Source organism: Nelumbo nucifera, chromosome 7 (assembly GCF_055504915.1).
Source record: "Nelumbo nucifera cultivar China Antique chromosome 7, China Antique-T2T, whole genome shotgun sequence".
In the NCBI taxonomy this organism is placed as follows: Eukaryota; Viridiplantae; Streptophyta; class Magnoliopsida; order Proteales; family Nelumbonaceae; genus Nelumbo; species Nelumbo nucifera.
In genome coordinates, this window is record NC_142655.1 from 57,884,605 (window position 1) to 57,945,835 (window position 61,231).

Consider the following 61,231-nt stretch of genomic DNA (forward strand, 5'->3'; position numbering starts at 1 on the left):
CCACTTCTTTCAGCACAATTTTTTTTCCTGTTCACACCACTACTGACACCCTAGAAATATTAGGCACCATTACAACAACACGACACTCAAGCAACCATAAAAAAATTCTGTTCACACCACTACTAACAATCCAGAAATAGTTGTCACCATAATAACAATGTAACCACTCGAGCAACCACACACAAACCCTCTTGAAATGGTTCAGTAGGGGGTAAACACCGCAAAAACCACCACATGTCTAGGGCTGTCACACATGGTGACAGCAGTTTTAGGCTGATATACTAGGGCTGCCGCACCTTTCTAATACTTGCAATAGGGATTGCAACAGTCCTAAAAAATAATAATAACAGATGCAGTAGCTTTCAAATTGTGTACCTCTGATTCGCAGCCCAGAGAAGAAGAAAAAAGAAGAGGGAGAAAGAACTTGAAGTCACAGGATGAAACCTTGAAGTTGCAGCCTTCTCCTTCGCTTATGTCTTTGATACCATGTTTAACATCTGTGCTAAGGAGTTCGAACCAGTAGAGAAGGGAGGAAGAAGAAGAAGAATTGACAAAAAAACTGTGACTGAACTTTCCACTGGTAAGACTGCTGCATAGGTCCAGTCCCTAATTAATTACAGCCTCTATTGCACTTTTTTCTTGTTCAAAACTCCAGGTATCTCTTTCAAGCCATGTAGCCCAAAATATAGCCAAATGGATTACAGCCCAAACTGCTCTGTCCCTCTTATTCATGTTCTAAACATGCTACCCCCCCCCCCCCCCCCACACACACACACACCCTTGCCACTGAATAGCATTCAGGTAGTGGTTCCACAACCTATATAATGGATGAACAGATGATTAGAAGTCTCCTGCTATTCTTTACATAAAGGGAAACAATATTATCTAGTTTCAAGCACTTGCTCAACACCACCAACCAAGTGAAGAACCTAACCTTTAAGGGGGCCGCAGTGCCCCAAATCTGCTTATTCAATCTTTTTTCATAAGTTAGGTTTTCTCATAAGCTAATGGAACACCGATCTCTCTTTGCAGGATTTTCCATAACGCCACAAATGTGCACTGAGAGTAAACTACAATATACTCTAACAGCCTTTTTTTTGTTAAACTGACTGTAAAAGTAAAGTATTTCATTAATATAAAAAGTCCCAAATATAATTAAAATGCATAGAAATTCCTAGAGAAACTGTTCGGATCATGGCTAAGCTGGCCTCCAAGAGCCACGTGGTTGCCCAATCATTGTATAGTCATATGGCCACGTCAACACCGCCCAGTCAACTCCGTGACATACGTCAGTCCCACAGTTCGGTAGTCCTCTCTACCTTATCCTCTCTTACACGTTAGCTCTATGTCATGCGGATAAGTACGACCAAGGATAAGAGGAGGGGGGGGGGACAACTCCACTGGTGAATAGGACTCTATCCCAAAGACCTCGGCGGTTAACCTCATATTGGCAACCCCGAAAGCCCAATCCAACCAGGACACGGACCTCCAGATATAAAAAGATATCTCCTGCTCAAGGTAAGGGATTCTGACTTTTAGCACCCACACTGTTACTCTACTTGAATTGGCACCTTTATTGCTCAGCCCGACCATTCACCACCCTCTACTGACTTGAGCGTCGGAATATCTACCTGGGGATACTCCTCAGGCCTCTGACACCCTTTCTTGATCACATGTCTTGAAGTGCGGCTCCATCCTTCGACCTCGGCTCTACCCTGTTAGCAAGGATCATTTGACTACCTCCCTTGGTTCGTGCACCACCTCAGAACGAGCAGCATCAGATTGGCACCGTTTGTGGGAAACACACAAAAAGCCTTTCCCAGAATCTCTCTCTCATCGCACAATCAAGAAAGTGATCAAGATGCCCAAGAATCAGTCCAAGCGGTCAACTGACCGATCCCGATCTCAGGAATCTTGTTGCCGTAGCTCCCCCTATCAAGAAAGCTCATAGCCTCCAGCCACGGTTGACCCCGTACAGTTCCTTGTAATGTAAGAGAAGGTCAACAAGATCTTCGAAATGATGCAGAATCTGGGTTCCGCGGCACCGCCCAATCAGGCCGTCCCTCCTCTTGCCCCGACGCATACAAAGGATGATTCTCGTCCCGAGGACCCCAAAACGTGTTGACCGGACAAGAGGAGAGTGTGATCTCATCAAGAAAAACAAGAAATGGAAAGAAGATTTGCCTCCTCTGCCTACTCTCACGAACCGGACAATCGTAGTAGGACACATCAATCTGCTCGGATCCCAGCCAAAGAAAGACTCGGCAAACGGACGCCACCCCGCGTGGTCTTCGTTGTCGAGTCCAGTTCGGTAAAAGACCGTTCTAAGCACCCCAATAAGGAAAGGGCCACAGATACCGCGTGGTCTTCAGAAGAGCACGACACCCCACTCGTAGATCAGCCCGCACGGCCAACCGCCCAGCCCAGCAAGGAGCTGCCCTTCGTCTAGGAGATAATAGATGAAGTACCCCCCACAGGGTGGCGGGCACCCTAGTTCAACAAGTACAACGGGAATACCGACCCATCCCACCACACCACGGCACTGAAAGCTCAGATGATGTTGCATGGATCGTTTGAGGGCCTGAGGTGCAACGCTCTCATGGCCACCCTCAAGGGCCCAGCCCAAGCTTGGTATTCCTCTCAACCTCCACTCTCCATAGCATCATGGGACCAACTAGAGACCCAATTCTTGGCGCAGTTCCCAACAAGCTCGAAGCACTAGAAAACTTCGGCCAACCTCATGCAAGTGCGGAAAAATCTCTCAGGGACTACCTGGCGAGCTTCAACAAGGAAGCACTACAGGTCAAGAACCTAAACCAGTCGGTGGCAGTCACCGCCATATAGCACGAGCTCCGCCCCTCACCATTCAACTTCTTCATCTTCAAAAATCCTCCCCAGACCCTAGCCATGCTAATGAACTATGCGTAGAAATACATTAACGCAGAAGAGGCTCAGACGCTGCTACAGGACGAAGAGTAAAAACCAGACAAGAAGAGGAGGGATACAGAGGAGCGAAAATCAAAGAGATCGGATCGAGACCATAAGAGGTAGGATCGTTGGCCCGACTACAGACCACAGACACCTCCACCAACCTATCGGAACTTCACGTCGCTGAACACACTGCGATCTAAAGTTCTGATGCAAATTCGTGACCGCAGTTACGTCAGTGGCCCGAAAAGATGAAAACACTGGGCAACAAGAGGAACTGCAACAAATATTGCGAATCCCATAGGGACCAAGAACATGACACAGACAATTGCTTTAACCTTCACAGCCACATCGAGGACCTGATCAAGTGCGGGTACCTAGGTGGATTCATCGACAAGAACGAGAAGCTAGCTCAGGAGGAACCACACATAGAGAATGCTTGGTCACCGCCCCGAGCTCCTCCTTTCGGCGTAATTCATGTGATATCTGGGGGGATCACTACGGGATGAGAGAGTAGCTCGGGGTGCAATAAATATGCGCGGTTGTGTGAGATCGACAACTGGGGATAGAAGAAGAGGCAAGACGATCCGATCACCTTCATGGAAGATGACCTCCGAGGGGTATAGATCCCTCACGACGACGCCCTAATGATCATGGCAGAAGTAGCCAACTTCAAGGTGCGCCACATCCTAGTTAACACAGGTAGCTTAGCGGACGTCCTCTTTGAAGAACCATTCGGCAAGCTCAGCATTGATAGAAATTGCCTTACCCCCGTTAACACTCCCCTGATGGGCTTCCCCAGGGAGTCCCTCATGTCAACCGGGAGGATAACCCTCCCCCTTCTAATCAGAGATGGCAACATCATTGCAATGGCCATGGTAGACTTCATCGTGGTTCGTTGCCCAACCTCCTACGACGCCATCCTTGGTAGGCTGACCCTCAACGCTCTGTGGGCCTTTGTCTCCACCTTCCACCTCGTAGTGAAGTTCCTAACCTAGTATGGCGTGTGAGTAGCACATGGAGACCAGAGGACCGCACGACAATGTTACCTAACCTTCTGTCGAGGACTGTGCCTGACCGCAGAAAAGCTGATGGCGGAAGCTTATGATCTACGGGATGAGGTGAAGACACAACACGGCCAACCTGTCGAAGACCTCATCCAGGTGCCACTCAATGAGGAAGACCTCGAGAGGACGGTCTAGGTTGGCTCTCTCCTGGAAGACCACCTCCGGGGGGAATTAGAGCAGTTGTTGAGAGATCATGCTGACGTGTTTGCCTAGTCGATGGTGGATATGCTGAGGATTGACCCTGAGGTCATCACACACCACTTGAACGCTGACTCTCGCTATCGACCCATCAAGTAGAGGAAAAGAAGCTTCGCTATAGAGCGGTGGCAATTGATCACCGACGAAGTGCAGAAACTACTCAATGCCGGCTTCATTCGGGAAGTAAAATATCCCGAATGACTGGCCAATGTGGTGATGGTGAAGATGGCCAATGGGAAGTGGAGGATATGCATTGACTTCATCGACCCGAATAAAGCTTACCCAAAGGACAGCTTTCTCCTATCGAGGGTCGACTAGCTCATCGACGCAACAACAGGGCATGAGCTCCTGAGTTTCATGTAGGCCTTCTCAGGGTACAACCAGATTCAAATGCACCCAGATAACCAAGAGAAAATGTCCTTCATCACCGACCGTGGCTTATATTGCTACAAGGTGATGCCCTTCGGCCCCAAGAGCGGTGTGCCACCTATCAATGGCTGGTGAATGAGGTATTCAAGGATCAGCTCAGCCGAAATGTAGAAGCTTATGTTGACGACATGCTCGTGAAAAGCAGGAAGGCCAAGCATCACCTTGCCGACCTAAAGGAAGTCTTCGGCACCCTGAGGAAATATAAGATGAAGCTGAACCCGACCAAATGCGCCTTCGGGGTCGGCTCCGGTAAATTCCTCGGCTTCATAGTGACACAGAGGGGGATTGAGGATAATCCGGAGAAAATATAGGCCATTCTCAACATGCAATCATCTTGGACTCACAAAGAAGTGCAATGCCTGACCGGTAGAGTGGCCGCCTTCAGCAGATTCATGTCCAAATCTGTGGACTGGTGCCTTCCCTTCTTCAAAGCCCTCAAGTGACCGAAGGACTTCCAGTGGACCAAGAAAGCAAATGGTCCTTTCAAGAACTGAACAGTACCTGGGATCGCCACCTCTCCTCACCAAACCGACTAGGGGACGAACTGTTGCTCTACCTCTCAGCCAGGGGTGAGGTCGTCAGCTTGGTATTGGTCATGGAGGAAGACCAGGTATAGAGGCCAGTCTACTACACCAGCAAAGTCCTCGGCGGTGCAGAAACCTGGTACTCCAACCTGGAAAAAGTGGCCTTGGCATTGGTCACCTCGGCTAGAATCACTAGGGTCCTTGGAGCTGGCACGTACAAACTAAAGACCTCAATGACCGACCAATACAAAGAACTTGGAACACCGAGAATCTCTGAATGTACTACCAATAGTTCGTTATTAATAAAGAGTTCATTCAAGCTATAGGTTGATTGCTTAGCACACCGCATACACACTCACCATGCACGACACACCACATTACACACATATAACATAAGCCGCTCAACACATGCCGCACAACACACGCCGCATGATAACTCTGCATTTTGATGCCTTAAGGGCATCATTTCAGGGGTATTTTCGGCCTTAGAATAGTCAAAATGTCCCCTTTTCCTATTTAAATTCAATATGTGACCTATGAGGGTCTCTGTGCAAATCTTGGGGAAAACTGGGGAGTTTCATGTCTGAAATGCAATTTTTGGGAAGCTGGTGTAATTTCTAGCTGAGATAGGGGGTGTTTTGTGAAAAACTGAGAACATGAGGGCGCCTCCTTTCTGCTAAACCCAAAATGGTGCCCCTCCTACTATATTACCATGCTCCCCTCTCATTAGCAAACCCTAGGGTGCCTTGTAGCTCATTCTTTTCATCCTTAGCAAACCCTAGCCGCCCCTAACAAATCAATCTCCGCCTTCCGTCCCTTCTAATCTCCACCATTCATTTTAGGGCACTCTCTTTTTAACTTTTAAACCCTAGGGCGCCACCTAACTTCTAATCCTCACCATTCAACCCCTAGCCACTAGATCTTAGCCCTCCATTCCATTTTCTATGTTAGCCATCCACTCTAGGGTGCCACCCCCTCCTTTTAATCTATACTTTTCAACCCTAGGCGCCTTAATCTCCACCCTCCATTTATGGGTGCCCAAATCGCAACCCTACATAATATTGGGTGCCCTCTCCGTCTCTTCTCAGCCTTAGGATCAACAAAAAACCATTCGTCTTTGCTAAAACCCAACTGTCGCCCCCCTATTTCCCTCTAATCCCAGTTTTATCCATCCTTCTCTATAAAAAGGACTCAAGGGCTCCTAGGAAGGGGTTGGATTCTGCCCCCAGGTAAGACGGAAGGCTGATCTTAAGAAGTTCAAGGGTAGAGGAAGAGGAGGATGCCCAGGCAAGAGGAGGGGTTCCTACTTGCAATTCGCCAAGACCACTACTGCCACCTTCAGAATCGGATCCCAACCATTTTACATTAGTTTTTGTTTTAATTTCTGTTCTTTAAATTCCAGTTTCGTTATTTCCTTTTTGCAATTTATTTTTATTCTGTTTGATCTTCGTTTTTTTTTTTTTGCAGATTTAGAATTCGACCAGGTAAGACGGAAGGCCTAGCTCAAGAAGTTCAAGGGTCGAAGGAGAGATCCAGAGACTGTTACCTCTAATCAGATTACAAACATTTTAATTTTTTTCTTGTATTTATTTATTGCTGTATTTATTTATTTTTCTGCACTTTTAATTTCTGCAATGTTTGAATTCTATATTTTTCAGTTTAATTAATTAAATTTTATATTTCTGCATTTCCATCTTGTGTTCTCTTGTCTGATTTGAGTACGTATTAATTTTTCCCTCGCTTCCCTATGGATACGACCCGTTCTCATCATTTTACTACGTTTGTAATTGTTTGAGAATTGGAAAAAATTTATAAATGTTTAAACTGTTGTTCCGAAGTGGTTAACGACACGCTCTGTTTCATTATTCTTTTTTTATTTTTGTTTATTACATGATCCATTATCTCATTTTAATTCTTACTTCTCTTTGATTTTGCAGGACGAAATAGTGAAAGGTGGGGTACCGGAGCATTGCGGGACTGCGGGAGAGAAGAAAAGAGAAGAGAAGATTAATTGGATTGTATTTCAGGTGTAATCGTCTCATTTTATTTTCGATTTTTTAATTAATTTTTTTTTCTAGATCCGATTTATTTTTTAGTATTATTTTTCTTCCATTTTGTTTCTAGATATATTTTTCTTTCTTTATTTTAATTTCTTGTTCGAATTTCTGTCTTATTAGGTTTGTGTTTTTCTTTTATTTTAGGAAAAAAAAACAAATTTTTTCTCGTTTTATTTTTTTTTTGTTGCCACATTATTTTCTCTTGTTTATTTTATTTTCAGTTTAATTTTTAGAATAGCAATTTTCTTGTTAGAATTCATTTTGGTAGTTGTTATTCTTTTTAGCATAATTATTTATTTTATTTTCTATTTGTTATAATTAGTTGTTGCCTTATTTAATTTCCTTTTTTTAGTTATTTAATTGAATAATTAATTGTTAAATAGGAAATTGTTCAAATTGTTCAAATTTCAGTTTAAATTACAAATTTGAATCTAAATTTAAATTTTAATTCGAATTTGAATTTGAATTTAAATTTCAAATCTCGAATTAAAAAAAATTAAAATTAAAAATTAAAAAAATAAAAATAAAAAAAAATTAATTAATATTTTAAAAGTTTTGCATTTGCATTCCAACATTTAGGGTGTGATATTCTAGAGCAAGCATCATATAGGTTTATTTAATTGCTGAAATTATTTTGTTAGTTGTGAATGTGCTAGGCTTTCTTTTGATTTTAATTGTTTCTTGTGCTTAGTTTATTTTATTCTTTTATGTTTAATTGCTGAATTGCATTTTAGAAATAATTGTTCATGCATTGTAGTTAGTTGCATTTGTTGTGTTTATTTTGTCTTTCTGTTAATCCATTTTAAGGGCATCCAACTTAAATAAGATAAGGTGGGGATTTCGTCACCCTTACTTAGCCCAAAAATCACCACCCTTCACGTGCGGTTCACCCTAAACCCTAATTTAAAACTTGGATAGCAAAATCCTTTAGGGAAACCTCACACTTGGTTCAAGGTGTGCTGAATTTTAGGGAAGCTTGTAATTACTTTCATAACCGGCGGTTGGTGTCTAAAGAAAGAGGTTAAACGGCTACGCCAAAGCAGGTTTTGTGGTTACTTAATTAGGTCCATCCGAGAGCAAGGGGAGCCTCCCACATCCCCACCTCTTACCTGTCTAACCAAAGGAAGTGTTGTAATTCCAAGTGAACCTAAGAGGATTCACATTGGTTGAACCACTAGTTTAGGAAACCCTAGGTCAGCCCTAGGTTGTGTGGTTGATTTGTTTGCATTTTTTAAAAATTTAAAAATTCAAAATTTGAATTTAAATTTCAGGAATTTAAATTTCAAAATCTGAATTTGAATTTAAATTTCAAAAAAAAAAGAAAAAAATTAATAAAAAATTTAAAAATTTAAATTTGAATTTCAAGAATTTAAGTTTCAAAATATAAATTTGAATTTAAATTTTAAATTTCAAATAAAAAAATCAAAAAATCAAAAAAAAAAGAAAACCAAAAATTAAAAAATTAAATTTTAAGTTTAAATTGCAGAATTTAAATTTCAAAATCTAAATTTGAAATTAAAATTAAAAATTAAAAATTAAAAATTCAAATTTCAAAAAAAAAGAGGAAAAAAGGGGGTTAAAACAAAATGAATTCAATGGTCGGAGTGTGTAGAATGAGAAACTACTTCCAACCTGAGCGACAAATAGATTGGAACCATGTGTTTCGACAACTAGAAAAGATTAATGGGATCGCCCACAAAGTTGACAAAGTCCTTGCATATCGTCAACAAAGTGGCCCATACCCAACCTTGTCATCCTATCCAACATGTTCCATCTGTGCAAGCCCAGCCCATCTTGTTAGCCAGTGCGCTACGGCGGGCCCATGTCAATCAGTCATTCCAGACCAAGTACATGCGGCCAACAGATTTCTCCAACCCAATGCTAACCCATATAACATTGGGTGGGAAAATTAGCCCAACTTCACTTATAGGGCCTAAGTCCAAGAAACCCCCCTACCAGAAGTGCACTCTCAATGGTTTGAAGCCAGACTCACTGGGAGTACAATGCTTACCCTGGGACTCAACCGGCTCAATCATGTCAAACCTACACACAGTCCCCGAAGTACTGTCCATCTAACTCCATGGCCTAGAAATTTCAGAGAACACAAGGGCAGAACCAATTCCAGCAGATGTATCCTAGGAACCAACCGACCCAATCTTATTAGGCTTACCCACAACCTCCTCAGACCCGTACAGTTCATGACCTATTCATACAGCTTCAACAGTTGATTCTAAATCTGCAACATTCCATCAATAGAGTAGAGAGCCAAATAGGACAGCTAGCCGAAGCCAAGGCGAGAAGAGGAGTAGGGCAACTACTGAGTCAACCGGTTGCAAACCCTAGAAATCAGCCACTGGGTTTTCCTCCACAGCAAATTCAACCACCTCTTAAGAACCCTTAGCTTGAAAATACCAAGACTATTACAACCTTAAGGAGTGGGAGAATTTTAGAGGGCCTATGTGAGAAAAAGAGAGTTAATGAAGAAGAAAAGGAGCAAGAAGAGCATAAGTTGGGGGGGATGGAATAGTAAAGGAAAATTTAGAAGAAGAGCCTATAGTGAACCAACCCGTAGTTCCCTTTCCAACTGTACTCACAGTCGAGCCAGTGCAAAAGAACAAAGAGACTCGCAATGAGGAGAGCCGAGAAGTCCATATTAACTTCTCTCTGCTCGACGCAACCCAACATATCCTGGCCTATGCTAAATTCTTGAAAGAGCTGTGTACTCAAATGATGGAGCCACGATCAACCCTACAAAAAATGATGCTCTCGACAAATGTTAGTGCAACTCTCCTAATCCAACTTCCCCGAAAAATGAAAGATCCTGATGCTCCTCTCATAAGCTATGTCATCTCTAGAATCACCTTCGATCGGGCCCTATTGGATCTTGGGGCCAGTATAAATCTGCTTCCGTCCATTTATGATAGGTTCAGGATCGGCAAGTTAAAACCTACCCCGGTAATTTTGCAACTCGCAGATTGGTCAGTCAAGACTCCTCGAAGTATTATTGAGGATGTCATTGTTAGGGTAGAGGGTTGTCACTTCCCAGTGGGTTTTATCATCCTAAACATGACCCTAACCGAGGAACTGAACCATATCCCGATAATCTTAAGATGTCAGTTTCTAGCAATGGCTAATACAAATTGTAAATAAGGAGAAATGGACATTTCATTAGGGGAGCGAAAAGTCCAGTTAAACGTTTTTACTGCCTATAAGTTTCCAAAACTAGGGGAAGATGAGTGTAAGGTGGATATAGTGGACGATCTTTTAGATGCCCTACCTATCCCTTGGTTAGCCCAATCTGAACCCTGTCTGTCAAAAGATGAAAGTGAGTCGGAGAGTTTAGATGAAGAAAGTGCGTGAATGTGTCCGATTGAAGACGTTAAACTTAGCACTGGTTGGGAGGCAACCCAATGTAGTTTTTAGTGTTTCTACTCTTAGGATTAGAGTTTTTCTTTTCTTGATTCGAGACCAGTTGGTAGACCTAGAACCCCTCAAGAAAACCTATTAATTGTTCCCTTTGGCCCAAGTCCTTTTTGCATCAGTCTAGTAATGCCATTGGGGACAATGGCATTTAACTTAGGGGGTGAGGAAAGAGAGAGAAAAAAAATTAAGAAGCTAAGCCTTTAAATATGTAGAATTAAAATTTCACCAGAAAATTTAAAATTTCTTTCCATTAAAAGAGATTCCCAAATAGAAAAAGTTGAGGAAACTGATAAAAGAATATTGAATTTTATAGAAATTGGTAGCAAGTGATATGTGTAAAAATTGGTCTTATTTGAATATTGTCAAAACCGTTTAGAAATCGGAAAATACTCCCAAGTTTGCCCCTGCCAAGATAAGAAGAGAAAGATGGAGAAATTAGACAAAAATTCTTCAAATTGTTAGAAATAGTGGACTGCCCTGAATAATGTTGCAAAAAAAAAAAAAGAATAAAAGGTCAATGGACACCCTAGACTTAGTAACCGGGTCTCTTCACCTAAGTCAAGTGTCAAGATTCGCGTAAAACGGAAAAGGGAATGCTAAAGACACTTACCAAACACTTAGTAACCGGGTCTCTTCACCTAAGGCAAGTGTCGAGATTCACGTAAAACGGTGGAAGGTAAGAATAAAAATAACTGTGCATATCAAGTTCTGGAGTAGAAATCCATTGTCAAAAATGATGAGAAGAATAACCACCTGATTTCAAAAGTCAATCTCCACTTATCAAGATAGTCTGCAAATGGAAGGGTAAATAAGATTTTTAAGCCAAGTTTCTACGATATTCAAAGTAAGACAGTTTTACCCCTTAAGACCAATACCGATCTATACAAAGTTTGAGAATTCTGGAATCAAGAAACTTGGCTAACTTTGTGAGGGATGATCTTGTAATGGGAATGATCTCTTTACTTGGTGTAATTTTAAGGCTACATTGCTAAGGGACTAGCAATGGTTAAGTTGGGGGTGTGATAACTCTGCATTTTGATGCCTTAAGGGCCTCATTTCAGGGGTATTTTCAGTCTTAGAACAGTCAAAATGTCCCATTTTCCTAGTTAAATTCAATATTGTGACCTCTGAGGGTCTCTATACAAATCTTGGGGAAAATTGGGGAGTTCCATGGCTGAAATGCAGTTTTTGGTAAGCTAGTGTGAAGTCCAGTAGAGAGAGGGGGTGTTTATGTGAAAAACTAAGAATAGGAGGGCGCCTCCTATTTGCTAAACCTAGAATGGCGCCCCTCTTACTGTATTAGCATGCTCCCCTCTCATTAGCAAACCCTAGGGCGCCTTCTAGCTCATTCTTTTTATCCTTAGTAAACCCTAGCCACCCCTAACTGCTTAATATCCACCTTCCATCCCTTTTAATCTTCACCATTCATTTTAGGGCACTATCTTTTTAGCTTTATAACCCTAGGGCGCCACCTAACTTCTAATCCTCACAATTCAGCCCCTATCCACTAGATCTCAGCCCTCCGTTCCATTTTCTATCTCTGCCATCCACTCCAAGGCGTCACCCACTCCTTTTAATCTCCACTTTTCAACCCTAGGCACCTTAATCTCCACCTTCCATTTCTAGGCTTCCAAATCTCAGCCCTACATAATATTGGGCGCCCTTTCCTTCTCTTCTTAGCCTTGGATTAACCCAGAACCATCCTAACCCTTCATTAGAAACCCTAGGGCGCCTATATCTTTGCTAAAACCCAAATGTTGCCCCCCTCTTTTTCTCTAATCCCAGTTTTATCCACCATTCTCTATAAAAAGGACCCAAGGACTCCTGAGAAGGGGTTGGATTCTGCCCCCAGGTAAGATGGAAGGCTAATCTTGAGAAGTTCAAGGGTAGAGGAAGAGAAGGACGCCCAGGCAAGAGGAGGGTTCCTATTTGCAGTTCGCCAACACCACTATTGCCACCTTTGGAATCGGATCCTAACCATTTTACATTAGTTTTAGTTTTAATTTCTATTCTTCCAATTCTAGTTTCGTTACTTCCTTTATGCAATTTATTTTCATTCTGTTTGATCCTCGCTTTCTTTTCTGCAGATCTAGAATTAGGCTAGGTAAGACAGAAAGCCTAGCTCAAGAAGTTCGAGGGTCGAAGGAGAGATCCCGAGACTACTACCTCTAATCGGATTACAAACATTTTAATTAATTTCTTTTATTTATTTATTGCTGTATTTATTTATTTTTCTACACTTTTAATTTCTGCAATGTTTGAATTCTATCTTTTTCAGTTTAATTAATTAGTCTTTATATTTTTGCACTTCCATCTTGTGTTCTCTTGTCTGGATTTGAGTACGTATTAATTTTTCCCTCGCTTCCCTGTGAATATGACCCATTCTCATCATTTTACTGCATTTGTAATTGTTTAAGAATCGGAAAAATGTTATAAATGTTTAAACTGGTGTTCCAAAGTGGTTAACGACACGCTTAGGATCACACCACTGCACAACAGATGTCGTGCAACACATGCCGCACAACACACACGTAGCTCGATGCGCAACAATGACTTGGCTGACCTTCGAACGGCCAGAGCCTATGACGCATAGCTTGGCAGCGTCTCACTGACCAAGCAATCTGCCTCGGCTGACCATGGCCTGAGCCTAAAGTGGAGAAGAATGCCCTCGCCCATTAGGACCTGAGGGCGGTCATTGAACTCCACACACCCATTGACTAATAGTCAGACTAGAGCTAGCCGAGCAACGGCTAGCCCTCAAAGAGCTGAAAAGCTCCCAAGACCAATAACTGAGCATCTTGAAGATGAGAGCTTGGAAGGGGAAAATGGTACACATGCTAAGAACATGAAGATAAATATGTCCCCATTAACTGAAGTAGCAGTACATAGATTAAGGCTCGGCAGGGAGAAAAGAGGTACATGGTTCCAAGCTCGGCATACTGGGCCACTACAAAAAGAGCAAAAGAAACGAAGGAAACCCCGTGGCAACTCAATCCTTGGCAGGGGGATTAGCAGCCTCTTCTCCTTCCTCACCATCTTCGTTCCCATCGCCCTTGTCAACAACAAGGTTGTTCGAGGCGGGTGGGGTCTCGTCATTGTACACATCCCAGTCCTGCGCAATGTTGGCCAGCTCCAGACAGTGACACAACACCCTCCTTCGGAAGAGGTTGAACCCCGTCTCAAAGGAACTCAAGGAGTACTCATCCATCTCTTAATCATATTTAGCTGAGCCCTTGAACTGAGCCACAGCCTCTGCCTTCACCTATTCTTTCTCTGCCTTCAGTCGATGATCTGCTGCTTCATGCTTTGAATGACATCTGCCTACTCAGTTATTTGCCTCTTCAGCTCCACCACCTCTACCTCCAGTGTAGTAGTGCTTTCTCCAGTTGCCCGAAGCTTGGCCAACTGAGCCTTCAGATTCAAATACTCGGTATGCTCCTTGTACATATCCCATAGATGTCAGAGATGGTCTACCACAATAATTGTCGAGCATGCCTTCTACGGACAAGAAATGGTTTCAGCATGAAGAGACTTCACTAAAACGATGGAGACAAGTATGAACTTACCGGTGCCACGACATGAATGAGTGAGCACTCTAAGGCCCCGCTTCTAGATTCCTCGGCTTCATGACTGATGGTCAAGGTCAAGAGCCCACGGAGAAGTTGCTCTGGCACCCTAGGCGTCTCAAGCCCATCCTCACAACGAATCATCCACCGCAGCATGTGGATGCCTGAATTGCTGCCCCTGACTTCCATCTATAGAGGAACGGCAACCTAGAGAACATCCTCCGGAACCACCACTACCACATCCTCATCATCATTCCCCCGTTGTCGAGACCTCTTTTGATGCCGGGATGCCCTCTCGAAAGATCTCGACGGGGGACCACTTCTAGGCAGATGATCTCCTCTTCGCCGGCCATTTCCACACTTGCATCAAAGAACAACGTCAGAACAAGTAGAAACTCAGAAAAAAAGGGACTAGGCAAGCAAACCAGAGCAATATGACAGACCGGCCACCCTGCGCATCAGCTCGACAAGCATCAACATCTCAAAGCATGTGTAGACCATCACATCAATCTCAATGATCATGTACAGGGCCGACCTCTCCTCCTCGGTGAGCCTGTCCCATAGGGGCTGCGGCACCCTCGTCCTTGGCTTTCATAGCGCGGCTGGGAAGGGTAGGCCTACAGGGCAACGAACAAAGAAAAACCCCCTTTCCATTGCTTCACTGAGGTTGGATCCCCAACCAACACTCTAATATTCTTTTGGGCTGAGAAATAGTAATAATCCTGTTGATGGTGCTTCAACTGGAGGAGATAGCTCACCATCCCCAAGGTCAACTCTATATCGCGGACAAAGAAGGACGACATAAGGCCGATCGAGAATCTAAAGGAGTTCAGCATCAGCTGCACCGGCAACACCTGACACCACTCGAGCACCCCGACCATCCCCACATCCAAGGGAAACCTCAGCTTGGCCGCCAGACTCTTCTCGTACACACATACCTCTCCCAATCGAGCATCTGTTGGCCCCTCACCGGCTTGTGAACATATCATATTGAATTCCTCAGGTACGTTATACATAGCTTGGATCCGAGGCATATCCCCGGGAAGCAAACTACAAGGGGTGGTCCCAAATCGGTGACCAACCCTCGTGGGAAGCTCCACCTCCCCGCTCGACAGACCAGCCTCGGCCTCATCAACCTCAGTAGACCTCCCCGATTCCAAACCCTCAGACTCAAAATCAGAATCACTAGAACAAGAAGAAGAAGAAGAAGAGGAATTGGAAGATGAGGAAGACATCTTACTGAACTAGAAGCCGCGGAACCAGAGCAGAAACTAAGCAATGCCAGAAACCTCTTGCTGATCTCCCTAGGCAGAATCTTCCAAATGACAAACAGGGAGTGCCCTCCACCCCCCATTTATAGTGCTCAAAGACGCGAATTGACACAAGATCTATGGTGGAGATTGAGCGCCGCTTTGACAACGTCGTGGAAGACCAATTGACGCATCTGTCACTTCACATGTGGCATCTCGGGAACCAAAGCAACGTCCTTGACAAGCAACGATACGCACACTAACTCCACCAGTTCGCCCAGAAGCACCCGCCCAACCAAGCTTGCAAGCCTCCTCAGATCGGCCCAAAGCATTGGCCCAACCAAGCCCTGTACTTCCTCAACACAGTTGATGACGAAGCTCGGCACACCACGACCCCGACCAAAAATCCCGCGTCGTGCCCCGACTAAGCACTCCTTCCTTTAACTTCAAAACTGGGGGAGTGGTGTTCAGATTCTGAAGTTGTAGTCAATGAAGTTTCGTAGCCAATGAGAGGAAAGCTCCTCAACCACACCCCGTAGTGCATGCTCCGTAAAGCGCTGTGGGACGCTCAACAAAGACCAATTCGGAGTTCCTCAACCGAGGAACGAAGCACTCTATCGTGCCACACCTTGGCCGAGCACTTCATTCCTCTAACCTCGGAACTAGGGAGTGGTGTTCGGATTCCGAAATCTCTAAGTTAAAGTTCCTCGACTGAAGGACAAAGAACACTTCCTTGGCATAGCGTAGCCAAGCAACAAAGAAGCCTAGACCCCGAAGACCAACCAGAGACTCCTCAGTGCTGATATGAACAGTTGCGCAATCCCTCGGCCGAGCATCCCTTTCCTCGACTCCTGAATTGTGGGAGTGGTGTTTGGATTCCGAAGTTGCAGTCAATGAAGTTCTGTAACGACAAGAGGAAAGCTCCTCAACCACACCCTGTAGTGCACACTCCAAAAAGCGCCGAGGAACAGGACGCTCAACCAATTCAGAGTTCCTTAGCCGAGGAACGAAGCACTCTACCGCGCCACACCTTGGCCGAGCACTTCATTCCTCGACTTCAGAACTGGAGGAGTGGTGTTTGGGTCATGGTTGGGCTGGCCTCCAAGAGCCACATGGCCGCTTAGTCTTTGTCCAGTCATATGGCCACGTTGGCACCGCCCAGTCAACTCTGCGACATACGGCAGCCCTACAGCTCGAGCAGCGCTACGCTACTTTCGTAGTCCTCTCTACCTTATCCTCTCTTCCACATTAGCTCAACATCATGTGGATAAGTACGAACAAGGATAAGAGGAGGGAGGAGGACAACTCCACTAGGGAATGGGACTCTATCCCAAAGACCCCAGTGGTTAACCTCATCCTGGCAACCCCGGAAGCCTAATCCGACCAGGACACGGACCTCCGGCTATGGAAAGGTATCTCCCGCTCAAGGTAAGGGATTCTGACTTTTAGCACCCATATTGTTACTCTACTTGGACCGGCACCTTTATTGCTCGGCCCGACCATTCACCACCCTCTACTGACTTGAGCGTCGGAGTATCTACTTGGGGATAACTCCTCGGGCCTCTGACACCCTTTATTAATCACAGGTCTTGAAGCGCAACTGCATCCTTCCACCTTGGCTCCACTGTGTTGGCAAGGATCATTTGACTGCCTTCTTTAATTCGTGCACCACCTCAGATCGAACAACAATAGAAACATTAGAAAACCACCTTAGTTTAACGACTTATTTCAGTCTTTACTTTTCTGAATATCAAATTATAGAAGAAAAAAAGAAATTGAATATGTAGCTCAGCACAATATACTCTAACAGACTTTAAAGCTTAAAGATCTCTGAAAAAATGATCTCACTATTATCATGTACATTAGCAGTTGCTTGGTGCATGTTAGGTGGCTTGTCTAGCAATAATCTCAGCAACTCTAGAGGCAACCACTCGTTTAAGATGAAACAACACCCGCCACTATGGAAAAATCTTGGTCTAGTAAGCAAAGCATAAATCTACATTAGTCAAGACTACCATGGACACAAAAAACCTATGGTATCTATCTTAACTCAATTATTAAATCAGTATGCATATCATATCCTCTGAGCTATTTAATTGTTGAATGAGAAAGGACTAACAAAGACTTTCTCATGAGCAATAAAGGGGCTAGCTCTTCTTTTTTTGCATCTTTATGATAGATGAACGCCTATTTTCTTGCTTGTTTGTTGCCCCTCATGCTTTTCTTAATAAAACCTTGATCAGTTACTCTTACCAATCAAGAAAAAGAGAAAATTCCTAGATTTAAAAGCAACCTAAAAAGACATTTACCCAACTACCTTCTAGGAAATAGCACATCTAACCAGCATGAAAATATAGCAAAATGTTGACTTTTTATCATTTGGACAATCAACAAAGTCTAAATTTGTATACCCAACTACCTTAAGGGTATGAATTCTGCTATATGTGAGCATAAAATCCTTGGTTCTTTGAAAGTAGCTTAAAACTTTCTTTGTTACTCTATAGTGAGCCTTTCCATGATTACTTTGATATCTGCTAAGTACAATAATTGCAAAGGCAATATGTAGTTAGGTGCAAGCTTGGGAGTACATGAGACTCCCAAACAGAGAATTTGTGCATTATTTTTTTCATCTCTTTAACTTCTAATTCAGTCTTTGAACACTACTCTTTGCTGAGTCTATCACCTTTAGTGATTGGAACATTTCCATGTGAACAATGGTCCATGCCATACCTCTTGAGAACCTTATCAATGTATGCTCTTTGAGATAGTCCCAACAATCCCTTGGTCCTATCATGATATATCTAGATACCAATGACGAAAGATGCTGTTCCCAAGTCTTGTCAAAATTATTAGCTAAAAACTATTTAGTTTTTAAGAGCAAATTCATGTCGCTACTTGCAAGTAAAATATCACTAACATAAAGGACCAATATGATAAACTTGCTCCCACTAAACTTGAGGTAGATGCATTCATCAACTACATTTCTTTGAAACCAAAAGAGGTAATGACTTCATCAAATCTTATGTACCATTCCCTTGATTCTTGTTTTAGGCCATAAATTGATTTCTTTAATTTGCATACAAGGTTTTTCTTGCTTTCCACTTCAAACCCTTACGGTTGAACCATGTACACATCTTCATGTAATACACCATTTAGAAACGTTATCTTAACATCCATCTGATGTAATTCTAGATCAAGATGAGACATGAGAGCCATAATAATTTTGAAAGAATCCTTCTAGGAGACATGAGAGAAGTTTCCTTTATAGTTAGCACCTTCCTTCTAAGTAAAACCCTTCACCACCAATTGAGCTTTGTACCTTTCTATGTTGCCATTTGAATCACGTTTAATTTCATATTCCCACTTGCAACCAACTAGTTTGGTTCCACTAGGTGATTCTGCAACATCCTAAACTTCATTCTTCTTCATTGATTCCATCTCATCAGTCACTACACTTGTCTATTTGGATGATTGTTGGCAATTGATGGCTTCATTATATGTGGCTAGATAATTTTCTATGCCAACATCAAAATAAGACTATTGTAGATAACAATTGAAATCTCTAGATAGAGTCGGTCTCCTCACCCTTTGATATCTCGTTAATGGTACTTCTACTGAAGGATTATCATCCTTTGAGAGCCGGTGTCCTCACCATTCATTTCTTCAATTGGAATAGGTAAAACATAACTTTGGGATTCTAGCACAATAACTGATGTATATCTCTCTTCAAACTCAATATGTTGAGGAAACACATTACCACCAATGCGCCCATCTTCAATAAATTTTGCATTTCTAGTTTCTACAATTTGGGTTGGTTATGATGGACAATAAAATATATATCCCTTAGATCTCTCAGGGTATCCTATAAAGTGACAACTTACCGTTCTATGATCTAACTTCTTATCTTGGGTTCATATAGTTTCGTTTCTACTCTACACCCCCAAGCATGCAAATGATTTAGATTAGGTTTTCTCCCATTCCACAGCACAAACGGTGCTGTAAAATTGCATATCATGCTTCTAACCATGTCTTTAAGGCTTTAAGGCTTGGGTACACGATTCAAGATGTATGTAGTAGTCTTTAAGGCTTCACCCCAAAGGGATTTTAGTAATGTAAAATTGCATATCATGCTTCTAACCATGTCCTTCAAGGTGCGATTCCTTTTTTTCTACTATTCCATTTTGTTCAGGAGTTCCAGGCATAGTATGTTGTGCAACAATACTATACCCTTGTAAAAATTTGGCAAAAGGTTGTGCCTTCTCGATCACATCTTGTTGCCTTGATCATTCTGTTTAGTTGATTCTCAACTTCAACCTTGTAAGTCTTGAAGGATTCCAAAGCTTATGCCATCTCATGTATCAAATAAATATAACCATAACATGAATAATCATAAATAAAAGTAATGAAATATCTTTCACCATTCTAAGTAGGTATGGGAAAAGGCTCACAAATGTTAATGTGAATTAGTTCCAAAAGATCTAAACTCCTCATGGCTCCCTTCCTTTTGCTCTTTGTGATTTTTCCTTTAATGGACTCTACACATGTGCTAAAATATGTAAAATCCAACACCTTTAGTATTCCTTCCTTTATTAACCTTTCAATCCTGTCTCTTGAGATGTGACTCAACATCTATGCCATAACATCGATAAATTTTCATTAACAATGCAACATTTTACACCAACAACATTATATGCATCCATTGATAAAAGAGATGAAGCATATGCAATATCAAGATTCAATTTATATAATCCATCACTTAAAGTCCTAGTACCAACAACACATGATTGAAAAATTAAACTAAAAAGACCACTTCCAAAACATTTTGCAAACAACACGTAACCGCACCTTGTAGCTAGGGGAAGGTCCTTCCCTATCGGGCATCGCTTAATCATTATGGGCTGAGAGGTTAAATGTAAGAGACCATTAAGGGATGATTACCTGATGGGATTTATCTTACTTAAGTCCATTATCCTTACGTCTTCATAGGATGGTTGAATTCAATGATCATTTAAGTGTAACTGTTGGGCCCATTTTGAGCCCATAGTGATGTGCTCAGGGGTTCATTGTGTTTAGTAATGAACTCAGCCAAGCCTTTTCATAGAGGTAGGGCCGAACCCATGTGGGCTTATGTGAGGACATTGTGGGGTCTTACGACATACAAGTCAAACCTAAATTAGCCAAGCAAAATTATTGGGTCGTGAACCATATAGCTGATGAGCCTAAATCCCATAATTAATATGATTAATTAAGATGCCACTATTGGGTCGTGAGCCATGACTACTTAAGCTATCATGTGACATGGGGCAAATATGGGTTTGAAAATGGGTATGAAGCACCCACCCTCATAAGAGGATAAGACTAATCTCTTAATAGAGACCAAATCCAAATAAAGATTTGGATAATCTCCTAAATTGGTTAGGAGAAGTGCACCATAAAGAGATAAAAGAAGAAGAGGGTGAACTGGTCTATCACACTAGAAACTTCTGCTCTCTCTCATCTTCTTTTGTCTCCTAAGAAACCCTAGTTCGACTACAACTTTTGGGACTAATAAAGATTAGTTTTATCTCTAATTTTTGGAAGAAAAATTTAGAGGAAATTCATGTTCACCTCCCCAGTTCGATCCAAGTAATTGGATTACAGTTTTGTTGAAAACTGCGTTGTTGAACCAGCTTCATGAGTGCACTGTGCCATTTGAAGTGGAGGCTGATTTTAGGACTGATTTGGGCGTGAACTTCCACCTTGGGATCTACACTTGTGGTATCTGTATCATGTATCATGTATGCATGGTTTGACTATCCATATGATGGATCCTAAACCTTCATTCACTTAAAACAATTTTACTGAGATTTTTTCTCTTCCTAGTTTGCTTTTAGAGACACATAAATTCACCTCAAAAGCATTTAAAGGCATTCAAATGTGCCTCTAAATTGACCTTTTAGAGGAACTTTTAACTGCCTCTACATAGGACTTCTAGCGTCAATGCAATAGAGGCAGTCATATGTGCCTCTAAAAGCCCCATTTAGAGGTACTTTTGGAATCCGCCTCTAATACTCAACCAAGCACCTCTAAAACATATAGAGGTAGGGCTTTTAAAGCACACATCTGACCGCCTCCAATTAGTTTTAGAGGAACTTCTTAAGCTTTTAGAGGTATTTATGATTGCCTCTATAGATGAATTTTTCAGTAGTGACATAAATAACATTTTCTAAGTCAAACAACAGCGGTGTCTAAAATCAATCTATAGACTCCAACTGCTTCAACTTGAGCTTTGACACCATTTCCCATCATCAATTCTCTTTCTCCACCACTTAATCTCCTACTATTGAGAAACCCCTACATAGTATTTGAAATACCTAAGGTTGCCCCAGTATCAATCCACCAAGTATTAGAAGGTACATCAACAAGATTAGACTCAAAAACTACATAGGCTAATGAAATGCCTTCTCCATGTTCCTTTTAAGCTTCAAATAATCTTTCTTCATGTGCCCCATCTTCTTGTTGTAAAAATAGTGGACTCCACTATTCCCTCATTTCTACCCTTGAGGATTGTTCGTCCTAAACTTCTTGAACTTTCCACCATTGTTTTTTTCTTGGCCTTTGAAAAACTTCTTATTTGTCCCTTGAGGTGTTTGTATAGCAAGATTTACACTATTAAATGTTTTTCTTCAACCTTTCCTCTTCCTAGACCCACATGGAAAATAGTTCACTAGGGCTCTACTTTTCCTTCTAAGTATTGTATGTGACTTTTAGTTGATTAAATTTAGATGGACGAGAATTCAAAACAAATTGGATAAGATATCCATCACCTACATTCATCTCTATGCTTTTCATTTGTGTAACAATATCAACCATGTGAAGTATGAGGTCTCTTACACTTCCCTCACCATCATACTTTGAATTCACTAATTATGTTATCAAGGTACTACCAATTACTTTGGTGGAGCCAACAAACTACTCCTGAACCCTAGTCATATATCTCTTGGAGATTGTCTCATCTGGGATAACACCTCTAATATTCTTTGAAATTGTCCATTTCATTATCATCAAACAAATACGATTGACTTTCACCTAGTCTTCATGTTTATGCTTTTCCTCTTTTGTGCTTTGATCAGTGGGTTTTGGAGGTTCATCCTCTAATAGGACAAAATAGATAATGAGAATGGCTAAGATTATCTCTATTTGATCTTTCTAATTAGAGAAGGTCCATTCTAAGTCTCAATACTGGTCAAATAGCTAAGAATTGTAGCAGTATTCAAGGCTGTAAGGAAAACATGGTTACTACGTTACATCTCAATTCTCAAAATCATGTCATAAGATGCAAAATATTAGTCAAACAAAATCAAGTGTGGCCCTGAAAGCTTAATGGATCTAGTTCAATGAGAAGAGCTGATGTATTATTGTATTTTCACCTTTGGGCAAAAATGTAATATACAAATGCTCTCTCTCTCTCTGTATGTGTCTTTGTCTCTCTCCTTTCACCATAAGATTGATCAATATGAACATCATAAATTTCCAAGAATTTATTCCTTTGGATTTAAATCCTTATTATCCATTGGATTTCACAGAATAATGACACACCTTTGGGTATGATCACCATCCAGATGCAATACAATGCAACTTAGTCCATGTTCAAGACAAATGAAGAATCACTAATCATTCAAACTGATAAACAGTATATGCCCTTAACTCTAATCAAATTGATGTATAGATCCATTTATTGTAAATGAATAAAAGTATATAATTGTTTCATGTTATAATTGGTGTATTTCTGTGTAATTACCCCTTAAATTAGACACTTATGAGACTCGTGTTAGTTTAGAATGTTCTCAGCTGTTGGATAGACTTGAGGACTTCATCTTGCCAAGGCTAACACTAATGTGCTGCCAAGAAGGTTGGTGCAGCCTATCTCAGTTTCTAAGGTAAGACCCGAAGCACATGTAGGGTGTGTTTGTTTGAAACACTGAACTCAGACCATTTTCCAGTTATGCCCTGGACCTTGGAGTCTGGTGGGCAAAACTGGAAAGTTATACATAACCCGTAGACTCGATTATGGTACTGCATTGGATATCAGATTGGGTTGTGTTTGATATGCCAATTAATGAGATCCTTCAGGGGTCAAAACCTGGGTGTGTTGGGGTAGTCTGAGAATTCAATCAAGTGGGTGATCATAGTGACAAAATCATCCCCTTTGTCGGACAAAGTGAAAGATCATGATTGCATTCTCTCTTATGGAAACCAAAACTGTCGACAATCGATTTCAACCGTGTTTGAAATTTGTTTTGCAAAATATATTTATAGATAATATATATATATATATATATATATATATATATATATTATGTTTTAAGTGTTTGAAAAATGTTTTAATTCTTGGGACCCATCCAAGGAGAGACTACGACACTGTACCTTGCAGCCAGGGGAGAGGTCATTCACTATCGAGTAGTGTTTGATCATTATAGACTGAGAAGTTAAGTGTAAGAGACCATTGAGGGTTATTTTACCTGATGGGCTATATCTTACATAAGTCCATTGTCCTTGGGCCTTCATAGGATGGCTGGATTCAATAATCATTTAATGTAAATGTTGGGCCCATTAAGAGCCCAAAAAATTGAATGACTTTATGGACATAATAGATCATCAATATATTTACAACATTGTAAATATTTATGATTATATCATAGCAAAAAACTAGAAAAACAAATAATTTTTTAAAACTAAATATAAAAATAAAAATAAACAAATTAAAATTTCACATGATATTTCAATATATTCATGGATGCAATTATGGAATGTGTTAGACTAATCTTAGCTATACAACATGCTCAACCTATATGGTGAGATCACATATAATATGGGAAAATTCCTTATTAGTACCCTATACTATGAGTCTAGTGCCACTTTGGTTCCTGAACTTTAAAATGTGACAATTCAATACCCAAACTTTCAAAACGTGTCAAATCAGTACCTACCATTAATCAGTTGTTAACCAGTTGTTAAGTGGCATTTGAAATAGACACAAATGCCCTTCAAGTGTCATCTAACTTTCTTTATCAACCATCCAAACCTTGAGAAAAAATTAACAATCTCAAATTGTTGCTTCTTCTATTCAAGAAAGTTGGTTGATAGTGAAAATTAGATGACACTTGAAGGGCATTTGTGTCTTTTTCAAAGGTATTTAATGGCTGGTTAACGGTAGGTACTTGATTAACACATTTTGAAAGTTTAGGTATTGAATTATCGCACTTTAAAGTTCGGGGACCAAAGTGGCAGTAGGCCCAAAGTGCAGGGTACTAATTGGGAATTTTCCCATATATATAATTCCAAAACTTAAAAAAAAAGAAATTATTTTAGAGAAAATTTCAGTTTATATATGGATATGGTTGATTATCCATAGCTCTGCAACATAATTAATTTTAGAGGTAAATCACATCAAAAACATAAAACTTTCATTTTTTTTTGTATTTTTCATTATTCTAAAATTTCTTCAAATATTCACAAGGATCTACTTTAGCAACAAAATATGTGCGATTTTTAACACAAGGGAAGCCGGTCAACATGCATAAAAATGTTTCTAAGCAACCAAGTGAAAGGAAACACAAAAATATTACATGATATTGTAAAAACAAAATTGACAAAATATACCTATTTTTTCTCTTTTTGCAGCAACTTGGAATGAAAGGAATGATTCTGGAGAGTTTGGGAAAGGAAGAAGGTTTCTAAAGTGTGTTTAGAAGCCTTCTTTCGAAGGGTTTTTAAATTTGTCACCACAAACACAATAAATTGTAGCATATCGGTTGATACAATATGGTACCAATAAGCATACAATACAATGACTATGAATAGTACATACGATTTAGTATCATTTCCCGTGCTAGGTAGTCAAAGATAAAATATGTATTGGTCGATAAGGGTTGACACATTGCAAAATTTTGAACCTTGGGTGGTGTGGCAAAGGATGAGTGTATCAGTAGAGAGGGGCTAGAGTTGGTGGTAGAGGAGTTGGCAAGAGGGGAGAAGGTGGTCTAGGACCTAGAAAGATGGAAGTGTGAAGTGGAGCATGGACCTTTTGAGGAGAAAATGTCTCAAGATGCTCATTGCTCTACTTTGCCTCCTTCTTGTGGATGTCAATATGTAAACAAGACACAACAATAGGCATATGGGTGCATGATTTGAAAAAGTCATTTTGGTTTATTATGTAACAAGATAACTAGTTATGATACATAATGTATGGAAAGTAGGGTTATACATGGGTCAGTTTGATCCTGTTGTATAGAATTTTTTCAATAGAATTGAACATCTCGGGTTGACTATTATGCTAATCGTAACCGACCTAAAAATTACAAAAACTTACATTTCATAGTAATTATTGAATGTCCGGTTTGGTCGGTTTAAACCAAACTGAGATTTCTTTTTTTTTTTCTCTAATTGATTCTTTCATTCATTTACTTTTGCATTTCTCTCGAGACTCTTGACTCCCAATGAAATGATTGATGATAGATTTGTCTTGAAAGAAAAGCTCTTGTTTAGATTCTATTCTAATGGTAGAGTTAAAATCTGTTTGAAAATAACTTTCATAAGTAATAAAAAATCTTTATTTGATTAATTGATATTTTATTTTGAAAATCAAATCATAAAGCAACAAAATTACTAATAAAAATAAAAGAAATGATATTAGAAAAGTCCGATTGATGTTTAATAATAGATAGTATTTAATGAATAGTTCACAGTTGTACTATGTCTACGAGTAGGAGCTATACCTTAGTGCATGGGCTAGAATTAGGTTTACATTTTTTGTCTTAGGTTAGAAAAGAGTATTTATATTTTTGAATTTTCACTGGGCTTTGAGAAGTGGGAAAGTGGGACATGACTAGATGAGAGAGGGAGACTATCTTTCATTTTAATGAGGTACACAAAGTAACATTCTACATTGATATGTCCTCAGTTTAGGTTGGTTTTACTCGGTTTACAAATTCATTACCAAAATTTGAACTAATCAATTGGTTTATATATAATTCAAAACTGAAACCGACCACCATCGGTTCGAGCCGGTCCAATTTGAAAAATTTTCAATATTTTGTGAATAGCCTTAATGGAAATTCTGAAATTTGGATATATAGCTTTTACAAATTATGAATTCATGATTGTTTATATCAATTTGTAGAAATTGATATAAACAAATATTTGCCGCTATAAATTTATTACTTTGTGTATCCCATTAAAATTTATTAACTTTCAGAACTTCCATTAAGGCTATAAATTTATTAACTTTTATCACGACAAATATTATCGTCATTATACATAGAATATATGCCGCAAAATTGTTTATAGCAGAGGTCATACTCGCCGCTATATGTAAAATATATGCCACAGATTAATTTATAATAATAAATATAACCACAGCTATATGTAACATATAAGCCACAAATTAATTTATAGCGGCAAATTAGTTTATAGTGGAGGATATAACCACCAATGTATCTTTTAGATTGACGAAGCATTACATTTATTGGCAGTTACAAACGTCGTTATATCATATATATTTATTGTGATTTTGGTCTATAGTGGCAGATAAGCTGCTATCACTTAATATAACAACAAATGTCATATTTTTAGTAACACATATTTCGACTGCTAATGTTTTAAAAATCCAACTTGGAAACCGAACCATTTTTGCCTCTGAGTTACGGGTCACCAGTTCATCCAACCAGGTTAAATGGCTCAGACCATGCCACGGTAGTGCATATATGTATTAAGTATATATATTTATATACATATACGTATATGTGTGTATCTATGTATATATGTGTATAAATATATATTTGAACAATAAATATGTTATATGTATTATTTTGTATTTAATTTATGTTTTTTAATTCATGTTTTAATTTTTATTAATAAAAAATATTAAAAATTGCAATTTGAGGCCAAAAAAGGGATTTTTTTCACAAAAATAGCAGGGCAAGGCACCTATGGCTCCTTGGGATGCATAGATCTCAAAAATTTACCCAAAATAAAAAAAAGGACCCCAATTGGACATCGAAGTGCAAAGTTTTGGCCTCAGAAAGTTTTGCATGCATTGAGTGCAACCTACGACCCGGTCACCGAGTCGAACGGGTCGATGGTTGAACTAGCTGGGTTGAACAGTTATTAACCAAGTCATGGCTTTTGACTGTCTTGTGGGTCTTGACCAAACCAAACCTGGAATCCTGGCCAGGTGACGATTCGAACGGTTCAACCGGTTTGGTCAACAATGGGTTGAAAATATTATAGCAACGGATGATTTTATTCATCACAAATTCTTTTACCGATGTAACTTGTAGCAACAGAAGTATAACCGACGTTAAAACACCACTAAACACCTATAGCAATGGATATATGCCACTATAGATCAGTTTTCTTATAGTAAACAGTGTTGTCCATTCATTTCTTTTGAATTAAGAGCAATTATATGGAAGATTACCTACTTTGTCACCTTGCATGGCATTTAAAGAATATGGATTGACATCAACTCCTTGTCATATGTGGGATCTAATACATAATTTTCAAAGATCTATCTAGTATTGATATCCATCCTCTAAAAAGAACAAAAGTGTCTAGTATTGATATTCATAGTATCTCTGAAAAAATGATCTCACCATTATAATGTATATTAGCAGTTTCTTGGTGCATGTTAGGGGATCTGTCTGGCAATGATCTCTGCAACTCTAGAGGTAACCACTCATTTAACAGGAAAGACCTACCACTAGGGAAAAAACTCGGTCTCAATAAGCAGCAAATAAATTGAATATGCAGTTAACTTATACTGTCATGGACACAAAAAACCTATGGTATCTATCATAACTCAAAATTATTAAATCGGTAGAGAGTAGTTAAAACAATTAAAATGCACAGAATTTCTTTGAGAAACATTAAAACAAACCACCATTTTAGTTTAAAGGCTTTATTCCAGTCTTTACTTTATTATAACATCAATATTATAGAAGAATACAAAAAATTGAATATGCAGCTCATTTTACCTTTGTAAATAAATTGTCTTCCCAGTTCAATTCATTCAAAAGAATGAAAATAAAAATGAGAAATAAAATTCTTTTCTACCTCCCATCTTAACAAGCTCATACCACACTAAAGTTGATTTTTGTTACCATCCACAATTCTACATAGACTAATACCCTTCATTTTAAGGATGATTGGTTTTCACTATCTTTGAATAAATAATACACTCTTGGAAAATAACTTGACTAGCCAAAATGAGGGTGACAAAAAATGCTCTGTCAGGTAATAGACCTGATAATGTTTTTATTTTGAGTTATCTAATAAACATGATAACGTTAATCTGTAATCTATTAAACAAACTGAACAATGTTGCTAGTTGACTGCAAAAGCAATATCAGGTAATAGACCTTGAATCCCCACACCATTCCAACATGCTATTTTATCGGACAACGCTGACAATATGTCATATCACCACGGACAGGCTTCCTCTGGACCATGCCAATGACTTGCATAGAATGATCTTCAAAAAAATTCCAAATGCAACTCCATTTACACAAATCAAAACTAGTTCCTAATCTATTTAAGTTTTCCATTTATGTAAAGTAGAATGAAAGCCAAGTATGTAGAAATTTGGCATAAAATAAAGTAACAGATATAACTATTAAAAAAAGAATGAAAACTATCAATTTCATACACATTAAAGTCCACATGCTTGATTCACTTGGATACCAATGTTTGAAAATTCTCTATCTGATTTACTTGCAAGAGGAAATGCAATTGTGCAAACAGACAAGACTTGTATTGAGGATCATATCCCCTGATCTGTTTAATTGTTGTATGAGAAAGCACTAACAAGACTTTCAGATGAGCAATAATGGGGCTGGCTCTTCTTTGGAGAGACCTTATGCCCAAGCATTAAGTGAGAACCCAAACTGAGACCAATAATATTGCATCCCATTAAACCTAAATCTTCAAGAACAGAAATTGTCGCATTCATGACATTTACCTTCTCCCCAACCAAAAGTCTTCCATATTTCTTTTTGGTCCCTTCAATCTTCAACATGTGTGTTAAGTAGTCCTATGTCATTGATAAAACTAACCTCACAAATCAGAGCTTTGAACTCCAAATAAGTATATCTATAATCTGTTATAATCCACAACAGTTCCAAATCCTCCATTACCATCATTAGTGATTGATGCTCCAAAACATTCATCCACGGAACCATGAAGTTAGCACATATACAATGGTAAGCACTCTTTATGTAGACTAAAATGTCTAGAGAAAGCTAATGGTGAAGTTGTGGAGGCATCCGCACCCACAAGACACACAAAGAAGGATGACATAATAGCATTACACATGTACATTTTACAAGATAAACTATTGGGATCTCCTATAAAAGAACAGATACAGTAACTTCAGAATTTGTTCACACAGAAGAGAGAAAAGGGAAGAAAAAAGGATAAAAAAATACAAAAGCAACTTGAATTCATCCACTAAATTATCAGTTCATCTGGGAATTTGGAACAACTCACACTAACGACCGCGCTATTTCAGAGATTTCTCCACTCTCCTCGCATCAGTTATTATGCATCAGATCCTCAATCAGGCGTCCTAATGAAACAAATGAAGATCCACCTTCCACCAAAACCGCTCTACTCTTCTCCCCCATCTCCCTAACCCTTGTCCTCACTTCACTATCAGCGGCCATCAGAGACCTCATACCTCTCTCCACCTCCTCTGCACTCGCCAGATCCACACCGTTCCGGTACTCCAACCTTAACTCCACCGCCAACCCCAATTCCTTTACCAACTGAAACGCGTTTAAATGTTGCTCCGCATAGAGGGGCCATGTCGCCAGCGGTACACCATACCACAGACTCTCCAGTGTCGAGTTCCATCCACAGTGAGATACAAACCCTCCGATGGCTGGGTGGGCCAGGACCTTCACCTGCGGGACCCACCCACAGATGAATCCCCTTCCCTCCGTTCTTTCCAAGAAACCATCAGGCAAAACTTCCTTCGGATTTGGATAAGCATTAGGCATGGGCATCCCCACCCTGGCTTGACGTAGAGACCACAAGAACCGGTAACCACTTCGCTCAAGGCCAATGGCTATCTCTTTTACCTGGGCTTCATCAAAGCCGCCCATGCTGCCAAAGCACAGGAGCACCACCGACGACGGAGGCTGGTCGTCGAGCCATTTCATGATCTCGCTGTATTGGGTGCGGGTGTGGTCGGACAACGAGTGCGACAGACCCTCGAGTTGAACCAACGGCCCAACCGGGTAAATCGCTGGTGTTTGACCATCAGACAGCGAGTTAACGGCATGGGATTCAAACTCTGCAAATGTGTTAATTATGATGCCCTTCACCTCCTTGAACCTGCGACCGTGATAGACGAACCATGTATAGCCATGTTCCTTCCTGTTCCACAAGGGCTTAGGCAAGGAGAACGGAGGAACTGGGTTGACAAAGTTTGGGAATTTTAGCTCAGTCTCCGCGTCCTTTAACTCGGTGCCAGTGGGAATCTGAGTATCGAGTGTTGGAAGGTGGAGCATAAGACCGAGCAGCCCTGCGCCAGAAGTGAAGAACAAGTACGAAGGGATTCCGAACTCATTGGCTACATCGATCATGGAGGTGCAGAAGAGATCAATCACCATCCCAGCGACTCGAACCGTGTGAGCACCAGAACCGGGCGACATAAGTTGGGTGAGAGCGTGCCTAACGTGTGGTTTGTAACTTTCAACGAAGAGAGATATGAACCCTTCTGGACCATTATAAACTTCCGGCGACGGGGGATCGACCTGAGGCAGACCAATGAAACGGATGCTAGGGTTGGAGGCAGCAAGGGATTCAACATAAGGGTCAACACCGTAAAAAGACGGTGGCCTCATACACAGGACGGTGATGGAGAGGCGATCATCTCGATGGATAAGTCGCTTTGCAAGCTCAACCGACGAGAACAGGTGACCAACTCCATATATCGGAACGAACACGACCTCCGTTTTCTCCATCGCTTCTCGCTCTTCTTTGTTTTGCAATCCGTTGTGGTCGCAGCTGCTTATACCTTTTTATCTTCCACAAACCTGAAAACGAAGTGCAGCTGTTGATCTTCCACAGATAGACAAATCACACAATTTGGAGTGCGACGACAACCTTTATGCTTGGCTGTTGTCATTCATTCATAGACCGGATCTGCTTTTCACTCCTAGCGCCTCACAGGCGCATCCTACCATGCACATCCTAACATGAACGACGGATGTGGCTGTGAGGCGACCATTTGTGAGGAGCACATCCCGGCTCATTCAGTAATTACTTTTAAATTATTTACTTATTATTTTGTATTGACCAACTAGGCGACCAGAAGAAAATAATGTTAGATAAGTTCAAACGCCGGGCTGCGTGCTCTGCTTTTTGCGAATTGGGATTTTCTGCCAACAAGATACGTTCCAACGCTCTACCACCATCATCTCACACAATAGATCTCGTAGCGGGTCCCGTAAAGTTGGTAGAGGGTTGGAATGTATATTATTGGTAGGTGATCCGGTCTCGCTTTAATCAAGATTCGCTAGTCAGAGCGATTAATGCGAATGTGGAGGAGGTTCTAAAATCGGAACGTACACGGGAACCGTTATGGGTCGGTTCCCGGGTTGAATGGTCTGATCTTTTGGTTCTAGATAATTTGTTCTGACAAAAATTTAAAAAATTAAAAATAAAAAATAAACCACTTGGGTCAGCGGTTTATTGATCAAATCAACGGTTTTTGTCAAAAAATGGTTTTATAGTGAAATGGAATCGATCTGATGACCAATTTCTGATTTTTTTGGTCTAACCATCCGGTCCGGTCCAGTTATAAAAACACTGATTGAAATGAATGGAGGGGGAAGGTTTGTTGTGGATGGAGCCCACCTAGGTGAGTTCACATTTGTGCCCCACATGCACATCTCAGCGTGCATTGGGAACATCTCCCAAATCACATCTCCCGTGTATTGGGAACATTCCCAATACAATGTTGGGATGTGCTGTGGGGCACCCTTTGTGAGGAGCAAATGCGAATTCTACCCAGGCAATCACACGTGGAACAAGAAAAGGAGACGTTAAATTGCACATTAGTGCCCGATAATTTGATAGTCGAATTTCAAAACGTGTCAATAATGTATTTAAACTCCCAAAACATCCCAATATAGTCCTTGTGGTTAGTATTTCATCCCTTATTTATGACATGTGTGACTTAAAACTTAAAATAAGACATTATTGATCATCTTTTTCCTCAAAAGTCAAGATTGAACCAAAGAATGATAAACAATCCATTTGGATTTGAGTATTTTGGATGGTCGAGTAATTAATGATTTTGGACTAAATTGGGATGTTTTGGGAATTCACGTATCGGATTGACAGTAGGTATCAGAGTAAGAATGGATCAATTACAAGATACTAATGTGTAATTTACCAAAAAAAGAAAAACATAGACAAAGACAGACAAGGGATGTAAACGGATAGAATCATGATCCAATTCAAATTTTAATCTGATCCTATTTTCTCTGATGGTGAGCTTTTTTGGATTGGATCCAAAAATAGGATTCCTTTAAAAATTGGATCAATTGGAACAATCCCTATTTGATATATACTACATATATTGTATTTTTATTATTTGAAAATTTTAATATTATTTTTTCTGTTTTATAAAAAATATATATATCCCAATTTTGTTTAAAATATATATGATAAAAAATCGTTGAAAAAATGCTTATGTTGTTTTTCTTCGTATAAATTGTTTTGTTTTTCTTTCTTACCTATGGGTAATTAAATCAGATTGGGTTATATCGACATCTTAATGAATTTGAATTCATATTAATCTTTCTAAGTTACGGATCATTAGAACAGATCAAATATTGGGTTTACATTATTGGACCAGATTTGGATATACCCAACAATCTCAACTAATAAGTTACCTGAAAACATAGATCAGATTGAGGACAATTTAAGTTACGGATCATTAGAACAGATCAAATATTGGGTTTACATTATTGGATCAGATTTAGATATATCCAACAATCTCAACTAATAAGTTACCTGAAAACATAGATCAGATTGAGGACAATTTAGGGATCAAATTTGTGAAGATGAAATCTAAATAAGGAACAACACCTTGGCAAGGGAGCTACTATTTGAAGTTATGGCCTTTAGGAGTTTGTACATTTATTTAGTATGCAATCCATGACCAAGTGACTAGGTTGAATGTGGAAATGGTTCAAATACTTGAATCAAACAGTTTTGACTAGGTAAACAATTTTTAGAAAAATTGGACCTTGAATCATGGCTTGGTGATAATTTGAATAGTTTGACTAATGGGTTAATGACAGGTTCAAAACATTGGCTTTTATTGATGAGATCTCCATCTATATTGATTTTTAAGAGATTTCCTGTAAGAGTTTATGCTACTTGGTTTCAAAACTAAGCATCGTTTGTGATTTCATTACCATTATCTCTAGTTTCTCTTGAGTCACCTTGGCCACCTACTATGTTGGTGCCTTGAATTCAAGTTGACCTGCTCCATGACCCCTCCCACCCTAAATAAAGCGAAAAAATAAAAGGAAATTTTTCATAATGGCCTGTGGTAGAGGCAAGGGGACCTGACCAATTGTCCTATTATTCATACACACACACAGATGATTTCTCCTTTTAAGTCTGTGTTCCATGTTTCTATATTTGATTTTAATCTTTTGCATAATCCAAATTACTAAGAACTTGAATTGTAGTATATTCTTTTTCCGTACTCATTGTATTTTTTAGGACAAAATCACAAGGAAAATGATTAGGAGGAGTCATGGAGTTGAGGGCCTTTTTCTTTTGATGTAGATATCAATTCAGCTCTATAGTCATCTGCTTCCAATGGTTGTGAGGACAAAGAGACTAACTGGGGTGCATTTGTAGCATGTTAAACTAGGTCATGTCTTTTTCTTTGTTAAAAGAGTTGTTTCTATAATTGTTTTAATCAATTTTGAGTTAAAATTTAGTTTGCGAATGTCTATGAGATGTCAAAACAATGTAGAACCACATATCCCATTTTAGGTAATGAAATTTGCGTTTTTTTTTATGTTTAGGACTCTTTACCCCTTGTTTCTATAAATGGTCATTATTCCAGATGTAGATAAATACATTTGTTAAAAATAGTATATAAGTACCAAGAAACACCAATGGTATTCTATAATATAACTAAAACTCAATTTGGCAAACAAAAAATAATATAATTAATTTTGCTTAGACAATATAGTAGAATACTTTTAAGTTCCTTAAATGTGTTTTGAGAATAAGCTAGTGTTTTACATTAGTCTTCTTGTGCTCGTACTCCTAAATGGGGTTTCTAAGCTCTAGAATAAACATTTTGTGGGAGACTACTCAGGCATTGTTATTACAACGTCAAATGCCCAAGAGTTTTTGGTTTTAGGCAGTTCTTATAGCCTCCTTTTTAACAAATTGAATGCCATCTAGTGCATTGGCCATGATAACCTCATACTTTATCTTGTGTCATACACAAGATGACTTTCCCTTGCCTAAAGTCTTTGGATGTGTCCATTTCATACATGTTAAGAATCCTAAATAAACAAATTAGATCCTAGACTTATTTGTAGTGTTTTTGTTGTAATAATAGTAAAGAGAGCAGATGGAATTTATCGATAATCGCTTTCCAAATCAAAGTTGCAGTGATGTGAAGTTGTTGCAGGAACTCGAAACTGAGAATTACAAGAAGATGGGGGGATGAGTCTCGTATTTGCCCCCTATGGTGTAGCTAGGTGATCGCAAACCGGTCGCTAAGATAAAACAGCCCACAGGCCACTGGTAGGCGTGCACTCGCTTACCAGACCTCCACGAACCACTGAAGATTGTTGCTCAGATTTCTCAGAGAAAACAAGAATGTTGAAAAATGGTGTGTGTGTGTGTGTGTGTGTGTGTAGACTGTGTCGGCCAACACTCTTTTTATAGAGTGCTCTCATACCCAAATGGACACAAACATGTCCTTTTAGACAAGAGACTCTTCAGAACAGTGCACCTATCCAAAGAGACACAAGGAGGAAGAAGAGACACAAGAAGAAAATGTTTTAATTTGAAATTAAATTCAAAATTGAAAAGACTCAATTTAAAAAAGAAAAGGTGTAATTCGGTTAGACCAAAAAGATTCGATGCAACGTGCATACACGCGCCCTCGCCCCCGCCCCCACCCCGACTCGGCTTGGCGCACACATGTGAAAAGCACCCCCAACCCCCCCCCCCCCCCTCACATGCATAGAATATCTATAATCCTCTCCTCCTATGGGTCCCAACCCATAGAGGGAGCAAAACTACAAATATACTCCACTCCCACTCCTTTCTCAAGTAGTGTGGGACAAGGAGTCATTCAATGGAGGAAAGGACAAAAAACAAGAGAGGGAGGAGAGAGATTCTTGTAAATTTGAATTTCCCTCCAACAATCCCCCACAAAAATTCAAAATTACAAGATCGAACAATCTAAGCAACGCAGTGAGAAAAGTATTCATGGTGATGTCTTTTGGACTTCAATCAACACTTAGGTATGACAGGCTATGTTACAAAGTACAGGTGGAGTTAGACTCCTTCAACCTTTCCTCCTTGTCGTAACTATCTAACCGGCCAACAAACTCAACTCACTAATTCTTTAGTGGTTCTTTTGTTTTGGAACATTTCAGCCTTGTTTCCCTCTTGGAATCATGAGTGTTTTCGAGAGTCAGCCCTAAATCTCTCTTAGAAGCGGCTACACTTCACACTCACTTAGGTCAGTTATTAGTGTGCACTACTCACACTGTTCTTTCCTAAGTCATCTAGTGATTTCCTAAGTCACTTAGGTCAGTTATTAGTGTGCACTCCTCAATCTGCAGTGAGAACTATCTTACCTCGGCATCTAAAATGGGACACAAATGATAGTGCTTTCCTAAGTCATCTAGTGATTCGTTTTTACCCATTCAACCTAATTCCAAGGATCTCCTTTCACATAGGTTGGGTGTCCATCACTAATGACTTTGTAACGGGCTTCAGTTCCATTCCTACCGATGCCTCATAAACCACTTTAGAAGTTTGTGATTTGGTTAACAAATCTACAAGGTTCTTTTCAGACCTTACAAAATCCAGAGTGATTGTACCTTCACTGAGGTATTCTCTTACCAAGTTATGCCTTAAGCAGATGTGCCTTCTTTTACCGTTGTACGTCTGATTCTTGGCTATGGCTATTACTGCTTGGCTATCCCAATGGAGAGATATGGACAGAACCGGTCGTGGCCAAAGTGGTATATCTTCCAGCAAGTTCCTTAGCCACTCTGCCTTGGACCACGCCAATTCTAGTGCAATGAACTCAGCCTCCATTGTTGAACTTGTTTTGCATGATTGCTTTACCAATTTCCACGATACTGTTCCTCCACCTAGAATAAACACATATCCACTGGTGGAAGTACTATCCTTAGAATCTGAAATCAAATTCGCATCAGTAAAGCCTTCTAAAACATGAGGAAAACCTGAGTAATGTAAACCAAAGTTTATGGTTCCTTTTAAATATTTTAATAATTTACTAAAGCTTCCCAATGTTCATTTCCGGGATTATGAGTATGCTGACTTAATTTTCCTACAACTATAGTTATGCCTGGTCTTGTACAGTTCATTAAGTAAGATACAGATCTAAATATACTTGCATACTTCTTTTGTGAAACAGGTTCTCCTACATGTTTTTTTAAGTGAATACTACAGTCAAGAAGTGTTTTAATTGGTTTACAATCATAGTGTCCAAATTTCCTAAGAATAGTCTCTACATAATGTGATTGGAAGAGAATAAAGTTTCCTTGTTCTTTATGGATTTTAATCCCTAAGATTACATAGCCTCACCTAAGTCCTTGGTATCAAATTTGTACATTAGAAATTGTTTCGTTTCTTTTACTACCTCTAGACTAGTTCTCATTATTAGCATATCATCAATATATAGACTGATCACGACTCCTGTTTTATTTTCAAATTTTCTTTAGACACATCTATCAAAATCATTTATGCTATATCCATTATTTACTAACACATTATCAAATTTTTCATGCCATTGTTTGGGAGCTTGTTTTAAGCATTACAAAGACTTAATTAAGTTACAAACTTTATTTTATTGTCTTGGCATTATGAAGCCTTCAGGTTGTTTAATGTAAATTTTTTCCTCTAATTAAGAAAGTTGTTTTCATATCCATTTGATAAACTACCAGCTTATAAATCGATGCTATAGCAAACAAAACCCTGATTGTTGTTAACCTTGCAACCAAGGAGTAGGTGTCAAAGAAGTCTATATCTTTCATTTGTCTAAACCCCTTCGCAACTAACCTGGCCTTGAATTTAACTGTTGTGCCATCTGGTTTTATTTTTTTCTTAAAAATCCACTTAGAATCTAGTGTTTTAGTTCCAGGTGAGATCTACAAGTTCCCAAATGTGATTAGTGACTAAAGAGTTTATTTCACTTTTTATGACTTCTTTCCAAAATACTGCATCAGGTAAAGTTACAGCTTCCTGATAGGTTATTAGGTTCTTGTCCACCAGAAATGTGAACATTCCGTCACCCAAATTTGTTTTTCTTCTCTGCCTTTTTCTTCTCCTTAAGTCTGGGTCTTGCCTAAGTGAACTACTGATTCCTTGAGCACTCACTTGTTGTTGGTTTCTAACTTGATTTTGAGAAAGTACCCTATTTAATGTTTCTTTTCTCCAAGGGAAGATGTGCTCAAAGAATTATGCATCTCGAGACTCTATTATTGTGTTACTTTCGACAACATTTTCAATTACTTTAATTACAATGAACCGATAAGCCGCACTATTTTGTTCAGAGCCAATGAACACAGTCACAGGTTTTCGGTCCTAATTTCTTTCTTTTAGGTTCAAGTATTACAACCTTTGCTAGGCAACCCCAAAATTTTAGATAGTTCAAACTAGGTTTTCTGTTATGCCAAAGTTCAAAGGGAATCTGTCTTTTCTTCTTAGGTGGTATTCTATTATATAAGTGACAAGCCATTAGGATTGCTTCCCCCCACAAATTCAGAGGTGTACCTGAACTAATTAACATTGCATTCATCATTTCTTTTAGTGTTTTGTTAAGTCTTTCTGCAACTCCATTATATTCAAGTTGATAGGGAGTTGTGATTTCATGTATGATTTCATTTTCTTCAAAGAATTTTCTAATGGTTTGCCCATCATACTCAATTCCTTTATCTGTTCTAAGTGTTTTTATTTTATTTCCTAATTGATTTTCTACTTCAGTTTTGTAGTTTATGAAAGTTTGATCAGCCTCATTTTTTGATCTAAGTAGAATTACTTTTGCATATCTAGAAAAGTCATTCGTAAAGGTTATATAGTATCTTTTTCCTCCTCTAGTTTCATGACATTTAAGGTCTCCTAGATCACTATGAATAAGTTGTAATTTATTTTCTCTTTGTACACTTTTATGAGATTTCTTAGTAAATTTTGCTTCTATACATACTTGGCATTTTTCATTTGTAAAATTAATAGGAACATTCAAAACTCCTAATTTACATAATCGTTCAAAATAAGAAGCACTACGATGTCCTAGTCTAACATGCCAAATATCAAAAGATTCAACAATATAAATAGAAGAAGAAGTAGTTTTATTCATAATAATATCATAGATGTTCAGTATAAATAATCCACCAACATTGTACCATTTTCTAATAAATACATTATTTTTAGTCAAAACGGCCTTGTCTGCTTCAAATGTGAGCTTCAGTCCTACTTTGTTGAGAAGTTCTCCTGATACCAAGTTTCATCGGATTTCCGGCACATGCAGTACGTCATTCAACATTATGATTTTGACCGAGTTGTATACTCATAGAAGGAATTGTGATCCCCACATATGTGCTTGGTAGCACCAATGTCCAGTACCCACTCCTTCGGCTTATCAACTAAGTTTACCTCAGTTACCACTACTGCGATAACATCCTCAATCAAATTGACTTTCGATTTCCCAGAGTCCTTCTTTCGGTACCGGCAGTCCTTCTTGTAATGTCTGGGTTTGCCACATATACATAGCAATTTCTTTTCTTTTGTTGTTTCTTGAATTTCTGATCATTTTTCACATTCAAGTTATTTTTGAATTTTGTAGTCTTTTCCTCCACCAAATTGGTTTTGGAAAACTGGTCATCATCTTTCTTTCTGTTCTTTTCTTCAATATTAATTCGGACCACCACTTGGTCCAAAGTAGTGTCTTTCCTCTTGTTCTTCATACTAGTCTTGAAATCATTCCATGTATGTGGCAATGGTAGTTTTTCTATGAGAGAACCGACAATGAATTCATCTGGCAATACCATGCCTTCCTTTGCTAGTTCCCCCACAAGAACCTAGAACTCATCTATTTGAGCAAACACGTCTATGTCTTCTTTCATGGTGAAGCGTAGGAAATTGGCAATGAAATATTTCTTGTTTTCGGCATTTTCTAGAGCAAACTTAGTGTCAATGCATTCCAAATTTCATAGGTATAATTATAGGAAGAATAAACATTGTACAGTTCATTGGACAAGCAGTTTAGGATATGGTTGGGGCAGAGGTGGTCGGCTATAGTCCAATGTTCTGCAACAACAGAATGGGCTGGTTCCTCCATGTTTAATGGGTTCAGTTCAGTCAAAGCAAAAGCTACCCCTAACTGCTCTAAGGCAAACAACAAGCATTGTCTCCAACGCTTGTAGTTGGTTCCATTTTAGAAAAATTGGGAACTGTTGACAGTATCCGATTCCTCATGAAGGGGTTAACAGAGATAGGTTCCATAAGTATGATTTTAAGAATGTTGTAGTAATAGTAAAGAGAGCAGATGAAATTTATTGTTTATTACTTTCCAAACCAAAGTTGTAGTGATGTGAAGTTGTTGCAGGAACTCGAAATTGGGAATTGCTGGAAGATGGAGGGTTGAGTCCTACCACTTGGTTACTCTCCTTAAAACCATATTTTCCCTCTATGGTGCAGCCGGGTGATTGCAAACCGGTCACCAAGATAAAATAGCCCACATGCCATTGGTAGGCATGCACTCGCTTATCAGACTTCCATGAACCATTGAAGATTGTTGCTCAGATTTCTTAGAAGAAACAAGAATGTCGAAAAATGGTGTGTGTGTGTGTGTATAGACTGGGTCGGCCAACACTCTTCTTATATAGTGCTCTCAGACCCGAATGGACACAGATGTATCCTTTCAGATAGAAGACTCTTCAGAACAATGCACCTATTTGAACAGACACAAGGAGGAAGAAGAGACACGAGAAGAAAACGTTTTAATTTGAAATTAAATTCAAAATTGAAAATACTCAATTTATAAAAGAAAATGTTTAATTCAGTTAGACCAAAAAGATTCAGTGCAACGTGCGTACACGCACACGCACACACACACGAGAGAGGGAGCATTGGGATTCTTTCTCTGCCTTTTGGAATTCTCTCATCGGAGCTGCTGCTGTTGTTGTTGAAGAGCAGCGAGCTGTGCTGCCTCCACTGCCTTGTTATTTGTTGGTGGGAAGTTGGTTTATGGAGAAGCAATAAATAGTGTTCTTGCAAGATCAAGTACAGAAGTATAGGGTAATGGCCTATGGTGTTACAAAGATTGTTGTGGCTTTAAAAAATTCTTATTGATTTAGGGATAAAAGTGGTTAGTCATCTCAAATTATATTGTAACAACAAGGTTGCAATCAATATGGATGGTAGATGAATACTTCGTTTGAGGAAGGATTGAGTCTGGTGAACTTTGTATTTCTTATACATACCATCAAAGATATAACTAGTTGATGTTCTAACCAAAGGTTTACCTTCAAGAAAGTTTCATATATTACTTTACAATTTGGGCATGATAAACATTTAAGCTCGGGTTGAGGGGAGTGTTGTGATAAGTGGTCGCATGCGTGGCCCTATATTCTTATGCTTATGTTTTAAGTGTATTAGTGGGCCTTAAGTTATTAGGCTTATCTTAGTTTTATGTATTTAGCTTTTAAGTCATTGCTAATTAATAGGGCTGCAAGTCGGGCCTGGTTAGGTTGGATTTAGGTCAACCCTAACCCAACCCTAAGTTCTAAACCCCAACCCTAACCCTAATCCAACCCGATCAGTCCAACCCTAACCCTAACTAAATTCCTTCAATCCTAACCCAATCCAACCCAACCTGAAGTCAATTTCGGGTTGGGCCCAACCCAAACCTCTTCCCACCCTTAAAACCTTATAGAATTTCTCGATTTTAGATCTTAACTCAACTTTCACTACATATATTAATCCTATATTTCATTAGTATTTGTTTGTTGACGTTTTTTTTTTTTTTTGTTCTTTTGGTACAAAATTCAGAAAAACAGGTGTTAGAAATGATTATAGTTTATTATGAGTTATGGCTTATGATAGATCTTTCTTTGGTGGCAAACAACATAGAGGAGATGAAGAATAAAATTTTCAAAAAAAACATAAAATAATGTTATTAAGGTTTTAGTCTTTCTGATTAGGATTAAGTGAAGTGATTATCTTAAAAGAAATACATGATACTATGTAGTGAGGGTTATACAAATATCATGCATCTAAACAAATGAATGTATATTATATATATTACATATAACATATATTTATATATTACATGTACTAAAGAGTCGGGTTCGGGTTGGGTCAGGTTGGCTAAGGATCCAACCCTAACCTAACCCGAAGTAAAGTTGGGTTCATGAATTTCAACCTTACCCGAACATCAACTCAACCCAATCCAATCCAACTTTTTCGGGTTGAGTTAGGATTAGGTTCGGGCCAACCTGGCCCAAGTTGCAGCCTTACTAATCAAGGGTATTTATGTGCATTCATGTAACAATATGAAGTTAATATAAGTCCTACTTTAGGGCTGATTGGAAGTTATGTTGTCGCCCATCCATTCTATTCTATTTCTTTCTTTCTTACTTCTCTCCTCATCCATCTCTCTTGGTGTCGGGAATCATGCCCATAGTAGGATTCACACAACAATACATTACACACCTTGTCAGTCAAACAATTAGAATTAGTCATCTGGTCAAACGGCATACCATCTAATTGAACCCAAAGATAGACATACCTTAAAGGAACCTCCTTATCTAGAGTTGTAGTCACTACGGGAAAATGGGGCTATAGCAACGACACTTTAGCTATGGTCAAGAAAACTGTAGCTAAAACATCAAATATAACGATGGGCAATTTAATGTTAGTTGCTAGAAGTCAAATTTCTTGTAGTAATTTCTTTTGATAAGCAATTTGGTAGAAAGTTTTATGGCTTAAAATGTTTTTTCTTTTAATTTGCTTAGCTCCAAAAACTTTATCCCAAATACCATTTCCCCCCAAAGTTAGCCTCCAAGCTTAATTATTTGGCTAAGAAGGCTTTGTTGAAGCACCCAAGGTATTGTAATCAAATGGTGGGACCTATTCCCATTCCAAGTAATTGTGAAAAAAGTAGGAATGGAAATTTTTACCCTACCCGGGGGAAACCTGCCCCCTACCCTCCCCAATGGGGTGGGTTTTTTTGCTAAAATGATGGGTTACGGCACAGGTACGGGTTTTGGGATTTTACAACCTGTATGGGTACTAGGTGTTGATTTTAATAATATTTTGAATTTTATATGAAGGATAATTGCTAGTTTATATTTTTTTTACATGTCTTAATCAAATAATTAGAAACTGTGATGTTTATTTGTGTTATTTTACTTATTTATTGCTTATATATGACAAGAAATAATAGAAAATTAGATGTTAGTTTTAAACTCAACCCGCCCTATCCTTGAATGTGGGGAGAGCTTTATACTATCATGTGTGGGGAGGGTTTGGATTCTCAAAATCCAACCTGCTATGGGTTTTTGGGCAGGTATGGGTTGGGAAGTTTAGGGAGACGGGTAAATCCTAGAATTTATAAAACCCTTCTCGAACCTGCCCCGTTGCCATCCCTAGAAAAAAACATATTAAAAAAAGAAAATGTTTGCTATAATTTCGTAAACAGTAGTGTTTTGATGGGATTTTGTAAAGTACAAAGTCATTTGCTTTGCAACTCTGTTAAGTGAATTAAGATTCAGTCCTCACAAAACCGTTGTGAGTCCTCACTCCCTTGCAGTTATGCATTGAAAATATCTCCTTATGAATAAAAACATAAAATTATAAAGACGTTCCAAATTCCTATTAGAGATATTCCCAATGTATGACTGTAAAAGATTTTAAAGACGATTTTGTGAGGACTGAATCCAAATTCCTATTAAACGGATTATAAATGAATCCATTAATACCCATGATCACACCGAACCTAGATGATACGGATGGTTTGAATAATCTTTTAGGTAAATGAATCTTTATAGAAGTGCTCATCGCAACAGTACTGATCAATAAAGATAATGCTTTTGGTTTGGAAGCTTATAAGCTATTATATTAATTATAATCCATATTTTACATTAGGCATATATTATATGGATTTCAAGAATTGTTGCATTTCATTCCTATACATTTTTTTTCTTTTTTTAATACATTTTTTCCAACCCAAATGCAAACCGATATATGCATATTTGGCAAATAATGAGCATCACAAAACACTGTCAGCTGTTGGATTCATCTATTTATTGCTTCTTGGAGTCCCAACTTGAGAAGCTCCTCAAACCTGACATTTAAAACCTGCTGCTCACCCTGCACTTGTCTTTAGTTAAAACAAAGCTTATGGCAGCCTTTGAATGATGACTGAGTACTTTCAAATAGTAGGGGTGCAACTTGGACGGTCTCAGGTCGGGCTTTTGAAAGAATTTGAATGGGCCTAGATTGAAGGCCCAAGCCCTAAGTAGTGTACACCCCTCCGGCTCTCCCTAGTATGCTTTCCATAGGAAAAGTTGAAATCTGATTTTTTTTTTTTTTCATGCCCTTCCACCCCACTAGTGCTGAGGAGCTTGGATGAAATGTCATGAAGCTTTTATAGGTAGATTTTACAGAACAAACATATGAATTTGAATATTTTCAAAGCAATGTATACTTTTCCATGTTTGAACATGAATTTTTTATTTAGAAGTTGTGAGTTCCATTCACTTTCACATATTTTTATATTATTGAATATGTAATTATTCTTGGTAATTGGGAGTAGAATTTTAGGTTTTAAAACTGTAGCAGTAATAACAACTCATGACTAACAACAATTTATGCTTTATGCTTGTGGAAATTAATGAAAGATGGGATCAAGAGGATGGTCTTGTAATTTTCTGAGCTTCAAAGGGCACCTGCAAAATTTTGAATTGTTCTTCTTGTTTTCCCATTTTTCCTTAGGCTTTCAACTTTTTTTTTTTGGTGAGAAAGAATTTGACTTATTCACTAATTTTAATAATTATATAATCTTAATAGTTTATCTATCTAATGGGTTTGGATAGTAGGTTTGTGTGTGCATTAAATAATATCACAAGGTGGCGTTTGCAAGCATTTGAAAATTGAGTTTGAATTTGAATTATATTTATGTATGTGTGGTGGGTAGTTAGGGTTTCAAATGGATCATATGGAACCAGATATACCTACCATGAGTTTGATTTTTTTAAGGATAAATTACAAAGACTACCCTTGTACAGTGGGGTCAGTGACAAAGACCCTCTACCCTTTAGTTTGCCACCTTGAACTTTAGCCATTAGAGAAAGACCCATTAGCATTCCGTTAATTAACTTCGAAAAAGATTCTTGTCTGTCTATTCAAAGCTTTCTAAATGCCCAAACCATCCTATTCTTTAATTTATGAAATCATCTTACTTTATTATACTGTTCATTGTTTTTCCCCGCTCTCCTTTCTGATCCGTTCATGCATTCCAAATGCTTAATACAACGAGTGTTGAGGTCTAAATCTCTCTTTAATCTTTCAAATTTGAATGACCCCTGTTCTCTAGAGAAAAGCAGAGATGTGCTCATGGAAAGAATTGCATTTCTAGTGCACTTGTTTTCTATCTTCTTCATAGTGCTTCGGTGAATAATGGATAGTCCAGGTAGTCAGTCAAGCACTTGTGTAACTCAATTAGAATTAAGTTTTGTCTATGGTATTCCAAGAAATAGAAACAGTTATTCAGAAGAAGTCTTATAGAACAGTTTCTCTGTCTTCAGTTTTTCTCTTTTAATTTGTCTTCCTTTTCTTTTGTTTTCTTTAGGAAATAAGATAAATTTCAATTCAATGGAATACAGATTTTTTTGTTCTTTCCTTGATTGGCAACTCAGAGGATCAAAACGAAGATTTCTTATATGAACAACAAAAGCAGAAACTTGATATGTTTACTGAGAATTTACAAGATACAGATAGGACTCGGCCCCACAAAAATCTACTCTTTGCTTTTTTACATTGACCATCCAAAGGAGAAAGGCTAATGAACAGAACTAAACTCACCTCTACAGATGATAAACAGACCCCAACTCAAATCAACCCACTGATGAATACCTATGTAGACTCTGAATCAAAATCGAAGTATTTCTTCTAATCTTCTCACTTTCACCTTCTAGGAATCCAAAACAAATTTCTTCAGTGTCCTCGCTCTTAGCCTCCCAACACATTCATTGGTTGCAAGAACAGAGTGAGTTTAATGTGGATAACGCATGTTGTACACTGCGTGGACTTCCATTCAGCAACACTCTGACCAAAATCTGGACAAAACCATCAAACTTTTCATTTCTTCTCTCCCTTCTCTACACTTGGCCAACAAGCTTAGAACCTCAATAGCCCTTTCAACATAGAACCATCCATTTCGATCAAAATTGGCACCGACCCACATTCAACAGCTCTCCTCTTGTTATCATAGAAGAAACATAGGGTGTAAAGAGCCACCGCTGCTTCTTTACTCCCCTTCCCATTGCCGTCTCAAAGGCTCAGTTTGGAAGGAGTACAAATACAAATCCGTAGAGTGCAAAACCTTGTATTTTATATTATTTTGTATGTATTTATACAGTACATATTTGTATTTGTACTCCTTCAAACTGAGCTGAAGGAGCAAACCCTTCCCATTGCCGTCTCAAAGGCTCAGTTTGGAAGGAGTACAAATACAAATCCATAGAGTGCAAAACCTTATATTTTGTATTATTTTATATATATTTACACAGTACATATTTGTATTTATACTCCTTCCAAATTGAATTGAAGGATCAAACAAAACAATACCTCTGATTGTAAACGGGAAGGCACTGATGGTCACCTTGTTCACTTCCACGACGGCTAGGCTCGTTAGCATCGTTGCTGCAAGCACCTTAGAGTTGGGCATCCCAGATTGCAAATCAGAAACAACACGACCAATTGCTCCCCCGGCAACCAAACCCACCTTATTGTCATCATCCAAACTGAGGTTCAAGAGAAGTGAAAGCACTGATTCTTGGATATTGGAATCCTCAGAGCCAACACAATTGAGAACGACAGAAACGGCATCGGACTCGGTCAACTTCTGGCGTAAGGCGGGTTTCCGGTTGAGGTGAGTGGAGATTAGGATCTGGGGTTGTGGTTGAGAGTGTAGCTTTGGAGGGGAAGAGAGGGTGAAATTAGAAATGAGGCTTTTGAGAGCGTGGCTGGGGATGAGCGATGGGTGTTGCCGAAGGGGCAGTTTGGTGATTGGGCAGGTCTGGTTGCTAGCATCCAATCACCATTGAATGAAAGGCCAGTTGAAGGTGTGTTCGGGTGGACTTGCACTTTGCTGAGAAGCAGTGGAGGTATTTTAGCAATGTTTTTGAACCGTCGTTGACCCGGATGGTCGGACCGTTCAGCCCGGAAATCGTCCAAGCAATCAGTTCCATTTCACCCTCGACTCGCTCTTGGGTCAAAAATCATTGATTGTCAGAAAACCGCTGACCCGGGCGGTCGAACCGTCGGTTCGTTTGACCCAGACAGCGGTTCGTGGTTTGAGAAATTACAGAGAGGGAGATACTCTGAGTCTGAGACACGAACTCAAATCTGATATCTAGAGAGACTGAGAGAGAGAGAGAAGAAAAAGAAGAAGTAGAAAAAGTTGCAGTTTTCTCAGATCTCAGATCCAGATCTAAGAAAAAACGAAAAATCAATCTCAAATCTGAAATCTGAGAACTCATATCTCAGATCTGAGATCTGTCATCTGCTCTGTTACCGCCGTTGCCATCTCGTCGTCGCTGTCGCTGGTGAACGTCGAATCCATTCTCCTCCTCTTCCTTCTTCTTCCCTCCTTTCCTCTTTCTTTCCTTCCTTTTCTTTCTCTTCTTTCCTTTTTTTTTTCTTTTCTCCTTCCTTTCTTTCTTTCCTTCTCTTCTTTCTCAGCCGACAAAAGGCTCTCTTCTCCACTCCTCCTTTCTCATATACTATTTCACTATTGTTATCTTGCCCTAATGCAAACCGCCCGAACCGTTTGACCCGAAAATCGGTAGCTAGAACAGTTCCATTTTTTGGTCAGTTTTTAAAACCTTGTATTTTGTGCTATATTTGATTTGAAAGAAAAGATAGGAAAAGGAAGGGAAAAATATCAAAACTTATACAAGGCTTATAAAAGTTTCCTTGCCTTTCCTTTCCTTGAAACCAAACATAGCCTTAGGGTTGGTTAGGTTTTTAGAGAAAATGGTAAGAAAAAGAAAATAGAGAAAGTTGGGTGGGATAATTTTGGTAATTTAATGCCTTTCGTCATTTGACTTAACAATGGAATGGGTATTTGTCACAACGTAAAAGTTAGGAGGGTCTTTTGTTGTAAATTAAGGTATAGAGGGATCTTTGTCATTGACCCCATAGTATGGGAATTGGGGGTCCTTGTAATTTACCCTTTTTTAATAACATAATGATCAGAATCCAATGGATTTAGGTTGAATTTGGATCAGATTTGCATATTGAACATTAATAGATTAAATTAAAAATGATTAAAATAATAATATAGCTTTACAAAATATCCTAATAAAAATGACATTAATATTATATATCTTGAATAAAATGAATTAAAAATCATTTTCACGAGGGTTGGATCTGTGACTCTTTTAGTTAAAATACAACATTCATTTACTATCTTTACTAAGAGACACAATGCAAAATTTTTATGCAAACAAAAGCATATTTGAATATATATTATCAGAGCGGGTAGAGTTGTTCATATTTAACCAGATTATAAATAAATCAAATTCAGATTACATTTAATTGGATAGGATTTGAGTTCGCATAAATGTTGTTTTATACTTTTTTTAAGGTTTATTAATTTTTTTACAGGTCTATAAATTGAGATCCGAATCCAATGATATGCCTCAATTTTGTTATAGAAAGTGCAGATAAACGCTACACAAATCCAATTCAAAGCATTCGTTTTCAAGTCTAAAGAGAGGATGGGTAAAGGGATGAATACAAGTGGGATACTCTGAAAGCATGCTATCCGATCATACAAGTATGGAAGATATTCTTGATGTATGGCTGGTTGGTGTATACACAATTTTTTATTGCAAGATACCTCTGTTCCAAAGAATATGAACCACCATATATAAATAGAAAAAAGAAAGAAAGAAAGAAAGAGATAGAGCCCAGAACAAATCAGCTAACTACGAGTGTGAGGCCCATGAGAATAAGTCCAAATCCAACTAACTCATGGTGAAAGATTTTTCCTAGAAGCAGCCAACTGCCTCATATTTAAATAGAAATCTCAAACTTGGGAAAGAATTATTATTCTAATCTTAGCAATTCTGGTCTTTCCAAGTTTTCTGACAATCATAAAAACCTTTCTTATAGTTTCATTTTAATAAATACCTCCCCTGAATTTTTGAAAAATTCAACAAAAACCTCCCTTCCATCACTGTCTTAGACGGAAAACGTTAGATTGATCCACCAGTTTTTTCCAAATACCCATTCTACCTTTTTATAAATTATTTTACATACAAAATTACTGAAATAACCCCATTTTAACTCAACAAAAACCTCTTTTAATGATCATTTCAATAATTTTACAGGAAAAATTACTGAAATATGTTTTTTTGTTGAGTTAAAATGGGATTATTTCAGTAATTTTTTATGTAAAATAATTTATAAAAAGGTAGAATGGATATTTGGAAAAAAATGGTGCATCAATTTAATGTTTTTTGTCTGGGACGGTAACCGAAAAGAGGTTTTTGTTGAGTTTCTCAAAAGTTCAGAAAAAATATTTATTAAAATGAAACTATAAGAGAGGTTTTTATGATTGTTAGAAACATCAGGAAAATTTTTTGTATTTTACCCAAATTTTTTTCTAGAATCATGTTTGTCAATCCCAATCCAAGCCTGACTTGAATTGTGTTAGATTAAGCTTGGATTGGACCTGAATTGACATATTTGGGTTTGACCTCGGGTTGAAAGGTTTTAACTAACAAAAGATTTTTGGATATGCAAAACTAACAAGAAGGCCCTTAGTGAAAACATCAAAAGTGCTAAAAACATTCTGCAACGAAGTCGTTTACCCGAAAAAAAAAAAAAAAACCTGAATTCAACCACGTCAAACATAAAGACTCATATCCACTTCTTATCAGGAGGAAACCAACTACAGTGACGACTGAAAAACTGAACTGTTTCAGAGATTTCTCCGCTCTCCTCCCATCAGTTGTGCATCAGATCCTCAATCAGGCGTCCTAATGAAGCAAATGAAGACCCACTTTCAATGAAAACCGCTCTACTCTTCTCTCCCATCTCTTTAACCCTTCTTTTCACCTCACTGTCACCGACCATCAGAGCCCTTATACTTCTCTCCACCTCCTCTGCACTCGCCAAATCCACTCCGTTCCTGTATTTCAACCTCAACTCCACCGCCAACCCCAATTCCTTTACCAACTGAAACGCATTTAGATGCTGCTCCCCATAGAGTGGCCATGTCGCCAGAGGTACACCATGCCATAGACTCGCCAGTATCGAGTTCCATCCGCAGTGAGATACGAACCCTCCGATGGCTGGGTGGGCCAGGACCTTTACCTGAGGTACCCACCCACGGATCATCCCCCTTCCCTCCGTTCGTTCCAAGAACCCATCAGGCAAAACTTCCTCCGGATTCGGATAAGCACCGGACATGATCATACCCTTCTCCTTACTTGCTTGACGGAGCGACCACAAGAACCGGTGACCACTCCGCTCAAGGCCAATGGCTATCTCCTTTACCTGAGCTTTGTCAAAGCCGCCCAAGCTGCCGAAGCACAGGAGCACCACCGACAACGGAGGCTGTTCGTCGAGCCATTTCATGATTTCCTTGTACTGGGTGGGGTGGGACAGCGAGTGCGACGACCGACCCTCAAGATCAAGCAACGGCCCAACCGGATAAACCTTCGGTGTTTGACCATCAGACAGCGAGTTAATGGCATGGGATTCAAGCTCGTCAAACGTATTTATTATGATGCCCTTCGTTTCCTTGAACCTGCGGCAGTGATAAAGGAACCATTTATAGCCATCTTCGTTTCCGTTCCATATGGGCTTAGGCAAGGAGAATGGAGAAACTGGGTTGACAAAAGTTGGGAATTTTAACTCAGTGTCCGCGTCTTTAAACTCGGTGGCAGTGGGAATCTGAGTATCGAGTGTTGGTAGGTGGAGCATAAGACCCAGTAGGCCAGCGGTAGAAGAGAAGAACAAGTACGAAGGGATGCCGAACTCGTTGGCTACATCGATCATGGAGGTGCAGAAGAAATCGATCACCAACCCAGCGACTCGAACCGTACCAGCACCCGAACAGGACGATATAAGTTGGGTGAGAGCGTTCCTAACGTGTGGTTTGTGACTTTGAATGAAGAGAGATGCAAACCCTTCTGGACTTGTATAAACTTCTGGCGACGGTGGATCGACCTGAGGCAGAGCAATGAAACGGATGGCAGGGATAGAGGCAGCAAGCGATTCGACATAAGGGTCAATACCGCAAGAAGATGGTGGCTGCATACACAGGACGGTAATGGAGAGACGATCATCTCGATCGATAATTCGCTTCGCGAGCTCAACCGTTGAGAACAGGTGACCAGCTCCACATACAGGAAAGAACACGAGCTCTATTTTCTCCATCCCTTCTCTTTTATTGTTTTCCAATCCGTTACGGTCGCAGCTCATCGTACCTTTTGTAACTTTTTGTCCTGAATATCAATAAAAGATAATATTTTTATAAAATAACTAAGTTTTTAGTAAATGACACTGTTCATTTACTTCAATGACACTGTTTTTAACTAAGTTTTTAACGAGGGTTTTAACAATGACACTGTTCATCTACTTCAAGTGGAATTATCCAGCAAGAGCCAAATCAAACTGGCGAGTGAAGAAAGAGATGATTGTTTCATTGCCTTTCGTGCCTTCAGCATTTTTTTTCCTAATTTCCAATGAATAAATACAATGGACGCGCAATACCGCAATCCAACCATCACCTTAATGGCACGAAATAGGAACACGAAAGTGGGTTTTTTTTTTTTCTCTGTAAAAATAAAACTAATATTACAGTATTTAAGGAAGTCAAGTATTCCAAATATGCAATTAAGCTTTTGGCAAAGTGAAAAAACTTCAAATTTCAAAAACCTGATGAATTGACTGAATATAAAGGGTCTGGAACACATCAAAGCTGCTAAGAGGTGAAAATAGATATTAGGAGGGTTTATTGAGATAGATGGATGGTGTTGAAAAGGTAAAAGATAAGTCAGGCCCAATAACTCCTCGTCCGTCGGATAAAACCGGTAGCCCGGCGGCAATGCTAACTGGGAAGTAGGGACTCTCTCTGACGTCACCATCGGCGGTGTTCTTCCTTTCCTCGGCGACTGGCTGGGTTGATCTCTGTTTCGGTAGTAGAGGGAGGAAAGAGGAGAAGCAAATTGATTATTTTAATATCTTTTTTTCTTCTTTGAGACTCGAGCTAGCAGGGGTTATATATAGGATTTCTAGCAGAGGAAGATGATGAACAGTATCATTGCCGTTCCTTGATATTTTTCAAAACAAAGTTATCTTATTTTGGCTATTATTGAACCTGATGAAGGAAGATTTGGCCCGATCTCGCAAATCACGCCACGTGGCAAAAAACAAGTAGCTCGGCACTTAAAACAGCGTACCGAGGGTACAAACACCAAAGGGAAGAGACCAGCGGTCCGAACTCCCCTCAAGGAGACCGAACTCCCCTCGAGGAGACCAACTCCCTACAAGGGGCCCGAACTCCCTACTTAGAGCTCGAACTCCCTACGAGGAGCCCGAACTCCCAACAAGGGGCCTGAACTCCCTACTTAGAGCTCGAACTCCCTGCGAAGAGCCCAAACCTTCCCTTTGGCCCCGAGTCACACAAAGCAGAGACCCGAACTGGCCCGTCTTATGACAGTTCGGGACACCCCCCTATCCGAACTCAAGACTTCGCCTCACGCACCGCTCCAGGCACTTCACCTCCAGAGCCTTGAACTGGACGAACCACACCGTACCTGACACCAAAGGAGTCCGTATCCAAGGGTGGCGCACCGGACTGACCTGGGATCTGACGCTTGATGGCCGCAGTTCAACGGCCACCTGCCACCGTCACCTGCCACCGCCATCTCCAGTTACAGAGATGGCTCCGACAAAAAGAGCAGTGACGGTTCTGCCCCAGCAGAGGCAATGACGCCCGAACTGGCAGAAGCACGGAAATCATCATTCCCGACCTGACAGAAGTCTAGGAGTGAGTGCGTGAGGTGGTTATAAAAGGCTCTCCACCCCCCAAAGAGGAGGTATGCAAACTTTGCGCTATCTGGTTTTATCTTGCCTTTGAAGGATTCTAACTTAATCTTCGGAGCCTTTACACCGGGTTCTCCCCGGAGTTTCCTCATCTCCTCCATTTCAGGTTCCCCTCTACTTAGTTCAGAGGCAAGGTCGTTGACAGCTAAGACCGGCCAGATTAAGCATCATCAATTGGCGCCGTCTGTGGGAACGCTTCAAAAAGCCTCCCTCCAAACCCTCATAACCCCTTTTCTTCAAAAAACCCAACACTCATGGCCTCTTCCAGCAACGCCGGACGTGGCACGGAGACAAACACCACCGGGGAACAACTTTAAGTTCCCGTGGTGTGCGTTGGACAGTTCACCATCCCCCTTTCGGTGGATGGGATCCCCAGCTTGAATGCGCCACAAGCAGTGGCACCCGTAAACCTTCCTGCCACGAGCATCCCCTTTCTTCCCCTATTGAGACAACCTTTACTGAACCGACTGTCGTCCCACTAGCAGCCAGCCAAAACCGGTTGGACGACCTGATGCAGTGCATGCGGGCAATGCAAGCCCAAATGCAACAGTTCCAACAACACCAGCTTCACCAGCACCAAGTACTGCACAACATCTCCTAGTATCACTATCAACAGCAGTTCCCCCAACTGCCGCTGAATCAGCCACTTCTGCCACCTCGGCACCCTGCTCCGAGGCCGGTTAAGGCCTCCCCGCAGGATGGACACCCCCACCAAGGAAAGGCCCCCCGGCCCCAGAACCCCCCTAACAGCCAGGCCTTGTCTCCAGGCCGAAGAGAGAGAAAAATCATCCCCGCCTCGCAGCTCGCAGGCGGGTCAGGAACCTCGCCCGCAAGATCGGAACCTCGGCGCTCCAAGCCCGAGTTCCCGCTCACGGAAAACCGATTCGGCGCCCTGGCAGCAGACTACCAGCATTCCGGGCCCATCGAGCTCGGCAACACGGAGGCCAGTAGCGCCAGTACAAGGCCCACTCAACAACGAAGGCATCGGCGAAGTCACCGAACCGCCACCCGCGTCTTGTTAGAGCTCAGAGGCAAAGAAGAAATGAGCTCGGACGAGGTAGGAGCTGCCCCGATTCTCTCAGTTCCTTCCCCCCTCGCATCAGAACTCCTGGCGGTCCCCTTACCCAGAGATTTCAAGCTCCCACCTCTGGACAAGTATGACGGGTCCTTTGACCCCAACGACCACGTTGACGCTTTCCAGTCCCAGATGCACCTCGCCAAGGCCAGCGAATCGTGCATGTGCGTGGCGTTCACCACCACCTTCAGGGGGGTAGCCCGCACTTGGTACAGGAACCTGGCCCCCGAGTCGATAAAGTGTTGGGCCCAGTTCGTGCAGGTCTTCACCGCACACTTTGTCACCAGCAAACGGTGCCCCAGAACAGAGGAAAGCATCTTCGGAGTAGTCCAAAGGGAAGGAGAATCCATCCGGGGCTACACCAAGCGATTCACTGAAGCATGCTTGCAGATACCGCGGTTGGACCCCGCAGTGTAGCTCGCGGCGACCAAAAGAGGGATAACGCACAAAGAGTTCAAATGGCACATGGTAGCTAACCAGCCCGCAACTGTGGCCGAATTCCTCAAGCTCGCGGACAAATTCATGAGGACAGAGGAAGAAATCAACCAACGAACCGAACGTGGGAACGAGAAAAGAAAGAAGGAAGGCGAGCCCTCCAACCCAGTCGACAGGAAAAACCCGGCCCGGGAGCCGAAGCCGAACCAGTCGTTCCGAGCTCCCCTAGCAGTTAGGACAAATTACACGCCGTTAAACACAAGGCGAACCGAGATCTTAATGACGATCAAGGACGCCCCATATGTGAAGTGGCCACCTCGCCTAAAGGGAAATCCGAACGAGAGAAATAAGAATTTGTATTGTAGTTTCCATAGAGACCATGGTCATAGTACGGAGAAGTGTAATAATCTCCGGGACGAGATAGGGGGGCTCATCCGTCGCGGATACTTAAGAAATTTTGTACAGCACAACAATAATAACAATAAGACAGGTCGGCAAGGGGAGCACGAAAAGGATGCCCCCGAATCCAGCAGCAGACCTGCCGAACCGTTGCAGCGACAACCTCCGGAAGAGAGGCCAGTTCGGGGAACCATCCATGTAATTGTGGGAGGTTCGGTGGTAGCAGGGTGTACCTCGGCAGCAATCCGGACTTCAGTTCACGAAGCGGCCCTCGAGGAACGGAACCCCCCAAAAAGACCAAAGACCGAAGAACCAATCTTCTTCACGGAGGACGACGCGCGAGGGGTCCACTACCCCCACGATGACGCGCTTGTTATTAAATGAAGGATCAGTGACTTCGAGGTCAGACGTGTACTCGTAGATTCGGGCAGCTCAGCGGACATCCTCTTTAAATCAGCATTTGACCAGCTACAGTTACAGAGGAGCGAGCTGAAGCCCGCGAACACTCCTCTGGTGGGTTTCAGCGGAGAGGAAGTCAGGGCCCTCGGAAAAATAACAGTACCTGTGGAAGTCGGCACATGGCCTTGTGCGGTCAGACTCAACCATGATTTCCTGGTGGTCGCGACCCTCTCCCCATACAATGCCATAATAGGGCGGCCAATCACGCATATCCTATGGGCGGTGGTCTCCACCTACTATTTGGCCATGAAGTTCCCTACGGACTTCAGTGTGGGGGTAGCGCGAGGCGACCAGCTCGAGTCCCGCAAGTGTTATGTTGCCGCCCTGAAGGGAAAAACCAAGGCGGCCGATGACCTCGAACTGGAGCGGCCTGCGGAGCAAGGCGAGGAACGAGCTTCGACCATAGAGGAAACGGTCGCAGTTCTGACTTCGGCTACGGACCCATCTCGCACACTTCAGATCGGTGCTTCCGTCGAGGAACCCCTACGAACCGAACTGGTGAGTGTTTTACTTCAAAATTTAGATATTTTTGCTTAATCCGCGGCCGACATGCCCAGTATTAGCCCCGGCCTGATAACTCACAAACTTAATACTGACCCTGTTGTTAGACCCGTTAGACAGAAGAAACGCAACGTAGCCCCAGAGCGCTGGAGGGCGGTCGACGAGGAGGTCGAGAAGCTCCTCACAGCAGACTTCATAAGGGAAGTCCATTACCCGAGCTGGGTAGCCAACCCAGTACTGGTAAAAAAGGCGAACGGCAAGTGGCGCATGTGCGTCGACTACACAGACCTGAACTGAGCTTGCCCAAAAGATTGCTTCCCCCTCCCCAGAATTGACCGCCTAGTGGACGCGACCTCGGGACATGAGTTGCTAAGCTTCCTGGACGCCTACTTAGGCTTCAACCAAATCCGGATGGACCAGTCCGATGAGGAAAAAACCAGCTTCATAACCGAGTTCGGCCTGTACTGCTACAAGGTCATGCTCTTCAGATTAAAAAATGCCGGGGCGACCTTCCAAAGACTTGTAAATAGGCTGTTTCGGCCCCTGATTGGCACGAAGATAGAGTGTTATGTAGACGACATGGTCATCAAGACACAGTTTTCACAAGAATTAATACAAGACTTAGATTTTGTCTTCCAAATCCTGCGTCAGTTCAGCATGAAATTGAACCCCAACAAATGTGTCTTCGGTGTCACCTCGGGCAAATTCCTAGGCTACATTGTCAATCGGCACGGTATTGAGGCCAAACCGGACAAGATAAAAGCCATCCTAGATATGAGACCACCTCGAAAAGTAAAAGAAGTTCAAAGGCTAAACGGCCGCATAGCCGCTCTAAGCCGCTTCATGTCCAAATCAGTAGACTACTGCCTACCTTTCTTCAAAGCAATCAAAGGCAAAGGGTTCGAGTGGACCCAAGACTGCCAGCTCGCATTTGACAAGCTAAAAGGTTACCTCGCTAGTGTGCCAACCTTAGCCCGGCCCAAGGAGGGCGAGGTCTTAGAACTGTACCTCTCGGCAAGTGACGAGGTGGTCAGTTCGGTACTAATAAAAGAAACAGACCGGGTCCAGCGACCCATCTATTATGTTAGTAAAATTTTGCAGGGAGTAGAGACAAGGTACCCGCAGATAGAAAAGCTAGCATACGCACTGGTGATAGCAGCTCGGAAACTCCGCCCGTACTTCCAGGCTCACACCGTCATCGTCCTGACTGAAAAACCTCTGAGACAAGTTTTACTCAAACCCGAGGTTTCCAATCGACTGACGAAATGGGCCATCGAACTCAGCGAGTACGACCTCCAGTACAAGCCAAGAACCGCTATTAAGGCCCAAGCCTTGGCAGATTTTATCGCCGAGTGCACGTTTAGCCTCGAAGCCCCTGAGCCGGTCGAGCCCGAGACCCCCAGTTCGGGCGAGCTCGGAGCTCCCAAGCCAATAGAGTCTGAACCCCGTGAACTAGCAGCCAGTGTAGCATCTCTCCTGGTTAGACCAAACGCGAACTGGGATGAGGAGCCCTGGATCCTTCACGTAGATGGCTCCTCGAACCAGCAGGGCAACGGGGCTGGAATAGTGCTACGCGGCCCGAGCAGAACAAAGTTGGAATAGGCACTACGCTTTGAGTTCGCGGCATCCAACAACGAGGCGGAGTACGAGGCATTGATAGCTGGGCTGAACCTACCACAGAAGGTCGGAGCAAAGCACGTTGTTATCTGCAGTGATTCCCAGCTCGTGGTCAACCAAGTTACAGGCAAGTATGAAGCACACGAGCTCACTATGATTGCATACTTGGCAAAAGTAAAGGAGGCTCTGCTCAACTTCCAGTCACACTTCATCAAGCAAATCCCGAGGTCAGAGAACACTGAGGCCGACGCCCTGTCCCGGCTAGCCAGCACAAGTCACAATGCCATGAGAACCATGTACATAGAGGACTTACCTCGGCCCAGCATTCTCGATGGGGCAGAAGAGGTCGCTCCCGTCTCTGAAGTGGAGCCGAGCTGGATCGACCCACTCGCGAGCTTCCTGCTAGATGGAACCCTCCCTGCGGACCGCAATGCAGCCAAGAGGGTGCAGTGCCAGGCAGCCAAATACGTCATAATAGACGAACGGTTGTACCGACGATCCTACACGCTCCCCTACCTGCGATGCTTGCGACCTGCCGAAGCCGAGCTCGTACTCTGTGACACTCATGAAGGCTTGTGCGGTGGACACCTGGGGGGCAGAGCCCTCGCTCAAAAGGCACTTCGACAAGGATACTACTGGCCAATGATGAAGACAGAGGCCGTTGAGCTCGTCAGAAAGTGCGACAAGTGTCAGAAGCATGCCAATATCCACCATCAACCTGCTGCCGATCTCAAGTACCTCACCAGTCCATGGCCCTTTGCACAATGGGGCATCGACCTTCTGGGGCCATTCCCAGCAACAGGTGGGAGAAAATTCCTAGTGGTGGCAGTAGATTACTTCACAAAGTGGATAGAAGCTGAACCTCTGGCAACAGTTACAGCCCGAAACATGCAGAACTTCTTTTGGAAGAACACAGTATGTCGCTTCGGGCTACCTCGGGTACTGATCTCCGACAACGGCAAACAGTTCGAGGATATCAAGTTCCAAGAATGGTGCCAAAGTATGGGAATTAGTCAGAACTTCACGTCAGTCGCATACCTACAGGCAAACGGTCAAACAGAAGTAATGAACAGAGCCATCATCCGCGGACTAAAAGCACGACTAGACCGAGCTAAAGGGTTGTGGGCGGACGAGCTACTAAGTGTTCTATGGGCTCACCGAACCATAGAAAAAACTGCCACAGGAGAGACCCCCTTTAACCTCACCTACGGCACCGAAGCGGTAATCCCGGCGGAAATCGAAGTACCTACGCTGTGACTAGAAGCATATGACGAGCAGACAAACGAAGACGAGTTACGCACCAACCTCGATCTACTGGACGAGGTGAGAGACCTCGCGCACATCCGAACTGCGGCCTACCAGCAAAAGGTAGCTCGGTACTATAACGCTAGAGTAAAGAAGAGGAACTTCCGCGTCGGCGACCTAGTTCTCCGTAAGATCATGGTACCCGAACCCGGTGTAGGAAAACTCGGACCAAATTGGGAAGGACCCTACAGAGTAAAGAAAGCACTCGGGGGGGCATACGAGCTCGAAACCCTAGAGAGAAAACAAGTACCCCGAGCATGGAACATTGTCAACCTAAGGCGATACTACCTATAGACCGCCGAGCAAAGTGGATAAAATCACCACCAAAACAGGCCGCGCAAGTGCGGTAGCCCGGACAGGAAACAGATCGGACGCATGATTTGTTCAGCAAATATGCTTAGTTCGGGAGAAAGAACAACCAGCACTTAAACAAAAGTCATTCCATTTCAAAAGTAAGGTAGTACATAAAAAAAAAAAAATTACAAGCCCGGAGCTATTTCTTCACCATCAGAATGCACTTCAACAATACCCGAAGGCCCCGCCTCGCCCTCGGAGTCTAGCTTGGCGTCAGCAGCATTGGCCATCTCCTGAGTTATGCGCGAAGTGGATATGGCGCTAACATCGAGCTCGGGGTACGTATTCCGGATCATCCACCGGCTTAGTTTAAAACCCCTCCTATATGAATCCACCATCAGATCATCAAAGCCCGGCGAAGCAATGTACTCATCGACGGCCTTCTTCTTGGCATCTTCGATACCTTGAGAAAAGATCTGCGTCCTCTCCCTGATGTCCTCCTGAAGATACTCGACCTGATGTTGCAGATCCAGCCTCAAGTCTGCCATGTGCTTCACCACCACTCCCATGGCCTCGACATCTCTCTGAGACATCGCCTGCCTGATCCATGAAAAACGAGCAGTCTCTTCAGCAACACGAGCAGCCTCCTCGGCAACATGACGAGCCTCTTCAGCAGCTCGCGCCTGCCTCGAGCTCCTCTCCACCTGAGCCGCCAAGGCGAGAATAGAAGAATTCACCTGCCAAAAGGAACCGAGTGATCAAAAGAACCAACAAAACAAAAGCCAAAGAGCTCTAAAAAAGGGAGAACACTTACCACCATGGCATGGGTAACGGCACGGCAGGCCACTTGATGCAGAGGGAGATCAGTCCACGCCACGACCTCCTCGGGGAAGATAGCCTCCTTACTCTTTTGAAGAGCATGGGTCGGCGACAACACACTCCTGAAATCCCCCGGGGCCCCCAAGCCCGGGGGCGCAACTCGCGTATGAGCAGACCCGGAGTAAGCAGGAGCACCGGAGTATGTAGGAGCCCCTGTGTATGTAGTCTCAACATAAGGGCCCCTTGCCGGCTCCTGCACTGGAGGGACCATCTCGGGCTCCCTGGGCAGATCTTCTGGATGATAGTCCGACACCTCGGGCTCCGCATCCCGCAGCATCTCGGCACAACTTCGCTTGGCAACCCGCTTTCTCCTCTTCATGCCTTGAAACAAGTGTCCACCCCGGGTCCCTCGAGAATCCATCACACCTACGAAAAGAAGGTTCACCATCAGTAAAAAGCAAGAAAGACAACAAGATAAGAATCTCTAAGTGAAGAACCTACCCGAACTCAGGCCGGCCGCAATGAGCTTGGCCTCCGTCAGATACTGTTGACACTTCAGCCCAAGTCGCGCCCATTGCCGGAGGCCCTTTGCCGTCTCTTTGTCAAGCGTGACCCCGGAGTCAGGAGCGGCCATCCCCCACCCGGTTTGAAACGGCCACCCCAGCACACTTCGCACCCCGAAATAGTCCCACTTCCATGCTAGGACCTTGTTGGGGAGCTCGTGTAAAATCTTAAAGCCCGGGCGAGGAGACAGGTAGTAAGCCTGCCTACGCCCGGGGAGGGGACCCGCTTGCTTCTTAAGCATCAAGATTGAAGAAAAAATCTCCAAGTCCAACGAAAAGCTCTCGTCGCAAAATAAGGAGATTGTCCCCACCAACTTTCGAATGGAATTCGGGTGAAGCTGGCCGACCGTCATGCCGAAGTGGTTCAAGACTTCGACAAAGAGGGGATGGAAAGGCAATCGCAGCCCCGCGGCGAGCTGCTCCCGGAATATCACGATCTCATTAGGACCATGTTCCCAAGGAAAACTACCCGAAGGTATGAAATAGGCGTACTCCCCGGGCAAGTTATAGTAAGTAATGAGGGATTGGAGCCCCTCGGGCGTCATGGTCGAAGGACCGAACTTGTCTAACATCCGACCCCGACGAGAGGTGGACGCCAAACTACCCGAAGCGCCACGGCCTACAAGCCCGAACTCTTCCTCGAGCTCTACCTCCGGCTCGCTAGGGCTATCGGGGGATGCA

General features: G+C 41.3%; 3 pseudogenes across 2 annotated transcripts; all 3 read right to left on the bottom strand.

The window, feature by feature from the left end:
- Positions 1–27,931: 27,931 nt before the first annotated feature.
- On the bottom strand, positions 27,932–31,694 carry LOC104599739 (UDP-glycosyltransferase 71K1 pseudogene; annotated as a pseudogene). 2 transcript variants are annotated; one of them, XR_016078325.1, is made up of 2 exons: positions 29,969–31,694; positions 27,932–28,184 (listed from the first exon to the last, which is right to left on the bottom strand). The product of XR_016078325.1 is annotated as a UDP-glycosyltransferase 71K1 pseudogene, transcript variant X1 (transcript). The 2 variants fall into 2 exon arrangements; XR_016078326.1 differs by lacking the exon at positions 27,932–28,184 and adding an exon at positions 28,614–28,955.
- A 13,967-nt stretch (positions 31,695–45,661) lies between these two features.
- On the bottom strand, positions 45,662–47,582 carry LOC148790523 (U-box domain-containing protein 8 pseudogene; annotated as a pseudogene).
- Positions 47,583–49,975: 2,393 nt separating this feature from the next.
- Positions 49,976–51,412, bottom strand: LOC104599844 (UDP-glycosyltransferase 71K1 pseudogene; annotated as a pseudogene).
- Positions 51,413–61,231: the final 9,819 nt, after the last annotated feature.